General features: G+C 38.8%; 1 protein-coding gene across 1 annotated transcript; it reads left to right on the forward strand.

Annotated features, from left to right (window-relative positions):
- The first annotated feature begins 6,160 nt into the window (after nucleotides 1-6,160).
- On the forward strand, nucleotides 6,161-54,555 carry LOC149219708 (pentatricopeptide repeat-containing protein CRR2, chloroplastic-like). The gene is made up of 5 exons (XM_089386893.1): nucleotides 6,161-6,652; nucleotides 6,750-6,956; nucleotides 9,496-9,591; nucleotides 50,546-50,623; nucleotides 54,526-54,555. The coding sequence occupies exons 1-5, from the start codon at nucleotides 6,161-6,163 to the stop codon at nucleotides 54,553-54,555; spliced, it is 903 nt and encodes a 300-aa protein (XP_089243019.1).
- The last annotated feature ends 17,534 nt before the right edge of the window (nucleotides 54,556-72,089 follow it).

Consider the following 72,089-nt stretch of genomic DNA (forward strand, 5'->3'; position numbering starts at 1 on the left):
CCACAAATTAGAGAGTGTAAAACATCCAAGGAGACATGGGACACTCTAAAAATATTGTATGAGACGAAGACTACAAATTGAATATTGTATTTAAAGAGTAAGCTTCTTTCAATTAAGATGGAAGAAAATGAAGTGTCAATAATTTTATTTCTAGAATTAAAGATCTAAAAGATAAATTAGGTGACATTGGTGAATCAATATTTAGTAGAGACTTGGTTACTGTGACATTAAATGGAATGCTTGATGAATATCAAATGTTTATCACTGGTCTTTCATCTAGAGAGAAGGCTCCTACTTTTGATGAGTTGGCAGGTATACTTATGCAGGAAGAAGAGCGAAGAAGAAGTCTTAAACAAGAATCTCCTAATTCAGATATAGCATTGATGGCTAAAGGGAAGCAGTCCTTCAAAGGCAAACAGTGGGAGAAAAATAAAGGGAGAAAGCCACAGGTAAAATTATTTCAAGGTACACCTTTACCAAGGACAAATGCCAAATCAAGTAAAGATGTTGTGTGTTATTATTGTGGAAAACCTGGTCATTTTGCTAAGAATTGCATGAAAAGAAGGTCTGATCAATTTAAACAAAGAAGGCATTTAGGAAATTATGTTGATAGAAATGAAGAAATTAGTTATGACTTTAGCAATATTAAATTGTTTGTGTCCAATACTGCTTTATCAGCATACACTGATGATGATAATGCTTGGTTTATAGATTCTAGTGCATCATTCCACATGTCATGCAAAAGAGATTGGTTTGATACTTATCATAAGGTTAATAATGGTGGACACATCTATTTAGGAGATAATAGATCACATGCAATTAAAGGATATGGTGATATAAGTGTTATGATGCCTAATGGACAAGAAAAACAAATTCAAAATGTGGTGTATGTTCTAGGATTAAAGAAGAATTTAAATTTTGTCTCTATTATTATAGATCAACATTTAAAAGTTGAATTTGTGAAATCACACTGTTTGGTAAAGGATGTGTAGTACAACTACAAGGTTGTTGCAAAAGGAATGAGAGTTAGAGGATTATACAAGCTGGATGTAATGAAGAATAGGCATCAAGCTTTGGCATCAACAAGCATGTAAAATATAGATCTTTGGCATCAAAGGTATGGACACTTAAATCATAATGACCTAATATTACTACAAAAGAAATTGATGGTAGAAGGTCTTCCAAATATTAAGGGCGAACACTTTAAATGTGAAGGTTGTGCACTAGGAAAACAACATAAGGAAGAATTTTGTGTGCATGAAAATAGAAGAAAATGTGAAATACTTGAACTAGTGCATACTGATGTATGTGGTCCAATGCAAACTAAGTCACTTGGTGGAGCATATTACTTTCTTGTATTTATTGATGATAGCACTAGATACACCTGGGTGTACTTCATAAGAAATAAAAGTGATGTATTCGAGTACTTTAAAAAATTCAAGAGTATGGTTGAAAAGCAAACAGGAAAGAGCATTAAAATTCTTCGATCAGATAAAGGTGGTGAGTACACTACATGAGCTTTTAACAAATATTGCAAACAAAATGGAATTATGCAACAATTTATAGTACCACATACACCTCAGCAAAATGGAGTAGCTGAGAGAAAGAATAGAACATTAGTTGAATGTGCTCGTAGTATGTTAAAAAGTAAAGGACTTTCTAATAGTTTTTGGGTTGAAGCCATTAATACAACTATATATCTTAAAAATAGAAGCCCTACTAAGTATCTTGAGCACAAAACACCATTTGAAGCATTTTATGGTTTTAAACCTAAAGTTAGTCATTTAAGGATATTTGGATGCAAGGCCTTTGCTCATATTCCTAAAGAGGATAGGAGAAAGTTAGATGCCAAAGCCATCAAATGCATTTTTATTGGATATTGTACTGATAAAAAAGCATATAAAATGTATGATCCAAGTACTCACAAGGTCTTTGCAAGTAGAGATGTTATATTTCATGAGCATGAAGATAAAAAATAAAAGAAGATGAACATAATGTATGGCAACCTCCTTATGATAGCTTTAAGGAAGAAGAAGAAGTTGTGGAATCAACTCAAGCTCAAGAACACATGGACATTCCAAAAGACATGTCAAGGAGTCAAAGTCCACAAAGAAGTGATGAAGGCACTCCACAGAGAAGAAGAAGAAGAGAAGGTACTCCACAGTGTAATGAACCTCTAAGAAGGTCAACACGACAGATTCAAACCCCTATCAGGTATAAATATTATGATTTAATGTCTCAAGTGATGACAGTTTTTGAGCCCTTAAATTATGAACAAGTTAAAAATCATAATGAATGGATGGAAGCTATGAAAGAAGAATACGACTCTATAATGAAAAATGAAACTTGGGAATTAACAGAATTACCGGAAAATAAAGTTCCTATAGGATAAAAAATGGTTGTACATGACAAAATTTAATGTAGATGGTAGCATAAGGCAATATTGGTTGCAAAAGGTTATTCACAAAAAGAAGGTATAGATTATGAAGATACCTTTGCTCCGGTTGCAAAAATGAATACAATCAACATAATGATATCATTAGCAACTAAATATGTTTGGAAACTACATCAATTAGATGTGAAGTCATCTTTTCTAAATGGTGACTTAAAAGAGGAAATTTATCTTGTTCAACCAAAAGGATTTGTAAAGAAGGGACAAGAACATCTTGTATGCAAGTTAAAAAAGGACTTATATGGACTAAAACAGGCACCGAGATCTTGGTATGAGAAAATAGACAAATTCTTCTTTCAGTAAGGATTTAACAAAAGCAAAAATGATCCTAATTTGTATGTCAAGACAGATAAAAATGGGGATATAGTATTACTCTCTATATATGTTGATGATCTAATAATAAGAGGGAGTGCTGATAAATTGATTAAGGATATAAAAAAGAAGTTATCATAAGAATTTGAGATGAAGAATTTTGGTCAGATGCACTATTGTCTAGGTCTTGAAGTATGAAGAGATGATGGAACAGCCTTAATCACACAAAGCAAATATACAAATGAAATACTAAAGAGATTTCATATGAATGGATGTAAAGCAGTAAGTACTCCATTGGAACAAAATATCAAATTAACAAGTGATGATGGAAAAAATAGGTGAATGGAACGTTGTATAGACAATTAGTGGAAAGTTTGAATTATCTCACTACCACTAGACCAGACATTGCTTATGTAGTAAGCATACTTAGTCAATTCATGGCTAAGCCTCATGAAAGCCATTGGATCGCTACAAAAAGGATCCTTCGATATTTAAAGGGAACTATCAATTTTGGTATTGAATATGCTAATGTTTGTAATGTTGAATTGACATATTCTTACTGGGCTGGAAATCTAGATGACAAGAAATACACTACTGGATACGTCTTCAATATAGGATCGGGAGCTATATCATGGAGCAGTAGGACACAGGCAACAGTTTCCTTGTCATCAACTGAAGCAGAGTATAAAGCATTATGTAGTGCCACCTGTGAAGTTATATGGCTCAAAAGAATACTTGAAGATGTTGGTGAAGGTCATCAAGAACCTACAATGATCAGATGTGATAATCAAAGCACCATCAAATTGGGGAACAATCATGTATGTCATGCAAGGTCAAAGCATATAGACACAATATCATTTGTAATAGAAAAGGTCCAGTCACAAGAAATTGTCGTAATATATTGTAATACAAATGAGAATGTAGCTGACATATTCACTAAGAATCTTGGGAAGGAAAAATTTGAGTTTTGTAAAAGTAGGTTATGTGTTGTAGAAAATCCAGATTATGTTGTAAGCTTAGCTGAGACTTAGACCAATAGGCGTGTCAATTAAGATTACATATGTGTCATATGTATTGTGCTATAGTGTATTTTGTGTGTTTGTCATATGGTTGGAATTAAGGGGGAGTGTTGGATAAACAATAATTCCAACACCTAACATATTAAATGCCCATCTGTCTCGGAGTTTCTGGAGATTTCTTTAGCTTCTTGAAGAAGCCATTTCCACCGGACTAGGCAATCCAGAAGCTTCTCCATTGTGTATAAAAAACCCTCTTTGGTAATCGAATGAACAAGTGTGTTTGTGTTCAATTCTGTGTTAATAAGTTTGCCAATAAACCTCACAATTCAAAGAATTATTTGATCACTCAATGAAGATAAAATGGATCGAATCAAAGAATTTTCTAGTGCACCATAAACAATCTCCCGTACTGTATTCCTTATCGAATTAGGGAAATTGATCGCGTGGATTCATGTTACGTAAATGAGAAACGGTACAGACACTTTGTTTTTGCCCACAAAAAAAATGGGTAAGTCCTAAAACGAGTAAGAGTTGAAATTACAACCCAAACCATCGTAGGTGGTTTCATTAAGCAAATAATGTTGGAAGTAATTTACCATGGAAGATGATAGAGAATTTCAGGAAGGTGCTTTAATGGAACGAAACATATGCCAATCTCAACCTTGTACGACTGGTGGAGAAGCCAGATCACTTCTTCCTCATGCGGAGATACCTCTCTGGTTCACATTTGTTTGAATGCACTCGAGAGGTGGTGACGGCGGCTATCGTACAAGTGAAATTTAGGGTTTTATAGACACAAGATTTGGCATTGGTCATTCCGGCCGCAGAGGGCTTTGGGAGCAAAGTGTTGGGAGTAACTTCCACATAGAACTCAAGTTAGTTAGAGATGAGCAGTAAGGATGATATGTTGTGTGGTCTGGAAAATGGAATAACTGAGTTTGACATAATTGTCAGATCATCTATATTTATATTAAGAGGCAGAGTTTACAAAGTTAACATATAACATTGGCAATGTTATAATTTAATAAGGGCTAAAGCTTAATTTTTAGATAGAAATTATGTTTTTATAAAAATTGTATGGCAAAATTAATTGCTAACTAATAGACAAAGACTTGCATAAATTTTGGTGGGTAGTAATTACACATTTACATTTTTACTCCAACTTATTAAAGTGTTAAAAAAACACATAAATAATAGTGTGCAATAACTCTTCGTAAGCATATTGGTAAATATGTTATTAATGTAAGAATAGGCTATGGAAAAATTACGCTTAATAATGAAAAATCACTTCACAAATATATAAAATTCATGATATAAATATTGCAACTACATCCAAAAATTATGGCAAAAAAATTTGAAGTAGTTATCCAAGACCTTCAAGTTATGGTCCAATCAAATGTTCGAAAAACAAATTTTGCAATAATATTCAAAAAAAATCAGAGTTTTTGTTTTTGCGGATCTATCTATAATTTTTTTTAAATGAGGAAATATTGGGCAGATCCACTCAAAGGAATCACATTGTCGACTCATTAGCAAACCCTATCCCTAAGAGCACTAAGGAGAATTAAGCCTGTGACCTCCTATTAGCGAGGGGATTTGGCTACTGGAACTTGACCAAACCCCTTGATCTCCCATTAGTAAGGTGCTTTAGCCACAGGAACTCAATCAATTGAGCTAACCATCAAGGCTAAGTTAAACATTATAAGTTACATTGGTCAATGCTAAACTAATGGTGGTTAAACATTATAAGTTGCATTATTCAATGCTAATTTAATAATGGTTAACAGATAAATTTAATATTGAATTGTGAGGAGTAATAATTTATTGTTTCTGTGTTTCTTATTTTTGGTATCTATTTATACATGCTATTAAACCCAATCATTGAAAGCTTAATACATCTTTATGATAGAAGAAAAATAAGACACATATTTTAGTCTATGTTAAAGGAAAACAAGAGAGCCACTGTCGTAGCGGTAGTCCCTGCCGGGATTGAGAAACTCACTAAGTGGGCCCATTTGTCAACCACTTGTCCATAGTGAAATACATCAACATGCATGTTTACCAGATGTAATACGGTTCGAACAGACCCGCGTGCATGAATTACACTTGTATGAATTACACTTCCATATTTGTTTGACCAATTCCAACCATACCCTTGGCTATACAAATTACCGTAGCCGCAGGCACCATCTGTCAAAAATTACACTATGCAATTACTAAGGTAATATATGGTATTAAAGTTCAGAAAAACAGTGAAACCACCAAATTCAATGTAATGTTTTTGAGCTTATAACTATTCTCATAAACTTCCAACAATTTTCTCGCACGGTAGACTTACTCATTGTGCCCGAAGCATCACTGCACCTTGTTTGACGGCATGTCTAACAAATATGTTGTTTCATGGAATGCAATGATTGCAGGATATGGTATGGATGGTTATGGTGAGGCTGCCATTGCCCTCTTTGAACAAATGCAGTGGACAGGCATGGAACCAGATGAAATTACTTTTATTGGTGTCTTGTCTGCTTGTAGTCATGCAGGGTTGGTGGACGAAGGTTGTCGATATTTCGATCGTATGCAGCGAGATTATGCCATCCAACCCACACTAGAGCACTATGCATCCATGGCTGATCTTCTTGGTCGCGCAGGGCTGCTAGATGACGTGCTAGAGTTGATTGAAACCATGCCCATTGAACCTGATGCTGCTGTGTGGGGAGCCTTGCTTGGTGCCTGTAGAATTCATGGCAATGTTGAGTTAGGAGAAAGAGCGGCAGAATGCCTCTTTGCATTGGACCCTGCAAATGCTGGATGTTATGTCCTCTTGTCAAATATTTATGCTATAGCTTCTGAGTGGGATTATGCAAGAAAGGTAAGAGAAATGATGAAAGAGAGAGGCTGAAAAAGCCATCGGGATGCAGCTTGATCGAGATTAATTATAGTATTCACAAATTCATTATGGGAGATAGGTCACAACAGATTTTGTGTTGCACGATGTGGAGGAGGAAATTAAGGAACACATGCTTTGCAGTCATAGTGAGAGACTGGCAATTGCTTTTGGGATTATTAGTACAGGGCATGGAACTCTGATTAGAATTACCAAAAACCTTCGTGTGTGTGGTGACTGCCACAGTGCCACCAAATATATCTCCAAGTTTGTCAGACGAGAAATTACTGTGAGAGATGGAAGCCGTTTCCATTTTTTCAAGGGTGGGCTGTGTTCTTGCAGGGATTACTGGTGATACTTAGTCATACAGAACAAACAGTGGCATGTACGTCTACAAAATCGCGCATATTATTTCCTTTGCATTTGCATGCTAAGTCTCATTATTATTCTGGTTTCTAGGATGTTGTGATTGGAAAGCTAACCATCAACACTCTGGTAACATAAGTGCTTCAAATTCCTTGGACAGACGGTAAATATTTGCGCTGACAGCGTAAGTCTATAATCATGCATTTTCAAAGTTTGAGTTTCTCTGAAAAACTCAGGATAAAGGAACACCGATCTGTCATCCAAAACTGCTCCTTGAGAGAATTAGTAATGGATATTTTTTAAAAGATGTACATATTCAAATATCAGAATATGTTCAGATAAAAGTCATGTATTTACATAAAAGGGAATCAGATAATGCTTCATTTAATATCATCTGATAAAAGTCATGTCCATACATAAAATGGAATCAGGCAATGCTTCATGGCAATTGAATAATGCACGGTCCAAGGAAGAGTTTTATGTATTACAGGAGCTATTCAAAACCATTGCCAGATGATCATTGTTTCACCTGTCTCACAGCTTAAGCTATACATAAGTTATCTTGGCCTAACTACGGACAGTTATATGCAATCAACAGTATTGAGTAACCACATTCAAGCAAACGCAAAGCACACTCCAGGCCGAGAATGTGGACATATACCTTTCTAATCACTGAGAAATATATAAAAGCGTTAAACACAATTTCACAAAACACACTGGGCTGTCACAAAGCATGTCCTTTCAGCCAAGGCATACATGCACACCAGTATTAACTAAATATAATATTATAGCATCCGGAATCTAATGCATTTCATCTTTTAGTACTTTTTATCCTCCATTTGACTCATTTTCTATCTTGTGAAAATTGGAACGTTGGCTATACACGCTTTCTTGCTTACTATCTAGTCTCAATCTCCCGTTGTGGCCACCCTTCTGTCCAAAATTTGACATGGCAGCTTCTTTCTATCTTTTAACTCAGCTTTGTAGGTATTATGTTAATGCTACCTTCTTGGCTCGAATTTCGTTCAATAAGCCTGGGGTAACCGCCCTTGGATTCATAGTGAGGCACCTGTAAGCCATGCAGAGATTGTAAGTGACAAAAGTGCTTTGTCTAACCAAAATTATAAACTACTAACTTCATGCGCCATGTGGACCCCACATGAAGGCCACGCGCCTTACTACTCAATTCCCCAAAACAACCATGCAAGACATGGAGGATGCCACATGATTACTTGGAGTCTCTTTGTTGAGCTTGATTACCTCGATTTTGATTGAGCCCTGCCATTGAAATTTCCTCTATGCCTTGCAATTGAAATCTGCAATTGAATATCGTATCTACAAATATTCCGTAGTAATCTTAAGAATTAGTGCAGCATTCTTGTTTGCAGGAGGGTAGTGAATAGCGGCATTAATACTTTCTTAAGAATTAGTGCAGCATACTTGCTTGCAGGAGGGTAGTGAATAGCGGCATTCATACTTGGTTGCAGGAGGATAGTTAATAGTGGAATTCATGCACAGGGAAAAATAGGGAAAATGGATCTAGAAGAGAACTTGCATACAAGATGGGTATGCACTACTGGTTATTCCTGAAGGCATGAAAGTGAAATGAGGATTGTTTCCTTCCTGTTCATGCAAGTAACCAACAACAACCCGCATTTCTAAACTGATCCACTAAGAATTGAAGGGAATGGCACACTCTGCTACCCAGAACACCGAAAAATATCAACTTATGCCATCAAGTTACTCTACGAAGCTGCAGGAGTTGACTTCATTTTGTAGGTTGATTGCGGACATTGAACATCTGTGAGGTTTAGAAATTTGTCTTACATCAGGAGGTGTATCAATTTCATCTTAAAAAATGGTTCATTTTCTTCTTTTGATTTATATTGACATCGAATTGATTCTTTCTGAATATGGATCATATGGATTTGAATGTAGGAATCTCAAGATGCTGTCTTGAATACCACTTTGTCATTTTGTTCTATCAATATGTATTGACAACAAACTAGTTCTTTCTAAGTATTGGAGCACATGGATCTGAAAATAGAAATATCAAGATGCTTTCTTTAGTATCACTATGTTATCCTATTCTTATTGTGGTATTTTTACTCGGTTCATGTTTTGCAGAAGAGATGGACACGCAAGTTCAAACCATTAGGGTTTTGCTTCGGGGTAAGATCTTTGACGTAGTAAATTGTACGGTAGTACTACTTATGTAATACAACAGTACAAAGAATTTTGGTTTCCCTGGCATGCCTTGATACTCGGCTTACTGCTCATTTGGTTTCAATCTCCGTTGGCGCTCCCACGCGATGTCACAGCGTACGTTATTAATTTCTGGGTCCATACATTACCCCCGAAGCACCCGAGAGGTTTGTATTGCATTTGGTATTATTTTAGCTATGTTTTTATTTATTGTTAACTGTACAATTTGCTTAAATTTTTTGCATGTTATTAAACAGATGTGGCCCGATCTTATTGCCAAGTCTAAAGACGGAGGAATAGATGTTATTCAGACATATGTCTTTTGGAATGGGCATGAGCCAGAGCAACGTCAGGTAATAAGCATTTAAAATATTTTAACAATCTTGAAATGTATGTATGACTTCGAGCGTTTAACGCATGTACAATGTTATTTTGTATTCTTTGCAGTGATGTTTTTTTCCCAATGCTTGAATTTGGGCCTATTACTTACATAGATAAGAGATACTCAGATTCTAAGAAAAATTTAGAGCATTTTTTTCATTCAAACTTATTAATCTTAATTATTACCTTGCCCAAATACATAAAGATAGTCTGATACATACCAGGTCTGTCAGGTCGCAAACTACAATGCCACTGCCTTTCTCTGGGGCAACTAGCTATGAACTACGTCGAAAGGCTGGAATTGAAATCTTACAGACTCAAGTGTGTAGATAACAGAGCACATCCAAAAGCTGGCATTGAAATCTTGCAGACTCTTCTGGGCAGGCGGTGACAAAATAGTGAAGGAGTGGCCCTAGTTTCTACTTGAGCCTTCTGCGTAGACTATCATTTACCATACCAGAGTTGCATGCTAATAGCCATGTGGAAGGGGCCTTGATAGATATGTGGAAAGGACCTCGAAAGGGCCTCGAAGTATATTGGGCGGCTGAACTTTGGATAAAATGGTATTGCCCCAATTTTCTTGCATCGAGCCACGTGAAGCCTCTAATAAGAGGTAGAATGCTTTCAGTCTTATAACTTTGGATAAAATTTCGCTGATTAAAATTGTTACGATCAAACTTTAATTAAAATACAAGAAACCCAAAAAAAACAGGTCAACTGATCAATTAATAGGCGGTCAAATGATCGATCGATTGATATAGTCACTGCTATGCCGGAGGCAGGCCCTAAAAAGACATAAAATTCAATATGTGCGGGGGAAGCATGATTTCCCAACTAATAGGTTTCTATAATTTTCTATTATTCTTCAATTAAAAGAAGTGTGGCAAAGGGGCGCGGCGACCAGAAAAGGGCAGTGACGGCCTGTGTTTCGGAATTGAAGGCTGAGCGAATGTGACACGGGAACATAGAGGAGTTTAGCAGCGCCGTTGGGCGCTTGGAGAAGCCATCGCCCGTGATGCCTGTGAGTGATGGCGGCCTTGAAAGTAGTAGGAATCCGAGACTCCATAGATCGCTTGGCGCGACCCGTGGAAAATGCTGTAACATAATTCATAAGTGAGTACCACGCAGCGGCCCAGCCATGAATGAGCAGAGAGAAAAATACTAAGGTGACAAGAAATCTGTATACGATTCCGAATTCAGAGCTGTAGAATAAACCAAAAAACACAAAAAATTTTATGCATGGATTTAAAATCTGGTATTACAATATTTATATTCCATTGAAAATGCTTGAACCGTGGAGGCCACCAGCGCTGGGTTGATCAACAAATCGAAGACTGTTGATAAGTTTGAGATTTTTTTATTAAATGCATGCAGTGCAAAATAAACAATGCCATTGACCGTGAGTGGGTTGGTGGAAACCCTAGGTATGTCCCGAATTTTTTTTGATAAACCGGAGAATAAGTAATTATTGATGGAGCTTTGTTTAATATAATGTTTCTTGGAATGGAAAAAGAGGTTCAATGAAGAAAATACAAACACGGAAAATAATATTTTGATTTCACATGCCGAAGGTATCTTAAAAGTTGATATAGAAATTTTGTAAGTGACATATATTGAAAAGTGGGTTTATTAAATGTATAAATGGTAAAGTTGATGTAGAAACTTTGTAAGTGACATATTGAAATTTCAATATATTGAAAAGTGGGTTTATTAAATGTATAAATGGTAAAAATAAAAACTTCAAGATTGAGATGTGTAAGGTTGAGATTATGTTGGGTGAAGTTTAAAAAAAAAGTGTGGGTGGCTATTATTTTATTTTTATTTTTATATAGAGTAAATGGTATACTCTCAAATTAATTAAGTTTGAAGTTAAAAGTGATGCTAAAATTTTAAGGCAAGTGGATGGGCATTTATTCTTTTTGAGGTTTTGCATATTTAATGCTTATATGGAAGTTCAAATTATTCATTTCAAAGAAGGAATGAGTAGCATCATGAAGTAGTGGTCACATCATGAGTTAGAGAAACATTTTTCATGTTTGTTGTATGTAATTTGAAATGATTTAATGGGGTGCAAGTTCGGTTGTACCTGACACCCCAAAAAGATTTCGGTTCAATTGTACCCGACATCCAGAAAGTTTTTTGGTTTTATAAAAAGTCAAAGCATAGACAAGTTGTTTTCCTCTAGTGTTTTTAAGATCTACAAGTCCTGTCAAGTCAGACTACACATGTAGTAATCAAGTAGCGTGTATCCTTTTATGCAGAGGGAAGATGTGACGTCAAGTTGTGGACTTAACCACTAGAGTGGGAACAAGGGTGCTAAGTTTACTCATATGTTAGCTTGATGTGAGATCGAAGAAGTTGAGTCTTCTATTAAGGGGAGAAGTGAGGGGGGTTAATTTCAGAAGGTGAGGACTAAGTTTTATTGAAGAGACACTTTAAGTTGATGAATCATGAAATTGAAAATGATTTCTAGAGAACTAGTGAGTATAATAGATAGTACTCATGTATATTGGTAGATGAATTATTTTTCATATGGACATCAATAACTAATTGTTTGCAGGAACAATGGTGACTCCATGATAGAAGAAAGTTGCATCAACAAAGAATAAAGAAATGCAGTAGCAAACAAAATGATCAAAGAGAAAAGGGTGCAGAAGCAAAGAGAATGACATGATGGAAGAAGATGATCATAAAGAGTGATCCTGTAGGAAAGAAAATGATAAAGAGAATGATGAAACAACAAAGAGAGAAAATGATGCAGTAATAAAGAGAATGGTTGTCGATGAAAAAAGATAATGCAAATAAAATGATGTAGCAACATCAGAAAATGAAAATGAAGACACAAAGAACAAAGAAACATGGAAAACATGCAAGAGATGAAGAAACAAAAGAAGCAAGAAAAATAATAGTAATGTGTAGATGTAGATGAAAACATCCCTAAAAGGCAAATGTAGATGCAAATAAAAATCCTTTAAAATTGTTGAATTGTGTTACCTAATTTGAATTGAATGTTCCTTAGTCAATGTTAATGTAAGTTTGATGAGATATATATACTCCCAAATTTTGTTATATTGAAAAGTTGGTGGTACTCTTCAAACCACTTTGTAGAAACCCTTTTAAATTAATATTCGTGGTCAAAACAACTAATGTTTGTGGTCAAAAGAAACCAAACAATGTGATGTTGATGGGCCTCTAAATCGGACATAAATTAAGGCCCATGCCTCTAAATTAGACATAAATTAAGGCCCATTTGACTATCCTTCAACACATTAAACCTCTCTTTTTGCATTAGATAATGTATTTTTAATTTTAGTATGTTCAATAGGAAGGTTTATGGATAATTGCATATTTATGCCTAATGTTATTTATTTTTGTGGAATATTGTGAGAATATTGGGAAGATTATAGAGACTTGGAGGAGGAGATAATCTAGGGACCTACTCCCTACTTCAGGAGGATCAATATTAAATAAGAAATCAACAAGATACTCTATAATTATGGCATAGATTGTGGAGCTCCAAAGATTGAGAAAATCTAGAAATGTGTTCCCTGCCATTTAATGCAAATTCCTAGTATTGGGAGCCAGATCCACTAATCAAGGGATTTTAGTGGGGAAAGCTTCATTCTTTCATGGGGAATGATTCCTAATCATTTTTTATAAGTATCAATTCGAATTTTCCTCTACGTGTTGGATTTTATTAGTCTTTTTGTGGAGAGAACTCATATTTTTGTAGCACCACTTTCATTTTCTGCAGGGATGTAATAGTATTGATGGAAATAATGAAGATTGGTGATATGTTCAGCTTCTAAATCTTGGTCTCCTTCATAGGACTCTGTGTTTCCTTGAGATTGGCCATCCCAGGAGCCTCAAAGCCCTTTTGTATCATTTACTTTTCTTCATTTCACTTCTTATTCACAGGCATCTCTTGTTCTTGTTTTTTCGTATTTCTGCATTTAATATTAGCGATTTCTTGTCGTAGGATTGGGTTAAATGGTTGAAGTAAGTTATTTTGCAGGATCAAAAGCATCATTTCATCATTGGAACAGCTTTGGAAGGCCATAGTAATCATTGAGCTACTTGGATTAGCTTGCTTATTCCCAAATCTAGATTTCTGGAAGTCCCTTGTGGCAAATAACAGTAAATTTATGCTATTTTTTAGAGCATGCTAATGAGATTCAATCGAGTTGATTCCACTTCCATTAGATCAAAAAAACATTCTAGTTAATAACAAAAATTACCCCATTGAATTTTCACTTGATTAGGTTAGGCATTTGATAGATTTACTAGCTCACTAGTTCTCGAATTTCTAGATTTTAGACTAGTAATTTTTTGCCATTTTTTAGCATGGGTTAACAGAGGTATTTTTGAGTGATTCCACTTGGAATGGATACCTAAGGCATCCTAGTCAATAACAAAAAATTTTCCCATCCAATTTTGATTTGATTTGGTTAGTAATTCGGTGAATTATAACTCCCTATAGCAAATATGTTGTTTCTTGTAGTAAACTACAGGAAACCCTGTAGTACTCTTCGAGAGTGTATATACTTGCCCAAATTGGTTCAAAAACATTGGTTTTGGTCCCTTAGGGTTGAATAATGATCCCTAGGCTCTAAATCAATGATTGGGGAAGACTAAAGACCACTTAGGACTTGCCTCTTTACCAATGTAAAACATTTCAGCGATTTGGGCTAATGGACATATTTATGAAATGGATAATACAATGATGATTGCCACATCCAATGAACTCTGTTAATGGACCTAAACTCTTTGAAATTTAATGATTGAAATCTACTTCATGAGATTTACTTTAGGCAATTAGAATATGTTTCTTCCCTTGTATTTTCTTTCTTGTAATAGGTTAAGGTTTCCATTTCAAGAATTTCATTTTCTATAATTAGTTTAGGATCTGATTTTATTACATTCACTCCATTACATCATGACATCAAAGGAATGACACATTATATGTTGCACATATAGTGTTGATACCTCTTAAGTTTGTACAAACCCCAGGTTGATAATTAAAGTCGGTAGCCTTGGGAGTTGCAACATTCTTGTTGTAATACCGAGGCTCATCAGATGTGTTGTAAGTGGTATGCAAAAGCCACTTGTAACAGTTGAGGGTAAGACAATGCAAAAACCCAAATGTGTAATGGTTACGGGTCAATCATAAAAAAAACCCATGATGATGATTGGTTAAGATATAAGGGGAGTGAAATTGTTTTTGAATTTTTTTTTTTGTCTTTGCAAGTATTTAAAGACAATGAACAGTGAGCATGGAAGACAAAGATGAAGAATGTGTATTAAGATCACAAATCTCATTAAGGGGAAGTATGTTGGAGTAACTCATAAATTCTTGTTAAGGGGGAGTATGTTGCAGTAACTCCCACTTGTGATAAGAGAAATGAAGTTAGTTAGAGATGAATCGTAAGAATGAACTATTATGTGGTTGGTTAAAATGGAATAATTAAGTTTGACATATTTGTTATGATAAACTATAGTTATATGAGAGGCAACTTGTACACTAAATGTAACATAAGGGATGTTATGATCTAATGATTTTCTGTTTTTGCTATTTATTGCTCCTTGTATTCCCATTTGGGGATTTAATGCTCCTTGTGTTTTTTCTTCTTATTCTTCATATTAATTGTACGTGTGTTTATTTCATGAGGTTAAATCCAAGAATTGGTAATGGATTTGAGCGACCATTTTTGTAGAACAAGCCCAAGAATGGTCGCCATATATGCCAATCTCAACATGTACCAGGTGTGGATAAGTTGGATCAGTCATTGCTAATACACAATTACATTTATGGTTCACATTTGTTTGAATGTGCAAAAGAGGTGATGATGGTGGTTCATGTGAATGGGATAATTCGATATTTACAAATACAAGACTGGCATTAGCAAGTATGGCCATAACAAACCTTCTTTCCTATAGGATTTTGTAACATTTTCTGTTGTCATGAAGAAGCATGGAAAGTTTTTGATGAAATGGCTGCAAGATAAGTGTCTAAACAACCATATGGTCATGGGGAGGATGGCAGCAAAATGAAGGTTGACTTTCTCAAAAATGAGTCTGGGGATTTTTGTTTCCATGGTGCTAGCTAAATTTTCAAACAAATGTGTGATAACCCAAGGGTTTCTTAGTGTTTAAAGAAGAAAGGAATGTTCAAATTATGTCCAGTTCTCTTTTCGGGAACACTTTATGTTTATAGGTGTATATCATAGACTATGTGTTGGTTTTAAAGTGAAGTTAGAGATATCACAAGGAATTTTGATGAATCGACAATATTTGAAAGTAAGTAATGATATTTATAATCATTTATCTCATTATATCATAGTTAAGCATACAACTTTTATTCTAGTATTATAAAGTTGTGGATATTTCAATGTTTTTATCTTTAAAAAGAGTCTTTTAGGGATGCACTATCAAATACAAATCTACCTTTTGCATCGATATAATGTTTTTCAGTATTTATAAATTTTATATTGTGAAGCATGTTAAAGAGGAGTTCTTGACACTGTTCTAATGGATCTACACTACTTCAACAAAGAAATGTAAGATCTTTGTGTGTTTTAAAGGATTTTTGTTATTGAATTATATGATAATATGTATTATCAATTGGTGTTTGAGAAGGATTCTTATTTTTAGTGAGAGAATGAATTGCTACAATTGTCTCTAACTAGAACGTCAATTTAGCTACTTCTTCTTAATTTGTCATTGCATGCATCACATTTATTAGTTTTTGAGGATATTGGAAGTACTTTTGACACTTATATCCAAATAGATCTAGAAAGAATTGTAGTTGATTTATGTATGTATGCACATATCTGTTGAGATGGACCTTAATAAGGCTCTTCCACAATAAAATGGTTCTTAGATGGAAAAGTATTAAACACATATTATGAGAACACAATATTCAAGCGCAAGATATGTCATCTTCTAAGGCATTTAAAACTTATTTTTTCCCATGCTAAAACTCATCCTCCATGGAAAAAAGTGAACCAAAACAAAACCTTGAAGAGATGGAATTTTTTGGAGGAATCAAGTTTGAATACATGCATTGAACATGTTATGAATCCAAAACCAAATATGGAGAATTAGATTAATGATTGCATGTCTATCATGGAGAATCCACTCCTTTCTTGGAGGATAGTCTTGAGTGTGTTGGCAGTTTGTTTTCATTAATGTCATGTTCAGGGAGATCTTGTCAAGTATCCATTGGCATTGATTTCATTGTTGTATACATGAAGTTTTCTTTGATTCCTAAGTATTGGAAGTCTTGCTTGATTGTTGAGTGTTGGATGTGGAACCTGATTAGTATATCTTTGTAGGCATTTTTCCTCCAAATACATTGTTCAAAAGAGCATGAAAGGTGTTTGGTTATATATCCCTCTCAGAGAGCTTTTAAACAATATATAACACTTTGTCTAACTCTGTCATTCAACCAGCTCACAAAATAGAATAAAAGATAGATCAACGATTTAAAAAATAACCTTTTCGAGGGGGCAACCTTCTTTACATTACATAATTAAACAATTCTTGGATGACACAAATGATAAGACCTCCTTGGTATATATAGGAGTCTAAGGGGTTAAATATAATCAGAGCTTACACAAAAATAATAATGTAAGGGCACAACAATAACAATAGTGGGTTTCTATGGGGGAAAACAATAACAACATGGGGGATAAATGGGGAAAACAATAACAATAGGGGGCTAAACTAACAATAAAAATAAGGGGAATACAATACTATTATAGGGACCTAACATGCCCCTCTCTTTCAAAAAAGAGTTGTCCTTAACACTTGAGTAGTTATGGATGCTTTTGTATAAAATTCTCATCCTCCCATGTGGAATCTTCAATGAGTAAGTTCTTCCACTTAATGAGATACTCTGAAATTAATTGATTCTTTATCTATCGGGTTCTTGTTTCCATGACTACTTCAAGCTCAAATATGATTTTTCCTTCTCCTTCAAGTTCTGGAAAGATTGTTTGAACTAGGAGCTTGTCACCGATAACCTTCTTTAAGCATGAAACGTGAAAAACTAGGTTTACTCGGGAAGATGCAGACAACTCCAATTTGTATGACAAAGTACCAATATTTTGTAACACCATGTAAGGACCTTAGTACTTGGGTGAAAATTTATTATCTTTCTTAGCTTTCTTGAGGAACATTTGTTTGTATGGTTGTAGCTGTAAAAATACTCAGTCACCTACATCAAAACTTCTTTCGTTGTGATGTCAATATGCTTGTTGTTTCATTCTATTTTGCACCAAAGTGAGGCTATCCTTTAAAAGTTGGAGAACTTGTTGTTGATGCTCGATGTGATCTTCCACTACTTGAACCTTAGAATTTTCTCTTAAAGATGAAGTGATGGATGGTGGATGATATCCATAAAGTGTCATATATGGGGTCATTTTTTCTACAGTATGGAAAAAAGTGTTATACCACCATTCAGCTGGAGGTAACCACTTGAACCTTTATGTTTTTTTATCAGATACAAAGCAACAAATATACCCTTCCAAAAATTTATTCACTATCTCAGTTTTCCCGTCAGATTGAGGGTGATAAGATGAGTTATGAGCTAATATAGTACCAAGACAAGAAAATAATTCTATCCAAAAATTTCCATGAAAATGGGATCTCTATCACTTACAATAATCTTTCGGTTTCCATGTAGCTTTTGAATTATTTTCATAAATGCATTAGCAACTATACTAGTTTATCTAATTCATCCCTTGCTTCGGTTATCTAATTAGCTTGGATAGTATAAGTGGCACAAAGAAATGCTTCCACATCCTCATCCTTTCTTGAGAGTGCATCTGCATCAATATTTTTCTTCCCTTTTTTGTAGATGATTTCAAAGTCATAGCCAATCATCTTTATGACCCATTTTTTCTGCTCTTCTGAAGATAATCTTTGTTCCAAAAACTACTTAAGACTATCATGATTTGTTTTTACCTTGAAGTGTCTTCCCATAAGGTAAGGTCATCATTGCTTTAGTGAATGTAGTATTGTCAACATTTCCTTCTCATAAATAGGTTTTTGTAAATACTTTCCTTTGATTGGATGACTTTCAAAAGTAATGGGTCTTCCTTCTTGCATTAAAATAACAACAATTCCATTTCATGAGGCATCACATTCCACAATAAGGGTTTTTGTGAAGTTTGGTGTAGCTAAGACCGGTGCTTGGCACATTTCCTCTTTAAGATGTTCAAAGGCCTTAGTTTCTTCTGGAGTCCAAGAAAATACATATTTATTCAGTAATGTTGTTAGAGGAGTTGTTATTCTCCTATAATTCTTTACAAACTTGCGATATTACCCTGTCAACCTGAGAAATCCTTGAAGATGATTTATGGTTGTGGGGATTTTCCATTCCTTAATGGCTCTAATTTTGTTAGGGTCTAACTTAACACCCTCATGAGATACAATATGACCCAAATATTCCACCTCCTACACTCCAAAGAAATTATTGTTTCTCCTCCAATAGTTTGAGCACCCTGTCAACATGTTGAACATGATCCTTCCAGAATGCGTTTGTAGATTAGTATATCATCAAAAAATACTAACAAAATTTTTCAAACGAAGGGTTTGAAAATGGAATTCATCAAACCTTGAAATGTGGAAGGTGCATTAGTAAGGCCAAAAGGCATGACCAAAAATTCATAATGACCCTTATGACTTCTTAATGTTGTTTTCGAAATTTCTTCAGTCTTCACTCTAATTTGATGATATCCTTACCAAAGATCCACTATCACCTATGGGGGCAATAAACAAGGAAATTAATTTGATGATATCCTTATGAGATGGATGGATCGATGGAAAGAACTGCACTATCATTAATTTCCTTGTTTATTGCCCCCAAGGAACTATGTTTTTGAGATCAGTTGATGCATCTGATAAGGTGAAGGATGTAACCCTTCTATTTGAGCTTTTGACTGAGAATATTCAAAGTGGGGGAGTCGAATGTTGTGCAGGTCATCACAAATAATGCGTCAAACTATGTTCTTATTGGAAAGATGCTTGAGTCCAAATATAAGACCATATTTTGTACTCCATGTGTTGGACATTGCATAGACCTCATGCTTGAGGACATAGGAAAAGCCAAGTGGGTAAAAAACATTGTAGAGCATGTCAAGTGCATTACAAAATACATCTAAAATCACTCATGGGTATTGAGCCTAATGAGGAAAAACATTGGGGGTAAAAATCTTGTTAGGCCTACAATTATGAGATTTACAACTCACTTCCTCACGTTGCATTGTCTCAATTCTCAACAATAAAACCTGCAGAAAATGTTTTCTTATAATGATTGGAATGAATCTCAGTGGGCTTATAGACAAGATGGAAAATACACCAAAAATAAAGTTTTTGACAATTATTTTTGGAAAAGGTCTACAAATCTTGTGAAAATTATCAAGCCCCTTGTTAAGGTGCTAAGGATGGTGGATGGGGAAAAATTAGCCATGGGATACATTTATGAGGCTATGGATTAGGCAAAGAGAAGATATGAGTAGCTTCCAAGGATAGGTTAGCTAAATATGGTCGTATATGGGAGATCATTGATAATAGATGGAACAATCAACTTTATCGTCCTATACATGCAGTTAGGTATTTTTTGAACCCAGAGTATCATTATAAAGCTTGGTTAGGACATTTGCAGGTTGGGGAGGTCAGAGATGGATTGATTGATTGCTTGGAGCGCATGGTCCCTATCCATGCAGACTAGTTGGAAATACATAACGAATTTACTCTTTTTAGTATGGTAGTTGGCACCTTTGGAAAAAACATGGAAAATATGGAAAGAGATGTGGATCATCCAGGTACGCAATTCCATTTTTTTTTATTTTCAAGTTAAATTGTTTACAAAATTACAATTCAAATTACCTATAAATAATTGTAATTTTTAAACAAGTAATGAAATGAACTAAGTTACTAATTAATGTCTTTTTCTTTGCAACACATTGGTGGGAGTCATTTGGCGGCCAATGTCCTCAATTGTAAAAGTTTGCAATTAGAATCCTAAGCCAAACTTGCAGTGCTTTAGGTTGTGAGTGCAATTGGTCTGTTTTTAAGCACATATATAGGAAGAAGAGAATTTTTTTGGAACAAAAACAGTTAAATGATCTTGTCTTCATGCAATACAACCTTCAACTAAGGCAGAACCAAATGATGAACAGAACACCTCATCTAGATCCCATTGTGTTGGACTATAGCAATCCAACATCAGAATGGGTGGAGGAGAATGAAGATCCCATGTTTGATGTTGATTTTGATATTGACATGGCATTGGGGGGGATGAAGCAGATTTGGTAGCACCATCAGAACTAGGATTAGTAGCCACATCAAGAAAAGTCAAACAACCAATGGAAGGCACTAGTCGTGCAACTCGACCAACTCGTGCTTCCATTAGGTCCACTTCTATTGTTATTGGTGGCAGCGTTACTACTGAGGTTGCAAATGAGGCTGAGGCATCCTTAGAATCTGAACCAAATGATGTTTATGTAGCTCCTGATGATGATCCTGTGTCTAGTAGTGGCAATGAATTTAATGATTGATCATGTGTAAACATGTAGTCTTGTAGTAGAGCAATAGCCTCATTGCTTAGGTATTCTTTTGATGATATGTATTGCACTTGGTGCCATTTTGATATATTCATCTTTACATGGTATATAGATGACAAAAATTTGCATATTTTGTCTCTGTTAGCTTGGAATCATGGTTTTAAATCTTAAAAATAGTTTTTTCATTAAAAGATAATTATTTAATGTATTTTTTTTAAAACTGGTTCATTGAGATCTGACCAATCTTGATTTGACCGGTTCTAGTTTGAAACTTGGTTTATTAGGTGGACCGGTTCGGTCACCGGCTCCAGTTTTTAAAACTATGATCCGAACACATACGCCATGATCCATCCTTCTTGTGAACCAATAAAACTGGAGCAGAGAAAGAAATTTGACTAGGTTGAATTATACCAACCTTTAGAATTTCTGCAACCATATGTTCAATTTCACTCTTTTGGGCATAGGGATATCTGTAAGTGTTGGGTTGTGTTATATTCTTTCCATGACTAACCTACGTAGTGAACCGGGGGGTTAGAGGGGGGGCGGAGCCCCCCCTTCGTTGCGCCGATTGCGCAGTGGGGGTTTGAGGGGGGGGGGCTCTATGGGGTCCGGGGCAGTGCCCCGGGAAAATTTTTTTTTGGACCCTATATTAGGTTGGGCGAACCTACCTATGGTTTTCGGTCCATGGTTTTGGACGCGATGGTTTTCGGTCGATGGTATTGGATGCTTCGACATGTATAAATATGTATTGTAACATTGAAAGGAATAATGAAAAATCAAGTTGGTAGTCCTGGTTTTGGGATCCAGTGGGAAAATCTTTGTGTATATGTGTTTTATGTGTTAAGCTGTCGCATTGTTTATTTTCTATGTTTTAGAATTCGTATGCAGGTAATTTCTATACAGGGTTAAAACCTACATTTGGTATCAGAGCTGTTTTGGCTTCAAGGGGATGCCTTTGTTGCTGAGGGGTTTCGCTCGGGCCTGTGGTAGACCCTGTTCAGTGGGAGATCTGCGAGATCGATTCTGGTGGTGAAAGAAGATGGCGAGCAGCGGAAAGATAGAGATCGAGAAGTTCAATGGTCAGATTTTTGAGTTGTGGAAACTCAAGATGGAGGATCTGTTGGTGGATAAAGATCAGTGGATCGTGGTAGATCCAGGTACTAAACCAACGGGAGTGACCGATGAAGAATGGAAGAAGTTGGATCGGAAGGCAAAGAGCACAATACGATTATGTGTCTCAGATTTAATATTGCTGAATGTATCAGGGGACGCTACGGCAAAGGCTTTGTGGGACAAGTTAGGGACTTTGTACCAATCTAAGTCTCTGGTGAATAAACTGTTCCTGCAGAAAAAGCTGTATAACCTGAGGATGAAAGATGGAGACTTGGTGGCAGAGCATCTGAATGCATTTAATACTGTGGTAAGTCAGTTAGCGTCTGTTGATATTAAAATTTTAGATGAAGATAAGTGCATCAGTTTGTTGTGTTCTCTACCAGATTTGTGGGATAGTCTGGTTATTGGAATAGGTAGCAATGCAAATTCTTTGCAGTTTGATGAAATAGTCTCAACCTTGCTGACGGAGGAGATGAGACGGAAAAATATGGAGAGCCAGAATGGTGATGCCTTGTCTGTACGAGGACGGTCCCAGAATAGAAACAAAAATAAGTCATCGAGTGGGAGATCTAAATCTCCAGGAAAACCTGTAAAGGTGGTGTGCTGGAAATGCGGAAAGGAAGGGCACTTCAAAAGGGACTGTAAATCTAAAGCTCCTGATAAAGGAAAGGGATCGGATGATGCTCCTTTTGCAGAGGCAAAAACCACCTCAGATGAAGGTGGGGATGTGTACTTGGCTTCTTCAAGTACACATGTAGATCATGAGGCGTGGTTGATTGACTCAGGTGCATCCTTTCACTTCACTCCCCATAGAGAGTGGTTCTGCGAGTATGAGAAATATGATGGTGGTGATGTCTTCTTAGGAGATGATAGGAAGGCTAGAATCATTGGTCGCGGAAAAGTAAAGTTGAAGTTGCAAGGTGGAAGGGTTAGAACACTTCTGGGTGTTCTGCATATTCCTGCATTGGCCAGAAATCTGATTTCTGTAAGCAAGTTGGATGATGCAGGTGTAAAAATAGTGTTCAAGAAGGATACCTGCAAGATGGTTCGGGGAGCACTGGTATTGATGCGGGGAGTTCGGACTGGAACTCTGTACAAGTTGCAAGGTAGCACTATTGTTGATGGGTGCAACAATTCTGTGGTTCCTGAAAGTGGAGCTGAAAATCTAGTGGTCTCTGGAGAGAAGACCATGCTGTGGCATCAAAGGCTTGGACATATTGGAGAGAAGGGCCTTTGAATACTTCATGGTAAAGGTATGGTAGAAGGTATGAGTAATAGCTCTCTGGATTTTGATTTCTGTGAAAATTGTGTATATGGGAAGCAGAATCGGGTGAGTTTCCCCTCTAGTGCTAAGAGGGCGAAACAAATATTAGAGCTTATGCACAGTGATGTGTTTGGACCTGTGAAGGTTCCATCACTGGGTAAGTCTATGTATTATGTATCATTTATAGATGACTTCTCAAGGAATACATGGATATATTTCCTTAAGAAGAAATCTGAAGTCTTTGACAGGTTTAAAGAATTTAAGGCTCTGGTGGAAAATCAGACAGAGAAGAAGATAAAGGTGTTGAGGACAGATAATGGTGGAGATTTTTGTAGCAAGGAATTTGAAGAATTCTGTAAGAAGTGTGGTATAGCACGGCAGAAGACTACTCCATATACACCTCAGCAAAATGGAGTCGCAGAAAGAATGAACAAGACATTGATGGAAAGGGCAAGAAGCATGCTTAGTGGTGCTAGTTAGGACAGGAATTCTGGGAAGAGGCGGTGGATACTGCATGTTACTTGGTCAACAGGTCACCTTCATCAGCGTTGGAGGATAAGACTCCACAAGAAGTATGGACTGATAAGAAACCCTCTCTTTCACATCTGAGGGTATTTGGATGTGATGCATATGTACATGTTCCAAAGGAGAAACGAACCAAGTTGGATAATAAATCTAAAAAGTGCATCTTTATTGGGTATAAGGATGGTTTAAAGGGTTATAAGCTTTGGAACCCAGTCACACGGAAGGTTGTGTACAGCCGAGATGTGGTGTTCAGAGAGGTAAAAGATATTATTAAACATGAAGTCCAACCAAAGGAACCTGAGAAGATAGAGTTTGAACTAAAGGATGAAGAATCAGACTCTGCAGCAGAGGAGGAATCAGAAGATGAAGAGCCACAAACTTCGGCTGTGAGAAGATCAGATCGAGAAAGAAGGCAGCCAGAAAGGTATAGTCCTTCTGCTTTCTGTTCAAATTTTGCTTTGTCTGTTACTGATGATGATCCCAGAACTGTGAAGGAAGCAGTAGATTCAGAGGATGGAAAACTCTGGAAAGTGGCCATGGTTGATGAAATGGCATCTTTGCAAAAAAATGAGGCTTGGGATCTGGTGGAGTTGCCGGCTGGAAGGAAACCCATTGGCAGCAAATGGGTGTTCAAAAAGAAGACAAATGCAGAAGGGAAGGTGGAGAAATACAAAGCTCGGTTGGTAGCAAAAGGTTATTCCCAACTGTCGGGAATTGATTTTGGTGATATTTTTTCTCCTGTTGCCAAGGTAACTTCTATTAGGTTACTTTTATCTGTTGCTGCTACTTTTAATTTTGAGGTAGAACAGATGGGTGTGAAGACAACATTTCTTCCTGGGGATTTGGAAGAGGAAATCTACATGAAGAAACCTGAAGGCTTTGCGGTGAAGGGTAAGAAAGAACTGGTATGCAAGTTAAAGAAGTCTTTGTATGGGTTAAAACAGTCACCAAGGATGTGGTATCAGAAATTTGATACATTTATACGGGGACTTGGCTTCACCAGAAGCAAAGCAGATCACTGTGTGTATTTTAAATTAATTGGTGACCGTGTTATTTATCTCGTCTTGTATGTGGATGATATGTTGCTGGTTGGAAATGACAAAGAAATTATCCAAGATTTGAAGACCCAATTGTCCTCCAAATTCGACATGAAAGATCTTGGTGCTGCTAACTATATTTTGGGCATGGAAATTAAAAGAGATCGGGCAAAGAGGAAGCTCTGGTTAAACTAGAGGAAGTATGTCGAGACAATACTGCAGAGGTTTAATATGCAGGATAGTAAACCGGTGAAGGTTCCTATTCTTGTAGGTGTGAGGTTATCTGTTGAACAGTGTCCCAAGACACAAGAAGAGGAAGAGGACATGTCCCGTGTTCCATATGCGAGTTCAGTCGGTAGCCTGATGTATGCAATGGTCTGTACTATACCAGACATTGCACATGTAGTGGGAGTATTGAGCAGGTTTATGTCAAAACCAGGGAAGGAGCACTGGACAACAGTGAAGCGGGTTTTCAGGTATTTGCGTGGGACTAGTGATTATGGTTTGTGCTACCAAGGAAGACCAGGATTGGACAGAGTGTTGGATATTCGTGGCTTTGTTGATGCAGACTGGGCTGGAGATCTGGATCAGATAAGATCTACAAGTGGGTATGTGTTTAACCTATTTGGAGGTGCAGTCAGTTGGATGAGTAAGAAACAATCTGTAGTGGCACTATCAACTACAGAGGCAGAATACATGGCAGCCACTCATGCAAGCAAGGAAGCAGTTTGGTTGTAGAGATTGTGTTCAAGTATGGGATTAGTACAGGGAGCTATAAGAATAAACTGTGACAGCCAAAGTGCAATTTTCTTGGCAAAGAACCCTGCTTATCATTCAAAGACAAAGCACATTGATGTTCAGTATCACTTTGTGAGGGATATGATAGAAGACAGAAAGGTGTTGCTGGTAAAGGTGGACACTTTGAAGAATACTGTAGATGCATTGACAAAATCTTTGAGCTTTGAGAAGTTCTCTTGGTGTAGAGAAACAATGGGCATTTCAGGGCTGGAAAAATGACTAAGCTCTCCTATGGCCCCCTGTGGAAAGAAAACAACAAGTAGGAGATTGTTGGGTTGTGTTATATTCTTTCCACGACTAACCTACGTAGTGAACTGGGGGGTTTGAGGGGGGCGGGTAGCCCCCCTCTACGGGGTTCGGGGCAGCGCCCTGGGAAATTTTTTTTTGGACCCTATATTAGGTTGGGCGAACCTACCTATGGTTTTCGGTCCATGGTATTGGATGCTTCGGCATGTATAAATATGTATTGTACCATTGAAAGGAATAATGGAAAATCAAGCTGGTAGTCCCAGTTTTGGGATCCAGTGGGAAAATATCTGTGTATATGTGTTTTATGTGTTATGCTCTCACATTGTTTATTTTCTATGTTTTAGAATTCGTATGCAGGTAATTTCTGTACAGGGTCAAAAGGTTTGATGTTTGGAGGAACACTTCCTAGAATCAAATGAATAGATTGATCATGATCATGAATAGGTGGGAGGCCTTTGGGATTCTCAAATACCTTGGAATGATTGTCCAATACTTTCTGGAGATCTAGAGAAATAGATGATTTCGATGTGTGAATCTCTAGTGAGCATAATTGTGCAATTATGCCATGTTTTTCTTTATTCATAAGCTTTTCCATGCCATTAGAGCTGATTATTTTTCCTGGTTTCTCTATGATACCCTTTAATTCAACTTCCTTTCCTTCCCAAAAAAAATTCAAGAAAAGTTAAAAAAGCTATCATCCAAAGGATTGTAACCATTGGAATCCTAGTACAACATCAACACCACCCATTGGAATGGAAAGAATTGGACTATTCAATACATATTCCCCCATGGTTAGCTTGATATTATGGCACTTTCCAGAGCAATTTATAGTTCCTCCATTTGCAACCATCACTTGACACTCTGGTGCTGGATATAGGAAGCAATTCAATTCCTTGGTTATCTTACAATGAATAAAATTATGGGTACTACCCAAATCAATCGACATTGTTACATTTTTCTTCTAGATATATCCTTCTATCTTGAGAGTTTGAGGAGTGGTAATTCCTGCCAATAAATTACAATATATGGTCAAATTCATTTCTTATTTCTTTGGGGTTGGTTCCTCAATAATTTCTTCTCAACGCATTTATGACCTTTAGTGTATTTTCTATCACAACTGTAACAAATCCATTTTTCTATTTTTTCCTCCAACTGTTGTGGCGTAAACCTTGTAGGTTGTGGAAGGATAGGAGCAACAACACTTCCATCTTTATAGTTGTGAGTGGTATACTTACTTGTTTCCATAATTTCGCTTTCAAATTTTCTTGCCACCCTGAATGCCTTCTCCAATGAATCAAGTTCCCAAAGTTGAACCTCATGTTGGATGTTATTGTTCAAAGTCCCTATGAAGACATCAGGAATATGCTCCTCTAGAATATCAGTTACCCTGATATTCAATTTTTGGAAGTCCTCAATGTGCTTCGCCATTGAACCATTTTGTTTGAGATTTATCAATTGGTTAAAGAAGGTGTTTCTCTTTGTATCCTCATAATGTGCTATCATTTTCTCCGTAAAATTTGACCAAGTGGCAAGTGGTTTACAAGAACAAAGTCATTGATACCATAGAAACTGATTGAGTTCTAAATATAAAGATGCAATGCATACCTTTTGTTTGTGTTCCACATCATGGAGATCAAAATATTGCTCCATCTATAATATCCATGATACCGGATCCTTGCCATCAAACTTCCTCATATAGATCTTTGGAATGTGGTGGGTTGTAAACCCAACATTTGATTATATAAAATCATTATTCATATTCCTTTTTTTCTCCTCATGAGTTTCATGGAATACATTTTCGCCATTAGGAAGAATTTCTTGTAGTAACTTTGTCAAACCTTCCTTCAAACATTCCATGTCTGCTTTTATTTTTAAACCATTCATGTCACCTTTCATTTCAGATTTTAAACCATACATGTCAAGTTTTAAGCCATCCATGTCCTCTTTTAAGCCATCCATGTCGCCTTTTAATCCATCCATGTCCCCTTTTAGTTCATCGGTGGTTGATTTTTGTGAGAGAAAAATTTGTTGCACTTGGTCCTGTAATTTTGATATAACATGTTGTAATTCTTCCTATTCATGAGTCATAGTAGAGAATTTTTACGGCCTAATGGGTGTAGAATTATTTTGTTTGGGAGGAATTTTAGAACTAAATACTAATATCTATGCTTCAATATGTAATTTGAATCACTTCAAATTGATTTTTCAAACAAAAATGATGCAAATTTTAAACAAAATACACACCTTTTTCTTGCTTTTTAGGAGTTCGGTATTGAAGTTGTTGTATCTCTGTAATTTTGGATTTCCATGGTAGAAAATTTACTCCTATGATATTCCTCTGAGTCTTCTTTCTAACCCTACAAGTCGGACCGAGATTGGATTCTTCAAGAAAGAGTTATGCCCAATCTCCCACGATGATTTGATTTAGATTGGTTCAGTAGAGCGAAATTTTATAGAGTGACACATGCCACTTTTTTTATCTTCAGCCCCAAAAATGATACCTAAAAAACTAAATTCCATGCACTTTTATTAATTTTTTATGAAATTCAAATCCGATGCTCGGAGAGAAAGTTATGAAACTTTTCCCTAGGTCGCCTATTTGAGATTAAATTCTGGAGCCTGCAAAAACCCTAAATTCCTCATATCATATCTCTAAAAATATAGCGAACCAAGATCTGAAATTTGTACACAAAGTTCATAAATATTTCAGCTCCATGTGGTTGAAATTTCATACTCTGAAGCCTCGTAGCCAAAAAGTTATAGAAAAATTTTCAAGATGACCTGTTTGAAGAAGTGAAACCCTAGAATCCACAACTCTGATACCAAATGTTATGCAACTAGCTCACAATATAGAAGAAAAGATAGATAAATGACTTAAAAATTAGCCTATTCAAGTGGGAAACCTCATTTACATTAGATAAATGAACAATTATTGGATGATAAAAATTATAAGACCTCTTTGGTATATATAGGAGTCTAAGGGGTCACAATATAAAGCCTACATAATAATAATAATGCAAGGGCACAAAAATTAAAATAGTGGAGTTCTATGGGGCACAACAATAAAAATAGGGGGCTACACTAACAATAAAAATAAGGGGAATACACTAGTATTATAGAGACCTAACAAACTCCCAAGGAAGATGAAGAAACATGCATTTATGTCAAGTAATCCAAGTATGGTTTCATATGAGACAAGGTTCGATAATGTTTGGAGATTGTCCAATCATCCAAGGGGTGGAAGGTACAAGGTATTATGGTCATCATGCTAGCCCGAATGGAAAAATGTGTATGTTATGAAACCAGCTCACAAAAAGATAGAAAAGATAGATCAACGCCTTAGAATTCAGCCTCTTCGAGGGGGCAACCTCCTTTACATTACACAAATGAACAATTCTTGGATGATTCAAATGAAAAAACCTCCTTTCTATATATAGGAGTCTAAGGGGTCACAATATAACCAAGCCGACCTAACAATAATAATATAAAGGCACAAAAATAACAATAGAGGGATTCTATGGGGCATAGTAATAACAATATGGGGACAATAGGGGCACAACACTATTAATAAGGGATACAACTACAATAGTAATGGGGGAATAACTAGTATTATAGGGACCCAACATGCCCCTCTCCTTCAAAAAGTTGTTGTCCTCAATGCTTGTGTAGTTCTGGATGCTTCTGTATAAAATTCTCATCCTCCCATGTGGAATCTTCAGCGGATGAGCTCTTCCACTTGCTGAGATACTCCGAAATTGATCGATTTCGTAGCTGTCGAGTTCTTGTTTCTGTGACTGCTTCCGGTTCCAATATAATTTTTCCTTCCTCGTCAAGTTTTGGCAATATTGTTTGAACTAGGAGCTTGTCACCTATAACCTTATTTAAACATGAAACATGGAAAACTGGGTGTACTCGAGAAGCTACAGGAAGCTCCAATTTGTATGCCATAGTACCAATCTTTTGCAACACCTTGTACGGACCATAATACTTTGGTGATAATTTATTATCCTTCTTAGCTTGCTTGAGGGACATTTGTTTATATGGTTGTAGCCGTAGGAATACCCAGTCACCTACATCAAAACTTCTTTCGCTGTGATGTTGATCTACCTGTTGTTTCATTCTATTCTGCACCAACACGAGGTTATCCTTTAAGAGTTGGAGAACTTGTTGTTGATGCTCGATGTGATGTTCCACTGCTTGAACCTTAGAATTTTCTCTTAAATATGATGTGATGGATGGTGGCTGATATCCATAAAGTGCCATAAATGGGGTCATTTTTGCTGCAATATGGAAGGAAGTGTTATACCACCATTCAGCCAGAGGCAACCATTTGACCCATTGTGTATGTTTATCAGATACAAAGCAACGAAGATATCCTTCCAAACATTTTTTTACTATCTCAGTTTGCCCATCAGATTGAGGATGATAAGACGAGCTATGATAACTGAGTACCAAGACAAGAAAATAATTCTGTCCAAAAATTTCCAGTGAAAATGGGATCTCTGTCACTTACAATAATATTTGGCTTTCCATGTAGCTTTTGAATTGTTTCCATAAATGTAGTAGAAACTATATTGGCTTCAAATGGATGTGATAATGCACAAAAGTGTGCATACTTGGTAAGTCTATCAACTACCACCATGATGACACTCTTTCCTTCAAACTTGGGTAAACCTGTGATAAAATCCATTGAAACCTCCTCCCAACTTTGGCTTGGAATGGATAAAGGTTGTAATAGACCTGGGGTCTTAATTGTTTCAACTTTATTTTGTTGCCAAACCAAACATTCCACCACAAACTTTTGAATATCTGATTTAAGGCCATCGTGAAAAATTTCCTTCTTAACCCTGCAGTAAGTTTTTAAAAATCCTGAGTGCCCTCCTAAGGGAGAAGTGTGCAATTCCATAAGAATCTTTTATTTGAGTTGGGAATTCTTACAGAGGTATAAGCGATCTTTGTACCATAACGAATCATTTTTCCAGCTAAATGTATCAAATGTACTGGAATCTTCTTGTAACTTTCGAATAAGTGCCCACACTTATTCATCATTCTTCCATTCCTCCCTTGCTTCGTTTATCCAATTTGGTTGGATAATAGAAATGGCGCACAACAATGCTTCCACATCCTCATCCTTTCTTGAGAGTGAATCTGCCACAACATTTTGCTTCCCTTTTTTGTAGATGATTTCAAATTCATAACCCAACATCTTTGTGACCCATTTTTGTTGCTCTTCAGAGGATAATCTTTGTTCTAAAAAGTATTTAAGGCTATCATGATCCGTTTTTACCTTGAAGTGTCTTCCCATTAGGTAGGGTCGCCATTTCTTAAGTGCATGTAGTATTGCGAACGTTTCCTTCTCATAAATAGCTTTGTGTAAATACTTTCCCTTGATTGGACAACTTTCGAAATCAATGGGTCTTTCATATTGCATTAAAATAGCACCAATTCAATTCCTTGAAGCATCACATTCCACAATAAAGGTTTTTGCGATGTCCGATGTAGCTGAGACCAGTGCTTGGCACATTGCCTCTTTAAGATGTTCGTAGGCCTTTGTTGCTTCTGGAGTCCATGAAAATGCATCTTTCTTCAATAATGTTGTTAGAGATGCTGCTATTTTCCCATAGTTCTTAACAAACTTGCGATAGTACCCTGTCAACCTGAGAAATCCTTGTAGATGCTTTATGGATGTGGGGGTTTTCCATTCCTTAATGGCTTTAATTTTTTCTAGGGTCTACCTTAACACCTTCATGAGATACAATATGACCCAGATATTCCACCTCTTGTACTCCAAAGAAACATTTGGAGCTTTTTGCATATAATTGTTTCTCCTCCAATAGTTGTAGCACCCTATCAACATGTTCAACATGATCCTTCCAAGACTTGTTGTAGATTAGTATATCATCAAAAAATACTAACACAAATTTTCTAAGGAAGGGTTTGAAAATGGAATTCATCAAACCTTGAAATGTAGAAGGTGCAATGGTAAGGCCAAAAGGCATGACCAAAAATTCATAATGACCCTCATGAGTTCTAAATGTTGATTTCGGAATGTCTTCATCTTCATTCTGATTTGATGATATCCTGAACGAAGATCCAACTTGGTGAAGTAAATTGATCCATGCAATTCATCCAATAATTCATCAATGACAGGAATGGGAAATTTATCTTTAATAGTGAGCTTGTTGAGCTCCTTATAATCCGAACACATGCGCTGTGATCCACCCTTCTTGTGCACCAATACTACTGGAGTAGAGAAAGAACTTTGACTAGGTTGAATTATACCAACCTCTAGCATTTCTGCAACCATACGTTCAATTTCACTCTTTTGGGCATAGGGATATCTATACGGCCTGATGTTTGGAGGAACACTTCCTGGAATCACATGAATAGCATGATCTTAATCACGAATAGGTGGGAGACCTTTGGGAGTCTCAAATACCTTGGAATGATTGTCCAAGACTTTTTGGAGATCTGGAGAAATAGGTGATTTCGATGTGGAAACATCTAGCGAACATAATTGTGCAATTACACCTCGTTGTTCCTTTTTTAGAAGCTTTGTCATACCGTTAGAGCTGATTATCTTTCCCAGTTTCCCTACAATACCCCTTAATTCAACTTCCTTTCCTTCCGTAGAAAATTTCATGAAAAGTTCTTGAAAATTAAAAGCTATTGTACCCAAGGATTGTAGCCATTGGACTCCTCGTACAACATCAACACCTCCCATTGGAATGGAAAGCATTGGGCTATTCAATACATATTCTTCCATGGATAGCTTGATATTATGGCACTTTCCAGAGCAATTTATGGTTCCTCCACTTGCAACCATCACTTGACACTGTGGTGATGGATATAGGAAGCAATTCAATTCTTTTGCTATCTTACAATGAATAAAATTGTGGGTAATTCCTAAATCAATCAACACTATTACCTTTTCTTCTTGGTATGTCCTTCCATATTAAGAGTTTGAGGAGTGGTAATTCCAGCCAATGCATTACAAGATATGGTCGGATTAATTTCTTCTTTATCTAGGGTTTGTTTCTGGAGTATATCCTCTTCTTTTGACATTTCTTGTTCCTTTTCTTCCTCCTCTTCACAATCTATGTAGAATAATTTCTTCTCAACACCTTATGACCTTTAGTGTATTTGCTATCACAACTGTAACAAAGCCCTTTCGCTCTTTTTTCTTCCAATTTTTTTTGTGTCAACTTTATAGGTTGTGGAAGGCTAGGGGCAACAACACTTCCATCTTTATATTGGGAGTGGTAGGCTTCCTAGCTGCCATAATTTTGCTTTCCATTTTTCTTGCTAACCTGAATGCCTTCTCCAATGAATCAGTTTCCCAAAGGCGAACCACATGTTGGATATTATCCTTTAAAGTCCCTATGAACACATCAATCCTATGCTCCTCTGGAATATTTTTTACCCTTATGTTCAATTTTTGGAAGTCCTCAATGTGCTCCATCATTGAACACTTTTGTTTGAGACTTATCAATTGGCTAAAAAAAGTGTTGCTTTTTGTATCCTCATAATGTGTTGTCATTTCTTCTATAAAAATTTCCCAAGTGACAATTTGTTTATGAAGAAAAGCCATTGATACCATACAAACTGATTTGGTTCCAAATATAAAGTTGAAGTACGTACCTTTTGTGTGTTTTGCACATTATGGAGATCGAAAAATTTCTCCATCTGTAGTATCCATGTTGCGGGATCCTTGCCATCAAACTTCCTCATATCAATTTTTGGAATATGGTGGGTCTTCAATCCAACATTAGAGTCTATGAAATCATTATTAACATTTATTTTGTTCGCATCATGAGTTTCCTTTACTACCCTTTCACCATTAGTGACCATTTCTTGTAGCAACTTATTCAAAATTATCTTCAATTCTTCCATCTTATCGTCCATGCCATTCATCTTAGCTTCCACACCATTCATCTTGGATTCATTTACCTTTAGTGAGAGTGAAATTTGTTGTACTTGGTCTTGTAATTTTGATATATCATGTTTCATTTCTTCCTCTTCTTCACGAGTCATGCTAAAGCTTTCAGGTTGCTTACTAGGTGTTTCCATTTTCTTTCTTCGAGACATTAATTAATGCTCATAATTCTTCACTATTCCCTTTGAATTCCATCAAACTAATTTTTCAAACCAATCTTATGCAAAATTAAAAAAATTACACACCTTTTTTTCACTTTGTAGGAGCTCGATATTGAATCTGATGTATCTCTATAATTTTGGATTATGCAATTCTGAAATTGCAATCTGCAGTAGCCCTCTGCGTCCTCTTTCCAATGCCACTAGTCTGATCGAATTTAGATTCTCCAAGAAAGAGTTATGCACAATCTCCCAAGATGACCTGATTATATACCTTTTCAGAAGAGAGAACTTGTATGAAGTGCCACGTGTCACTGTTTTGACCTTCGGGTCTAAAAAATATACACAGGAAACTAAAGTCCGTCCTCTTTCTGCAACTTCTTACGAAATTTCAATATGATGCTTAAAAAAAAAGTTATGATGAGTTTCCCCAGGTCACCTGTTTGGAATGTAATTCGGGAATCTGCAAAAAGGCCAATTTCCTCAGCTCATATATCCGCAAATATAGTGCAAAAAGCTCTGAATTTTTGACCCGAGGTTCAGAACGATTTCAGCCCAAATGGGTTTTTTTTTTAGCGTCTGAAACGTCATAGAAAAAAAGTTATAGCACAAATTCCATGATGACCTGTTTGGAGCAGCGAAACCCTAGAATCCAAAGCTCTGATACCAAATGTTATGAAACCAGCTCACAAAAAGATAGAAAAGATAGATCAATGCCTTAGAATTCAGCCTCTTCGAGGGGGCAACCTCCTTTACATTACACAAATGAACAATTCTTGGATGATTCAAATGACAAAACCTCCTTTCTATATATAGGAGTCTATGGGGTCACAATATAACCAAGCCGACCTAACAATAATAATATAAAGGCACAAAAATAACAATAGAGGGATTCTATGGGGCACAATAATAACAATATGGGGATAATAGGGGCACAACAATATTAATAAGGGATACAACTACAATAGTAATGGGGGAATCACTAGTATTATAGGGACCCAATAGTGTAATATCTTGATACATCTAGGATTTGACAAAATCCATCTGCTACGAGGGTATCCAAGCATCCACACATCTGAGAGTGTAAAAAGGAAACACTCAATAAAATGACCAGATTCACAGTTCTCAATGCTAAATGTAAAGTGGACCCCAATATGTACGAATGGTTCGAGCATAGAGTAGGAGTCTAAGTGTATTGGGTTGTAGTAGTAGGAAGAGGCTCTGCAGCTGAGTGTGTAGAGGCCTAGTAGAGTCTGCAGCTGAGTGCATGGACCCCTGCAGCTGAGTGCGTAGGGCAGTGTCAAGTCTGTAATTTGGATTGAAGAATAATAAAGAGAAGTTGATTCCTATTTCTGTGTATCTGTTGTGCATTGCCTCCTTTACGTTTATATTATTTTATTTATCGCACGCACTGATATGATTGTTGAATATGTTATAATAATCATTAGTCTTACCTAAACAAGTTAAGTAATCGGATAATAACAAATTAAATAGCAAGGGACTTGGGTATTATACAGGTTGTGCCCCGAGTAGGGCTACGCGGAAGCAGCATCACAGATTGTGAAGGGATAGCAAGTGCGCGTAGCGACGTGCACGCAGGGTCAAACCGCCGACCTCCAGAAGCTCATTAGGCATCCTCAGGGTGCAGAAACCATGTTCTAGCACCCTCCCATACTACTTTAGGTGAGACCTCAGTCCACGCTCCACAGACTGTTGCCGAAAGGGCCAGTAGTACCGAGATTTTCTTGGATAAATCACCTTTCATCCTGGGTCAGGCCCATAAAAGCCAACAATATGCCTTAAGATTCATGACAGGAAGCTATTTTGCAAAGCTTTGGAGTGTTAAATATTTTGATGCTTTTTTGTGTTTTGGAATCTGAAGGAAAAAGGCCATTCAGGAATCCGTTGGTCCAGAGGTACATGTAGTTTGTGTCATTAATGAGAGACTTGGATTCATATCCTATTGCAGTCATCTATAAGGTTCAAAGTTATATCATTTCAAAGTTCCATTGCTTTAGACATCTAGTCATCTAGGGGTTAGGACGTGCAAGCAATTGATTGCTTAAAGAAGTCTCAAATGTTGGATTCTTTGGATACATATGCAACACATATTTCAAGGTAAAAGTGGACCTCATGAGTAGCTTAGGCGATATATGGGCCTTGTAGCAATCCATGTGTGTGGTAAACAGAAAAAAGAAAAAGGGACCAAATGTTGAATCCTTGGACCCCGTACTTAGCACAATTTTCGAGGAAAGGTGAACCCCGCATCAAAACCTTCCATGCTTATTTGATCCAAGAGGTAATCTAGTGGCAAGCCATCAATGTGAAGGAGAGGGGACCAGATACTTGATCCCTAGATTGTTCTATAGTCATGAACATCTAATCCTTAACCACATCTGGAAGCCTGGTATCATGCACAACCTCGAATTTACATGATGTTAGATTTCACAAGGAAAAGTTGTATAATGTAGATTGATTGGATAACGCATGAAGCAAGGTTAAGTGCCTTTGATCCTAAGCTCCAAGATTTGTCCCTCCATCACATGGATTTTGGTGGTTAAAGATTGAGGGATGAGGCCAGAAATTTAGTGTTTTTCAAGCACCAGAAAAAGTTAAACACAAATATTTTAAATGGGCCAAAAATAAAACAAGAGTTTTTATAGAACCATTCTCTTGGATCTACTAGCATTAAATTAGAAATAAAATTACTTAAGAAGAAGAAGAACCCCATGTTCTCATGTTGTGAAGGTGAAAATATTTTTGTGGATAAGCAATGTGTGGCAGTTCGTCAGAGGAAGTGGTGTTGTAGAAAACCTATATAAGCTAAGTTCTTGATTGGGAAAAAATATGAGGCATGTGTGTGCACGAGAGTACTTGGAAAAAGTTGAACCTACTAAATTTCATAATTATGAAGCAGATGTGAGATAGAGTGTGCAGAGGAGACAGAAACAAAGGATAAATGTGTTGATTGGATTAGATTTGAAGTTGTTGTATATAAGAAAAGTGTTGAGCTAGGGTGCTAAATATTTATCTGTTGAAGAACACTTGCGTCCATGTACAAAGTTATATGTAAATCCATTTAAACCAAAGAATCAGAGAAATAAGTGCTTATAAATCAAGGGATTAGAGTATCCTTTAGATTGGTTCCTGTAAAGATTAGGGGGTTGGTACCTCTAGTAGGTTGGTGCACATAAAGAGTGGCAGGTGGTGCATCTAGCAAGTGGGTGCTTTCAAATAAAAGGGGGTTGGTGCATCTTATAACTTGGTGCCTACATAATTTGATGTAAATTGAAGTTGTTGCTTAAATTTACATTATGATTACAAGAAAATTTTTGTTTTTCTCCCATATGGGTTTCCACGTAAACATCATGGCCCAATTCTTTATGTGATTGATGCATTGTTATAGTATTTGTGAAAATTCCTAGATCTAATAGTCTCATGAATCCTATTGCAACCATCTGAATCTACTTCACCTAGATTGTAAATTACATTACAAGATTATTTCAGATTTCTTCATGAAACATTGAAGTAAATTATTGGAGCAACCTACACCAATTAAATATGATTCTAAAACATAGAGACTAAGCAAGGAAAATAGAAACACATAGGACACAGTTATTTTTGGACAATAGTCCCCGGAAAAGCCCAATGCGGGAAAACCAGTGTAGTAGCTATGATGGTTTATAATTATTAAGCAGTAGTTCTAAATACAGCTCTGGATGCTCTCCCAACAATCTAGTTACAAAGAAAATAACACTAGCAGAAACCTTAGTGAGACTACCTCACTTCACCCGGGAAATCCTGACTGATTCAGCAATTGAACAAACTATCCCTGCATACAACTGCACTGCCCCTTCGTAGTAACTGTGTGAGCTTGTGTGGAGCTCTCTGAGGCTCTGCATTAGCTCTATGTTGGGTCTACTTTCCTCCTAGATCTCTGACATCAACCTTCTCGGATGATTTGGCTGCTCCCCGACAAGTTTCAGATTTCTGCAGGAGGACAACTCTTCCTCTGCATTGGCCCTTATGGAACTGCGTCAAGCACTGTGTGGGCCCTCTTGGGTTAGCATTAGTCCTCCCTGGGTATGCACTGCCTCCACTGGTATATCGCTACCTCTCTGCTGAGTATTCGTGGTTCTGGAGAAGATCCTCTGGCCCAAATATCCCTGCCCCTCTGCTGCAAAATATCTCCTCAATCGATTTTTCCTCCTAAGAACTTCTCACTTCAGAAAATTGATTTCCTTGATCTCTCAGTGTATTTTCCAATTGACCCTCGAGCTCCTTCTTATATATTTTCATTGGACAACTAACGGCCTAGATCAAATCATAATCAAAGGATTAGATCATTTTGGCTTGATCCATGTATTTTTTTAGAAGTTTCACCCTTGATTAGATTAATACCCATTAATATTTTAATTTTCCTAAGTTTAGACTTTGAAACCCCATTAAAAATATTAATTATTTTAATAAAATCACTTCTGGCTGGAATTTCCCAAAACTCTTTCTGGGTTCTTTGGAATACATGTGCCCAAGCCTTCCTGCAAAATTTAAGTCTTATAGCACATCTGATGCTACCCTAAATCAACACTCCATCTTAGTGAGGAATGTGCTCAAGCAATAAACTACTACTACATACTGCTCTAACTTTGAAGCATCATCCTCTACGTTGTTGATATATGACGTACCGTCCACCAACTACTACGTTAGTTCCTACAACTGTACTGTTGCCTTTGGCACTACCACTGCCAATGCTACATATGTACTACAACTCCCTCTCAAATGTTGCGTCTGCTATGATGCTAGCACTTCCACTACTAACACTGCATCTGTACTACAACTCAGTTGCTGAGAGAAGCAACTGAAAACACCCAAATCTAGACATGTATCCAATGGATACACCTTCGTGCTGAAATCCTGACTGTTGCTAGTCCCGTGTTGTCTTCTAAAGCCAGTGTTTCTGAAGCTCTACATTGTGCCTCATCTTATTGTTGCCTCTCTGCTCTATGCTACTCACATTTTGGCACTACTAACTACTGCATCTGTCAAATCAAAACTCCATGGCACCAACTAAAAACTCCACCATTGTTATAGACATTTTTGGGCACTGCAACCCCAAGCATAAAATTTCCATCAACCAAGGGCTCCTAAGTCCCTAAAAGTGTTGTTCCAAACCCTAAAGGAACAAGGTCAACTGATTACAGCTTCTCCCAAAAGTTCTCCATGAAAAACTACTTAGAACTGGTCAAAACAGGATCATTTCACCTGCTCCATAGGCAAAGTGCGTTGCATCTCACCTAAGTACACTCAGTGGGTGCGTTGCATTTCAAAAAGCCCTTCTATGGGGTGTCATGGGCGAGAAGAGACAAATGGCAGTGTCAATCCGCGAGGTGGAGAAGCATGGAATCTTCCAGAAACTTCTCCTGTGACACTTGCCTCTCTGAATTCGACCAAGGATGAGTAAGAGATCATCAATCTCCAAGTGGAAGCAAGAACTATTAGAGGGAAGACACTAATCAAATCACAAGCTGACTCATCTCCCTTACAGATATCTATATATGGATCCCTCATCCCAGAGATCCAGAGGCTGGAATTTTGCATCTTGTAAGGAATTGTTGTTGGTTTCTTGAGGCAACATCATAGTGTTGGGTGATCTAAGCTTTGCATGAGGTGAAGAAGGGCTTACTTGCTGAGAGGATGATGCTGGGTCAGAACAACTGGTTGTAACTCTCTTGGCTCTTTCTTGATTATCAATAAAGCTATTCAAGTTTTCCTCCATACTCTTGTGTAATCTATGTTTTGTGCATTTGTATGGTCAATTTACATCTGATCCTAGATTGTTTATGATAATATATCCATGTTCTCATATAGTGTTATGCTGCTTTGATTCTACAGGTACTCTGTAAAGCTGGGTATACAAGGAAGCAAGTAGCAAAGGACTATCAGAAGAGAGAGGAATCGAGCAAGGAACCAAGCGCAAGACAGAGGTTGGTCTCCTTTATTCTTCTCTCATCTATCTTTCATAAAGGAAAATGAAAGTAGTTTTACTTTGTTTGTTTCTAAGGTAGCTACCACGCCTTAGTGGGATTAGCAGTTCTGCATAGACACTTTTCCCTGTAACAAAATGGCGACTCCACTGGGGAGCGACTAGGTTGTTTGTCTATCTACATTTGTTTACTTTATAAACTTATAGACGGAGCCTGAAGTCGAGCCAGGTAGCTTTCGAACTGCATTTTCTATGCAAATGCAAAGTAGATAAATGCCACTTCAGTCAATCTCTAGGTTTTGTTTATGAATTAAACAACTGATTTACAAACTCTCTAATTGCCCTTGTGGTGGCTCTAGTAACCTCCTTAGATCTACCCCTGTTGTTGATTTACTGATTACCACTTGCTCGGCCAAAATCCCTGAACTGAACTGCAAACTGTGACCCGGAACCCAAGCAAAGTCTCGTCCCTGGCCCAGCGCACTCTCTGTTCTGTGAATCTCAAATTCAGCGCACTTCCCGAGTGTAGTAGGTGCACTGCATTTCAAATTCACTGTGTTACAGGTGCGCTGATCAGACTAGGCATTGTTCCTAAATTTTGGTTTCTGTTCACTCTTTTCAGATCTATTCAAGAATTTTGCTGCCTGTAGTCAGTACACCTCTGTTTGAAACCCCTTTCCTTGCTGTTATTCCGCCTCCATTGTGCAAAGAACTGTAAATGTTTTTGTGTATTTGTTGAGTCATTTTCAGTTCTCCTTTGCAAAGAAGTAACGTAATTGTACTGTCGTTTCTTGATTTGAAAGTGTCGCAAGTGTCATTTTCAGTCATAGAAGAGAGTCTGATTGCTCTTGATAGTCGATTACCCTGTTACTATTGTATTTGATCTGAATTAGTAGTTTTCCTAGTGTCGAAAGCAAGTTTTCATTTCCAAATCGCAAAGTGTTGTCATTGTCTCCATTTTGATTTTGAAAAGAAACTTGTTAGTAATTGTCGCTTTGAAAATAATTCAGATTTTCGCATTAGCTTTCTTTTATCATTCACATATTAAGAAGGCTGAAAAAAAATACATGCATGTGCGTTTGCATTTAGACTGTTTGATTGGTTTGATTTAGGACAGTGCATATAGTGTGTGATCTTTGCTCTTTGTTGAAAGAATTCTGTCTCTCTTTCCTTAGTAGCTAGGATTTTCATTGCACAAAGAAGATAAAAAGACTATTTATCATCTTAGATTGCATTTTAGGAATTGTACATCTACATCACGCGGTGAAACTGAAAGGAAAATCTCCTAAGCAAGATCAACTATAAAATAAATTTAATGAATCTAACAACGCTTTGGAACCTAACGCACAACATCTAGAAGTCTAGGCTAGAGACGTATTCCGGCGTCGTAAAGCTTGGTAACTGTTGTTCTCACTATTGGTTGGGTGATTCCTCCACTTTGAGACGATAAGTGCCAGTACGGACTTGTGCTCCCACGTACCGTCGAGTATATTTTGGGAGACCACAATAGGCTTAATCCTTTATCCATAGGAAGCCGTGTCTGCCACCCTATCGATCGCAATGCACTGAACACAGCATTCGGGAAGATTGACTGCCGTACCGTAAAAAGTATTCTGCAGTTTTGTGATTGGTTTGGTAATCCCTCTGCCTAGATTTCTAGAGCAATCCCTTTCGTTCCTTTTCAGACTCCTTAATGGAAAAGGTCCATTTGAGCACTTGTCACTTCAGGCTCATTAAAAATCGAAGGCGACTAGAGTCATCTTTTGTTTTTTCTCAACTCTTTAAAATTGAAAAAACAAGTTGTGTCAAAGCGTCCAAAATTGATTTTAAACGGAATAATCATCACCTTTCCTACGTTGTTCTTAGGTTGAGAGAATGGAGTCCACCAACCAAGGAGTTCCCCTTGGTGGAAATCCTAGTCCCTTCTCCTCTTGGGGAGATGTTGGTGCACCCCATATGGCCACATTGTCGCTTCCAAGATTGACAATCGGCTTGCCCGTATGGCTTTTCTCAACCTCCGTCGTTCGGAACACCACAATTCCTGAACAATCGAGTCAGCAACTAGACAATTCCAGAGTTACCCCCCAACCCTCTACTTCGTCCAATTCTTCCTCTCCTCCTTCCTCTTCGCTTGATGAGGCTGATAAAGCCAAAAATCAAGTACCAAAGAAGAAGAAGGAAAAGAAGAAGAAAGAGAAGAAGAAGAAGGAGCCAAAGGCGAAAAGGGGCAACCAAGCGTCGTCTAGCGAAAATCCACACACTGCACCGACCAGGCCTAAATCGCCATGTGTCATTTGCAAAGGAGACCACTATCATAGAGATTGTCCTTGCATCCCTCGGATCTTAAGGGACTGGTCTCCTCGTTTGCATAACCCGGTGTCGTCAACCTCTGATGATCATGTTGAAAACACACCGTCGACTAGTGAAAGTGAAGTCCCTGGACAAAAAGGAAAGTGCAAATTTCCTTGTAAACTGTGTGAAGGCGATCACGCCATCCACCATTGTCCCTTCTTAGATGAGGCTAAAAGAGTTTTGGACGATCGTCTGGTTTCACCGTTACGACTTCCTCCTGGATATAAGAAACTCTTGCCAAGTCCGTCACTAGCTGAAAATCCGGCTGACCCACCCAGGTGGTCGGCCGAAGTGTCTATCATTGGAGATAAACCATCTGAACCCATACCAGATGAAAGTCAAAAGGTCGAGGCGACAGTTGACCCGGTCTTGCCTTCAGAGGTTCCATCTTCAGATGATACAGTCACCAAAGAGAACAAGGATGACACCGTCCAAATTCTTTTCGTAAACACAGACTCCGATGAACATGGGGGCAATTTACCCATTCCTTTACCACAGGAAGGAAGTTCGTCAGAGTCATACCCGGCCGTCTATTCGGTCCCACCTCCAAGCAACCTAGTTGTTTCCTTCGACTGGAATCAGCTAGGCAGACCCCGTTTACCGGCTAGTGTACCATTCTGAATCATTGCTCAAGTATATAAAATGGTTTTGGCTGGTACCATCATAGATGAAGGGGCTTCTGTGAGTATCCTTTCCTCGACTGCTTGGAAAGCGCTTGGTTCGCCATCGCTTTTGCCTGAGATGAGAAATCTAACAGGCTTCGATAAAGGAACCAGTCGACCGTTAGGGATCCTTCCCAATGTGCCCATAACATTGAGAAGGAAAACCGTTCAAATGAACATAATGGTAGTCCAAGGACCCCTGGATTATAATCTACTCCTTGGGCAAGACTATATTTATTGCATGGGAGCCATTGTCTCATCACTCTTTAGAGTAATGTGTTTTCCGCACGAAGGAAGAGTGGTCAAGCTCGTAGACCAGCTTTCATTTCCCGGTTCACACATGGAAAATAGTCATATACCATCCCTAAATGGTCTTTTCACGCAAGGAATGTCTCATCAATCCCCAGTCCGTCCACCTGATGAGCGCGAGTAATTCGAGGGACATGACTGAAACCCAGGGGGCATGCACCCTGGTCTGCTTCGACAAGAAAACTTCAGGTATAGGATAGGTTTCCACGAGAGATATATGACTAGTCTGACACTCCCGTCCATGATTGGAAAAGGGGGTTAGACTAGAATAAGATTCCCTTGTCAAAGTTATGTGGGTAGAGGCGTCTACGCCACTCGCCTTTGTCTATTTCGGTAGGCATCGCCGAAGAAGTGTTTTGTTTGTGGTGCAGATAAAACAATCTTTGGTAACCTGAAAGAGGTAAACCTTTCCCGATAAAACAAATGTTTTTTCGGTAGATTGAAGGGTGACCTTGAAACTCTATTTTATACCTGGGGGCATGCAAACCTTTTGGCATGCAAGTGAAGAGCGACCATTTATTTTTTAAATTTGTAGGTCCTCTAACCCTTTAAACTCGTAGGATTGGTCGTTTCCTAACTTGCATAAAGAAAGGATGTGGGGCAAAGATTTGAAAAATTGCCGTTTTTATATATGAGACATCCTTATTATACGACTGGATTAATCGAGCAGTTTTAACGCGGACTTCATGCTCGTTAAAAAATAAACATAAGCAATGAGCAAATGTTTCCCCCAGCGTTTAAGCTCAATAAAAAATGAACCAATTCCCGGTAAATAACCATCATGAATGTAGTACTTCAGCCTTTAAAGCCTTGGTCGTGTTCTCATCATCACCTCCACTTTGTATTAGCCGATCATTCACCTCCATTTGATTGTTTACCCCTTTTGAGGAACAGCTGCGAAGAGTTATCCTGTTAGCCATCCTTGTAACACTGCCGTGATTGGAAAATTCCAAACCTTACCTGGAATCAACTGCTACCCGAATTTATCACTCGTTCCTCAAAGACGAGTCTCCTTTAAGCTCTTTTCAACTGACTCGTAAAATATGAAAAGATTGTCGAGCAATTGGCCTCTCCAGCTCGTTAAAGGGACCGGAAGTGCTATCCCTCCTTTAGATTTTAATCTTTTTGGACCTGAGGGATTATTACACAAAAAGATCGAGTGCTTGTTTTGTTCGGCTCGTTAAAAGTATCAAAAATTCATCCCTTCTGTATTGTTTTATACTTTTTCGGACTTAAGGGATTAGATGACGAAAAAGGATTTTTGGAGTTTCCTTTACGTCCCTTTTCAGACTCTCTAAAATTGAAAAGGACCGAGTTATCTTTGTCGTTAAACTCGTTAAAACCTAATAGTGACAAACTTGTCCATAACAGACAAGAACGAGTTTCACTATCGCTAGGCTCGTTAAAACATAGCGATGGGTTTTCCCGAAGGGAAAATTATAGAACAAGCATATGTTATCCTCCTCAAGCTTGACAAAAATAAAGAGGTACTGGTCAGCAATGACTGGGGAAAAATTGGGAAGAAAACTTGAAGAAACTCTGTTGGTAGCAAGTCGCTCTTGAACATGACACTTTCACTCCGCATCCAAGTCGGGTTGGGTTGTTTCATTCACCGGTCACATCACCATGGTCACATCACACCATCCACATTTGGGGTTAATGCTACCAATCCATCATGTCAGTGTCGCCGATATGTTCAAGAGAAGTCACTCAGAGAATTCGCCTGTGTCTCACCCGCTGCAATACATTTACACTCCATTCTTTCATGACTGCCACCCTGAACCTTATATCACCTGACCATTTTCACCTCCATTAAAATCATTTGCTTCGTTCCGTGTCATTGATGTGGGATTCATTAAGGCCCTCCTCTGATGGATCGCTTCTTGTCGACATCAGCTCATTATCCAAGAAGTCGATCTAGGAACACCCATTTCAGTACTTTGAAGCTTGCATGCCTCAATGGCAAGTTTCTCACTTCCGGCGACAGGTTTACATCAATGGCCTTCGACCGAAAGATTTTGCGTGGTGTTCGACGCCAATTCCTTTATTCACACCACGTGAATTGTACTGCAGTACCTTGAGGGTCATTATCATTATCGGTGATTCCTCTCGCGCCTGTTAACAGCTTACATCATTGGCTAGTAATCAGGTGATGTCTTTCCATGTTCGACTCCAGAACATCTCTCACATGGATTGACTTGTACTTTGAGTGAAGATCGAACGAGATTGAAGACCTCGGATCTAGTTTCATCCATCTGGGCTGTGATATATATTTAGGAAAATAAAGACATCAAATGTACATCATTGCTGCACAGATAATCATCCAATCAAAGGGATGATCGCTCTACCAGAATCATCAGTCTACACTCAGACGATTGTCTGTCCTATGTACATGAAAATGAATTTATAAAGCTGAGCATGGGAATGCCCGCCTTAGCTAGATCATGAAAATATTATGAAGATAATGTATTGTATTGTATCTTATTACAGGTCTCCTCCCAGCTTGAAAGAACTTCGGATCCTCATGATAAAGCATTTCACCCGACATCAAAAAAGATTAAGGACCTCATGCTTTAGGGGGCAACTGTTATAGACATTTTTGGGCATTGCAACCCCAAGCATAAAATGTCCATAAACCAAGGGCTCCTAAGTCCCTAAAAGTGTTGTTCCAAACCCTAAAGGAACAAGGTCAACTGATTACAGCTTCTCCCAGAAGTTCTCCATGAAAAACTACTCAGAACTGGTCAAAACAGGATCATTTCACCTGCTCCATAGGCAAAGTGTGTTGCATCTCACCTAAGTACACTCAGTGGGTGCGTTTCATTTCAAAAAGCCCTTCTATGGGGTGCGATGGGCGAGAAGAGACAAATGGCAGTGTCAATCCGCGAGGTGGAGAAGCATGGAATCTTCCAGAAACTTCTCCTGTGACACTTGCCTCTCTGAATTCGACCAAGGATGAGTAAGAGATCATCAATCTCCAAGTGGAAGCAAGAACTATCAGAGGGAAGACACTAATCAAATCACAAGCTGACTCATCTCCCTTACAGATATCTATATATGGATCCCTCATCCCAGAGATCCAGAGGCTGGAATTTTGCATCTTGTAAGGAATTTCTGTTGGTTTCTTGAGGCAACATCATAGTGTTGGGTGATCTAAGCTTTGCATGAGGTGAAGAAGGGCTTACTTGCTGAGAGGATGATGCTGGGTCAGAACAACTGGTTGTAACTCTCTTGGCTCTTTCTTGATTATCAATAAAGCTATTCAAGTTTTCCTCCATACTCTTGTGTAATCTATGTTTTGTGCATTTGTATGGTCAATTTACATCTGATCCTAGATTGTTTATGATAATAGATCCATGTTCTCGTATAGTGTTATGCTACTTTGATTCTACAGGTACTCTGTAAAGCTGGGTATACAAGGAAGCAAGTAGCAAAGGACTATCAGAAGAGAGAGGAATCGAGCAAGGAACCAAGCGCAAGACAGAGGTTGGTCTCCTTTATTCTTCTCTCATCTATCTTTCATAAAGGAAAACGAAAGTAGTTTTACTTTGTTTGTTTCTAAGGTAGCTACCACGCCTTAGTGGGATTAGCAGTTCTGCATAGACACTTTTCCCTGTAACAACCATCCCGCTACTACTGATCTTGGGCTCCTGTAGCAAGGTGTTGATCCAAGAGGTGGGCTCCTCAAGGATCCTGCCCATCTGTAGCTCTATCGATTTACAATTCTATATCATCCCACCTCCCTTCTAGAGGTATTTCGACTGTCAGGGCGAACTCCTCCTCCCGTTCGATCTTTGCGGCTACAACCTTAGGATCATGCTTCTCATCCTTGTCCTTTTTCTTCAAAGGATACTGGGATGCATAGTGGCCCATCTCGCCACATCTGAAGCACTTCACCTTGGAGACATCATTGTTACATCTCTGTTGTCCCTGTTCTCCCTTCGATACAAGGGTTACATTATCCTCCTCCCCTACTTTAGGCTTCGACCTACTGTTGTTGTTGCTTCCATCAAGTTTTACCTTGAGCAGGGCTTTCCTCAGCTCTTCTTGCTTCAAAGCTGCCCACATCTCATCCCAATTTGGAAATGTTGCTCTGCCCAAGATACTCTAGACAAAGACTTTCCATTCATCTGAGACAGAATTTAGAGCCAGTCTCACTAACTCTGAATCCTGAGGTGTCTACCCCGCAACCGACAACTCATCACAGGTCTCCTTCAGTTTCGTGAGGAATGGATCCACACGTTCTTGCTTTTGCATCTGTGTAGACCTCAACTTTTGTTCTAAGTACATATTCCATTACTTGGAAGATCCCTGATACAATGTGGCCAAGGCATCCCACATCACCTTAGCAATTCCTTTTCTAGAAACTGGCACACCACATGATCCTTGAATCCATCTGAGATCATCCTTTTGGCCTTTGACATCTTAGCCTTGTACTTCTTTAGTGGATTTGCATCTGTAGGTTTAGCTACCACATTATCAATATACATCTTGAGGTCATGCTCATATAGAAGTAAAGACATTCTAGCCTTCCAGATGATGTAGTTGAAAGCTTTGTCCAACCTGTCATGATCCATAAAGCCACTGGGTTCCATATCCTCCAAAAACTATTGAACAAATCCCTCTTTCTCCCTAATGTGTAGCTTTTAGGCTGCCTTACACACTCCCTAATGGAGTTGGTAAGATGTTGCTCCTCTGCTACTCAACAAATGAGAAATATTGATTTCCTCAACAAGAAATCATTGAGGAAGTATGCCCTCACTAGGCGATATGCTTCCTTCTCCCGACGGATTTTTTGCCCAACACTCAGCTTGTAGAAAATTGTGTCCCTCTTGCTCTGTGTGGCTCTGTGTAGCTCCCTCTGCCTCGACAAATTCTTGATCTGGCAGTCTTACCTCTTTATCAGCTCACTCAGATAGGGACACCCACAAAATTATAGCCCTCCTGGCTAGAACTACACAATCCCTTAGGGGATTCGAATTATTGCTTGTTACAGCAAGTTGGCCCTTGCTTTAGTGCTCGATTTTCTCTTCCTGTTTCACATCAACAACTCTGATACCATGTGAAAATTCCTCAACCAGAATCCATACTGTGGCAACTAATGATATTACTCCTATTTGTTAAATTCCTTTAAACAAATTACTTGTTGTTTCATATGGAAAATATCATAATACATACACTATAGCCTTCACTTAATTAAATATATGTGGAAACAAGAGACTGAGCAAGGAAAATAGAAATAAATAGGACACAGTTATTTTTGGACAATAGTCCCAGAAAAGACCCAATGCGGGAAAACTGGTGCATCAGCTCTAAGGGTTTATTGTTATTAAGCAGTAGTTCTGAATACAACTCTGGATGCCCTCCAAGCAATCAAATTATAGAGGAAAAGACACTGGAAGAAAGCTTAGTGAGATTACCTTACTTCACCCGAAAAATCTTGACTAATCCAGCAGCTGAACTGACTATCCCCTGCTACAACTGTGATGTCCCTGCACAGTGACTGTGTGGGTCTACGTGGAGCTCACTGAGGCTCTACGTCAGCTCTACACTAGGTCTACTTGCCTCCTGGAACTCTGACATCAACCTTCCCGGCTGATCCGGCTGCTCACTGACAAGTTTCAGATTTCTGCAGGGAGAAAAATCTTCCTCTGCGCTGGCCCTTCTGGCACTATGTCAGGCACTGCATGGGCCCTCCTGGCCCAGGGTCAGTCCTCCCTAGGTGCGGACTACCTCCACTGGTGTATCCATTCCTCTTTGATGAGTATTTGGGGTTTTGAAGAAGATCCTCCAACCCAAATATCCTTTCCCCTCTGCTACAAAAGAGCTCCTCAATCGATTTTTCCTCCTGAGAACTTCTCACTTCAGAAAATTAATTTTGTTGATCTCTAAGTGTGTTTTCCAAATGACCCTCAAGCCCCTTCTTATATATTCTTGTTGGACAACCAACGACCTAGATTAAATCATGATCAAAGGCTCAGATCATTTTTTCTTGATCTATGTCCTTTTCTAGAAGTTTCACCCCTGATTAGGTTAATACCCATTAATATTTTAATTTTCCTAAGTTTAGACTTAGGAATCCCATTAAAAATATTAATTATTTTAATAAAATCACTTCTGGGTGGAATTTCCAAAACTCTTTCTGGGTTCTTTGGAATACATGTGCCTAATGTTATACAAGAAAATGACCTCCTCATCACCTCAGAGGACAAAGACATGATGATTGAAGGATTGACCAAGTTCACAGGCCTAATTGTCAAGCTAACATTGTCTAGACACTATCAAACTATTTTATAAAGCTTCTCAACAAGCTTAAGGGTGTGCTAGTGCCTAGGGTAACTCTACTTGCTACCTCGGGAACAACGTTAGTGAACCTACATCAGTTTCTATGGGTCAAAGGAGCGAATTGACTGAGAAAATATCCCTAGATTCTCTCCTATGTCAGCTCATAAAAGCAGGGAAACATCAGAACTCGACCTGTTTGGGGGAATTACTAATTCCTAATGGAGTATGCAAATGGGAAAGAGCACTAAATCATGGAAACAACACTTCTTTCCCCTAATAGAACTCATGAGGGACTTGGCGACCCTAACCCTACATGCTATATATGGAAGGCTTGGGCCATTGTGAAAGAGGTCGAAACATTTGAAAGGATTGCATATTTGACTGTCAAGCAGAGTCTTAGACTAAGGCATCAGAAGAGGTTAAGAAGGGAGAGAGAGAGAGGAGCTGGAGGGGTAAGGGAAGGCTAATGCAACTGATGGTTGTAATCACTCTTTCTACATCAATATAGAACTGTAGTTGTGTTGTCCACTCTGTGATGTTGGTAGTATAACTTGTTTATATGCTGATCTAATATCTTCTAGCATGAGTGGCTTAGTTATATGCAACTAGATATCTTTTATATGTTCATGCATTTGTTTATCAAGGTTTTATGTTGTGATATTATGCTTGTCTTTGCTATGTGCAGGTTTTCATCTGGAGCCAGCTCGGGGGTCTTCCACCTAGCTACATTACGCTCTCTGGCAACACCACCCTAAGACTTGAGGTAATAATTCCTTCTTGCTTTGATATTCGTTTGTTAAACATAGATATGCATGTATATTTGTGACAGCTGCAGCTAATCTGACTCTCTGTCGAAGATCCCAGGAAGATCCTTGAGGGTTTTCTACATCACCAAAAACCTGTGCATTAATCCCTATAACATAATTGGCAACTCTGTTGGGGACTACACTTAGTTCCCAATTTTTCCCAGAAAGTTCCTAGATCTCTCTTTCTTCCAGGCCTTCCTGTACTTCTTCATTCCCTTTTCGACCACTCAGGACCATATAACACTCTTCTCTCAGTGCTTAGCCCTAGATCTGATCCCCACAGCCCAGTTTTTTGAGTGTTTTTCCTCACTAATGTAGGTTACCAGAGAAATAGTGCTCTATAAAGCACTGTACCCTCACAAACAGAGCATTAGTGCTGAAACTAACTCTCTATAGCCTCTAGTACATAGCGTTAGTCAACCATTTCTTGATAAACCACTTACGCTGTGAACTCATAGGTTGGGAAATCTACTTGTAGACTGATCAGGGATCTTTAGCTGCACTTTTTTTACTTATCTGTGTCCTGAACAATTTTTTTTAAACAAAATACCTTTACTTCTTAAAGTCTTTGTTTTCATTAAAAAAAAATTACAACTTTCTGCTTAGCTGGTTTAGTTCTACATTATTTGGTTTCAATAGTTGTTAGTGAGCATTGAACCGTCGGTTATGCTAGTGTTATACTGAATAGGATGCATGGAATCAACATTGATATATGAATGACTCTTCCTTTATAGAAGCATCTTATTCATCGAAAGTGATACCCTAAAGGTCGAAACTAGTTTGATAATACAAAATTTTATCTTTCATTCTTTGTTGTCCTTTTTCTTTCTTCTGATTATTATCTTGCTAATGGTATCGCTAGCTTATCGCACTTTTTATTAGTAAACCATCATTCATATTTTCTTCCTCCATTGCAGGAGGTAGAGTCTAGGTTCTCCGAGCTCTTTACTAGTGATGTTTGTACGATATCAAATCCTTTGGCTCCAGCACACTTTCGTGCCGAAGGTAATATGCCAGTGATTTCAAAAACGATATCCATAAACATCTCTAGGGACCCTAACGTGATCGAGAATATCTTCATCGGAATCGAATGTTCCCCTGAAGAAATTCAAGTTTACACTAACCTTTTCAAGGAATTTCGAGATGTATTCGCTTGGTCTTATGAAGAAATTCCTGGCATTGATCCATCTATAGTTCAACATGAGATCAAGACGTATGAAAACGCCAAACTGGTTCGTCAAAGGCTTCGGCCAGTTAATCCTAGGAAAGTAGCAGCCATTAACGCTGAAGTAGATAAGTTGCTCAAGGCGGGTTTCATATACCCTGTTCCTCTTACCGATTGGGTTTCTAATCCAGTCCCTGTGGATAAAAAGCAAGGAACAATCCGAGTATGCATCAACTTTCGAGACCTAAATAAAGCTTGTCCCAAAGATAATTACCCCACACCATTTATTGATCAGATTATTGCTGAGTGTGCGGGTAATGAGATTTTTTCCTTCATGGATGGCTTTTCCGATTATAATCAGATCTCTATCCGTCCTGAAGATCAACATAAGACAACTTTTATATGTCCCTGGGGTACCTTTGCATACAGAAAGATTCCTTTTGGTCTTAAAAATGTTGGAGCGACCTTCCAGCGGGCTATGTCATATGCTTTCCACGACATTAAACATATCATCGAAGCATACTTGGACGATCTCGCTGCTCGTTCTCGAAAGAGAACTGATCACCCTAGTCATCTTTGATTGGTTTTTGAGCGATGTCGTTTTTATAAAATCCAGTTGAATCCCAACAAGTGCATTTTCGTGGTTACGTCCGGTCGGTTATTAGGGTTCATCATGTCAAATGAAGGGATTTAGGTTGATCCCTTCAAGGTTGAGGCAATAATTCAGTTGCCTCCCCCGTCATCAATTCGGCAACTTCAAAGTCTTCAAGGGAAGGCTATTCCTAAGATGGTTTATAGTGAATTATGCCGAGATCACTAAAGGGTTTATGCATTTGCTACGCAAAGGAGTTCCATTCGTGTGGGAATTAGTCTCTGCCCTGCTTTTGAGTCCACCGGATTATGGTAGGGACTTCCTTTTATATCTCACTGCAGCAGAATCAACCATTGGTATGGTTCTCGTTTAGGAAGACGATGCTCTCACGAAGCATGTGATTTATTGTTTGAGCCGAGGCTTGATAGGTCATGAACTTCCCTATTCTCCGGTTGAGAAATTGGCTTTGGCAGCTGTCCATGCTATCCAGCGGCTCCGTCATTACATCTTGCTACACAAAACTTTTGTCTTAGCGGTGGTCAATCCATTTCAATTTGTCCTCAGTAGGCGAGTGATTGGGGGCAAATATAATCGATGGATAGTCATTTTACAAGAATTTGATCTCGAGTTCTTGTCTACCAAGTCTAAGAAATCCATGGTTTTCACCGAGCTAATTTCAGAGCTGCCTTGTGGAGAAGATACTATTTATGAGGAAAGTTTTCCCGACGAGCATTTATTCCTCATCTCTTCACTCGACCCTTGGTATGGAGATATCATTGTCTATCTCCAGACTTCGGAGTTTCCCTCTACTTTCTCTAAGGATGAACGTCGGAAATTACGTCACTTGGCCAAAAATTATGTTATCATTGGTGATACATTATATCGTCGAGGGGTTGATTCAATCCTTCGGCACTGTTTAACCTTAGAGGAAGTAGAGTCAGTGCTCAATGACTGCCACAGTGGAGCTTGTGGTGGTCATCTATTGGGGCTTGCTACAGCCCAGCATATCTTGTGTGCCGGTTATTTTTGGCCTTCACTCTTCAAAGATTGTGTTGAAGCAGTCAAACGTTGTCACTCATGTCAAATTTATACTCGGAAGATGCGCACACATCCAGCTCCTCTTTTTCTCGTTGTCACTGTCGGTCCTTTTACTAAGTGGGGTATTGATTTTACAACTTGTAATCCACCTTCAGCGGTGAATCACAGGTACATTATCATGGCTGTAGACTACTTTACGAAGTGGGCCAAGGCCATGCCCACTTATAAAAATGATAGTGAAATGGCAGCATTGTTCCTTTTTAATCAGATTATCTCAAGGTTCGGTATCCCGAGAGAGATTGTCACTGACCATGGCAGTCATTTCCAGAATCAACTAATGTCTGAATTGGCTCTTAAATTGGGTTTCCGGCAGGAACATTCGTCTCCTTATTATCCTCAGGCCAATGGACAGGTCGAGGTAGTCAACAAAACTCTTAAGACGATCCTGCAACGGACAATTGACAAAAATCGGTCCAATTGGCATCTTATGTTGTATCCGGCTCTTTGGGCATACCGAACCTCCGTGAAGACTACTACTGGTTTTACACCTTTTCAGTTAGTTTATGGGATGGAATATATATTTCCTATCGAATGTGAAATTCCATCTTTTAAGTTAGCTGTTGAGCTCCTTCCAGAGACTTCTAGTCTCGAAGAGCGCCTCATTCATTTGGAACATCTCGATGAGCAGCGTCGAGATGCGGCCACAATGAATGAGGCTCATAAGAAAAGGTTTAAAACGTAGTATGATAAAGCTGTCCGTCCTCGAGTCTTTACTGAAGGGGACCTTGTCTTGGTCTACGACCAAGATAAGGACACCTTGGGGGTAGGAAATTTTAAGCCTATGTGGTACGGTCCTTTCATAATTAAATGAGTTTTAGAAAAAGGGTCATATGAGTTAATTGATTTTGAGGGAAACAAGTTGGCAGAGCCCCGAAACAGGCTCTACCTCAAGAAGTACTTTGCTTAAGTAGCAGCTAGGTAATGGCTTCTTTGTACATTGTGTATATTTGTACATATCTCATCAAGAGTTCTTGATATCAACACTTTTTGGTCTGCTGTGGCAGGTGTTGATGGATGACTTGATCTATTACTGATTCGCCGATGGTGCTAGTCGGCACACTCGGAACCTCACTTCCGCAGCTTGGGTACTCTACTATCCAACTGGTCAGTTGATGGTATCAAGGGGAGTATGCATTGGTCCCGCTTCAAATAATATGGCTGAGTATACTGCCATCATTAATTTACTATCCAAGGCAATTTCTCACGAAATCGACTCGTTGGTAGTTTATCTTGATTCAGAATTGATAGTGTCACAATTAAATAACATTTATCGGGTAAGGGATCCATGTTTATATCGCCAGTATTTAAGGGTGAGGTTGTTGCAAAGATCATTTACTTATATTAATTATTTGCACATTCCAAGATCTCATAATTGGTTAGCTGATTCTATCGCTAATCAAGCATTAGACTGGCATATCAATCATTCATCACAATAAAATCAAGCATCAAAAAGTCGAACTGTATATATATCTATATATATATATATATATATATATATATATATATATATATATATATATATATATATATATCATAAAACATCTCGAGTGTACATAAGTTTGTCCAAAAATAATATACAAAAATTGGGACTCAAATGCCCATAATCATGTCTGGTATATCTAATGCCCCGGCTCAGGGTGAGCAGCTAAGTAGGTAGCTATCGCATTGGCCACACACCTAAAAGTGCGCACCCAGTCACGTGGCATGCCAACCACATGACGCTGCATGTCCTCAGGAAGATCCTCTAGCGCTGCCATCGGTACTCCATGAGTGAGTCTCACCAACTGCCGCTGGACTGTGTTAAGTAGTCGCTCTGTGTCTGCAGCCGCCTCTTCGGCCCCTCGGCCGCGACGCCTATGCCGTGGGAAATCATCTGGTCGTACCGACCCAATATCTGGAACATAATCATCATATTAGTCATTTGAATCCTATCAAAAACATTTTTCAAAATTCATTATTATATTTGAAAAATCAAAAAATACTTACCAATGTCGCCCCATGTTGCGATCGGTGGTAATACTAGATCGGGATCTCCTCAGAAATCCAACCCAGCATAAGGGTAGTCATCTATGGCAATGATCTGCTGATCCCACCAGGAAAAGAAGTCATCGTCAAATGCAGTTCATGGGACGTCCCCACCCCCTAGATGTTTCATCAAGTCAGCCCACCTGCCCATGCGTGGATCTCGTGGGGTGCTGATGGAAACCGCTACCCTAGGGCGGAGTGCAAGGACCCTCTCAAAAAAGAAAGAACACAGAATAGTCCCATATCCAAAGTTTTTGGTCTGCCCTCTCTTGACGGAAGTGAGCTTGCTTTTCAGGTTGGCTAGAAGAGGAGTACACCAGTCAAATACGGTGGTCAAACATTCTACCGCCAAGCTCATGGCTGGCCGTGATGCCTGGTGCAGAGAAGCTGATCCGTTCACTCTGGCTATAGTGAACAAGATTATCCTCAGTGATAGAATCTCCACATGTTTGATTGGAATTTGACTTCCAACCTTCTCTAGATGTCCCGGGCAATATATATGTACGTAGTCCTCGATCGAGAGACTGCCTCGTGTCCTGCCCCTGGAAAGTACTACCTCTCCCCTTCGGGAAAGTCCTGTGATAAAATAAATGTCGTCCACTTATATCCTGAGTAGCATCTGGTCAATCATAAACGAATCATCATCGATACTCCAGTAATCAATGAGCATCTCAAGCAGACGTGTGTTTGCTTTCATATTTGGCAATTTGAATAATTTTAGCAAACCACATCCCCACAAGGCATCCAAAGCATTAGGATCATTCATGACCTCATCATCCACTGAGGTATGCTCTCTTTCTCGCCAAGTGACTAGCATCTTGAAGAAAAAATGATTTTAGACTGTTAGTTTTTTTTGTTTGAAATGTTCGCGGCGTATACGCGGGTCCATCTACATGCAGTCGCGTATAGGGCCTGCGTGTACACGGGTTTCATATTTCCAACCCGCGTATACACCGCAGAGAAATTTTTGGCAAAAAATTCAACGGTAAAACATAAATTAAAAATTCTAAAACTAGTCACAATGGATTGCAAGACAAGTATAAGAGTTACCTGGGGATTTTGGAAGAATCTGAACGGTTGAATTTGGCGTATGAAAAGTTTGCTCCTTTTGCTCCACTTCTCTGCTCTCAAACTTAAATGGTGAAAATGGTGAGTCCAAAAGCTCTTTTATAGGTTTTGAAAATGCAAAATTTTTTCAAAATTTTATTTTGTTTGGCCTCATGTAACTTTTAACTTGGGAGATTGGAATGTCGAGAATGGTTTGATTTTCAGAACATTTTGGATGTTTTTCCGATGGTTTCGAGACGGTTCCATGACTGCTGACCCATCATGGCAGGTATCGTTTTCTCACTGGCATATAGGTTAGGGAAGCCATTTTTCCATTGCATTATGCATACTAGCCTCCATTTGTCGATACATTTGCCATAGGGTCAATCCCATCGTGTTATGGTTCACAAACCATCTTCACTCACCAATTCTTTAAATCATGACATGATGGTAGAGCCATCCTTTACATGGGCATTGTAATTAGCACCTCACTGACATTTGTTGCCCATACTGCTCTGATTTGAGTAGGCTCGGGAGTCCTCTGTAGTCCCGCCATGACTTATGCGATGAAGACTCATTCCTCTTTGCTTCTTCGCTTCGTTCTAGCCTTATACCCTAGAGGCTCCTTTGTGTTGAGTTGTACTACTGCATTGCATTTTGACCATTTGCACCTTTTGGCCTTGAGCCGGCTTCACTTGGACTCGTGTTTAAGCCAACTTTTGACCATGACGACTGCAAAATCAAACTTGCATATCTTTGACCTCTGCAACTTGACACACCTTGACCCATGGAAGGAACACACCTTTGAGTGTCATTGACCAGTTTTCACCTCCCTGCATTGAGCATAGGAATGTTCCAATCCCATGAACTAGATCATTTGTTTCACTGACACTCGTTCTTTCCACTGTACTATAGCATTCTTTTATTCTTTTTCCAGCTTAACAGAAAAAGACAAAAAAATTATATATTCCAAAAAAGAGCGGGAACGGGACAATATTTCCATTTATTGTTGGCAGCTAGATTCAGTCGTGTCGCCCTTGAACAAAGAACTCAAAACAAAGTCTCCTCCATTTGGGCGGGATTTAGTTTGACTTAGGTATGCCTTAACCTTGTTATTGAGTCAGTTCTCCCCCGATTGGTTATCTCTTCCAATCATATGGAGGGTTCGTTCGTGCCTCCTGCATGACGAACTTATACAGAGTCATCATATGCTGCCATATAGTCACATTGAGTCATGCTTTTGTTCAAGGGAAGTTAGCCTGAGTCGGCCTCTCTGCGGTGTCTCTTGACTCATTTTTCAGTTGGCCATCCCTGGTTGTCAGTATCATGTCTATCATCACATCAGCTATATTGGTCCTTTACTCGTGCCAGTTTGAGAAGGTCTCCATTGAATTCTTGCTGGCGGGTCTTGTCCTTATTGACGACGACATCTTGCTCTGAGGACGGGCCTAGAGCTGTGCCCTGGCCCTATTTTCATTATTGATAGGTCACCTTGTGCTCAACATCGATCGGTATCATGGATCTTTGACTGAGTGGTTTCGCTTGTGTTCGACATCAGTGTACATTATCACACATTTGGATTCATGCAGTACCTTGGTTTCCATTTGACACTATTGGTGGATACCTCGCCTCTGTGTCAGCTTTCATTATTGGTTGGTTCAAAGGGTTTCTGTCATGCGCTAGCCACATCTTGTGTATGCCGGAAACGTACTTCGGTTGGGTTACTACATCTTTTTCGTCTGATTCCTTCCACATTATTGGCCTAAGGGTTACACTCGCGCTAGATTGATGAAGGATGCCTTAATGTCTTCCTTCTAACGAATCTTTCCCTATCGACTACGACTCATTGCTCTGGGGCAAAGATCTAGAGTCCATTTGGCAGTACCTTGGGGTTTGCAGTCATTAGTGGCAGATCCTTCACTATCGACAGTGGGAAACCATCATTGTCTCCTAATTGATAGATTCTTACAGGTGTTTGACTCCAGCTCATCTATTCACACTTGTTAGATTGTACTGGGTACCTTGACGCTCATTATCATTATCCGTGAGTAGTCTTGCGTTTGTTAACGGTATACATCAATGACCGGTAATCAAACAATTTCTCACATGGTCGACTTCAGATCGTTTATTCCCATGGTGTAGAAATGTACCACGGCGGTCGGTGAAGACCTCAGGTTGTATCAGCATTCATTGGTTCACTTGATAGTTGCTCCTGTTGTTGCTAGTAGATACCATTCCACCTTATCTGTTGCAGTCAGTCATGGCAACATTCTATATGCTGGCACCTGATTTTGCAGTATAGTACCATACTATTCCATCATGTTCAGTTACCTTTTGTGATCAGTCTTTGATATCAGTGATCCGGTTCATTCTTCAACATCATTGACATTCTTATATGTGATATTCAAACATTTACTTGTTGGATCGTGATCAGATGATCCATTATGTATTTTCCAGTTATGCATACTTGTATACGTAGTGGATCTGCTTGTACTTGATATGCGGACATGCTTTAATTTCTCTGAGCATGGGTATGCCTGCCTCAGACAGTGTTTCTTTCTGATCTCCTTTTGTGGCTTGGCAGGCTGAACTCTGGTGAAGTCCTTCTCAGTTTTTGACAGATTTCCTTCCATGTACTTGCTTAATACATTTCGGCCATCATGTACCCCTTCTGACCTCATATATTAGGGGGCATCTGTTATAGCTCCAAATCTCACTCTTGAGGTTTGTGATGCTACACTCATTGCCTAGGGCAACCCCTCCTTCCAGACCTAGTCCAAAATTTAAAAACCAGTGTTTTATTCCATATACACAACATTTCCCTGAGCTAAACGTGTGTGTATGCGGGTCTGTGTATACCCAACCCGCATATATGTCTTAAAACACTTAAAAAAATAAATCTCCTTAATTTTGGGCAGAGATTGCGGGTTTTACCTGCTGATTACTTGTTAGTGCCCGTGGCCCAACTGTTCCCAACGAATTCCCAACTAAAAAACTACTTTGGGAGAAGTATAAAAAGGCTTCAATGGGAAGGCCTAAGGGAGGAGAGAAGAGAGAGAAAGATTACTCTGTTGAGATTTCCCTGACCAGGTCTGAAGATCCTTGTGCCTCTTGCACTTCCCCCATTTACAGGAAACCCTTGTTTCCTTGTGTGATGATGCCTATCTACTACTTGTGATATCATGGAGTAAGTCATGGAAGGAGTTTGTTAAAGGCTTGAGACTGGACGAATCTGGAGGACGGTTCCGCTTGGAGCCTACGAAAGGACGAATCAGGTGAAATTATTCCTTTTCTGTACTTTATTTGTCTATAATAAAATAAACACTTGTCTTTGTTCCTGATATAAATCTTCTTCGTGTTTATGATATCCATGTTATGATTCATATATGAATGGTTGTTTAATTGAATAACTAACTATCTTTCTATATATTATGAAGATGATTTTTTGATGATGTTTAGTCCATATAATGCTGTACTTTCTTGAATTGATTGTTTTGCAGGTTTAAGGAGCAAAAGGAACTCAAAGAGGGTTTGGACCCTGGAAGGATCTTCTCAAACGAAGGACCCCTAGGTACGCCCCTTATCGTATAGTTTGCTTATATTAGCATTATGGCTATACGGAATGTGTGTTTCTCTGTATAGACAACCTCTAATCTGCTAGGGTATCAACCCAAGACCCTAGGGGAATTTATCCCTTAACAGAAGGAACATGGGAAGCAAAATTATCTAGACAGGTAGTCATTGCCCCAAAGCCATGAAGAAATGAGGAATGATGATGACTATCAACCCAAGGAGGATCCTCAAAAGACAAAGTTTCAAGAATAGCCTCATCAGAAGGAAATGTCTCTTGCAAACGATCAGGAGAAGCAATATCTCCAAGCCAAGGGGATTGCACATATGTTTCAAGAGATCTACTCGAAGGAGTAGAGTCAGAAGAAAAAGCTGAAGCTGAAACAATTTCAACATAGTTGAGCTCAGTAAGGCTTAACGGCATAACATCACACCAAGAATCTACCTGATCGAGAGGAGGAATCACACAAGGATCAGGGTTAACAGAAATCATATTAATGGAGGCAACATTAGGAGGTGGGAGTGGAAAAACGCCCATGAGGGTAGGAGCTTTAAAGAGCCCAGCACCCACACTCTAATAAGGAATACTGGTATGCTTTACATATGGAACATTTCCTTCCTAGGAAGAGGAAGCGAAGAAGGACAACTGATCGACCATAACAATTTCCCCTGATGAGGAAAACGGAGTACGCGGAATAGCGAAGAAGCAACGGCATGCATAGCATACGTCCAACTTTGACCCAGTAGAAGGTTGTAAGTCAAATTGGTGTCGACAACCTCTACTTCGATGTTGACTGTCTTGCCTTCCAAGGTGATAGGAAAATGCGGGAGAATACCAAACGGACGAGAATCTCTTCCATCAAATGCCTCCAGGGTATTCGGAGATTAACTCAAAGAGGGAGAACCAATGGCTTTCCAACAAGAAACAGACATAATGCAAGTTGAGGCTCCTTCATCGATAACAGTACGATGAATAGTCTTTGAGTTAATAACAACCTGGATGAGAAAAGCAATCTGGTGAGGCAAACGCGGCACATGATTTTCAAGATCGAAAGTAATCAACTCAGAATCAGTCATATCAATTCCACCAATGGCAGATAGTAATGACTTTCATTGTGGAGGACAACTCGGGACAACCTCCAATGCAGACATAGCCGAAGGAGCTTGGGCTAGATCTTTGACAATGCTATAGTGCTGTGCAACACGAGCATTGGGATTATAGGAATATTTCCAAAGAATTCCTTTAGCAGGTGGTCGAATGACAGACTCATTACTAGGCCTTTCAATATGAAGAGGGCTAGAACTGGATGGGGGAACACTAGAAGGAACTTCAGGTTCTTTCCTGGCCAGCGGAGCATAATATTTCAATCTAGTAGACACGTGAATAGGAATAGTCCCAGCCACAAAGACTTGGGAACCAGATGAGGAAGAGGATTGAGGCTGGTCCACCATTTGAGTTGCTGGGAAGGAAAATGTTCTTTAAGCACAGCATGAATCCCGAAAGTCCCCTTAAGAAAATGACTTACCTCAAACCGTCGAGGACAGTCTTTAGTGAAGTGATCCTCATCACAGATGAGATAAGGATACTTAGGTTTGCATTTAGAACCATCATCGATAGGATTCTTAGGGGTTTCTTACTTTGGCGTGTCAGACTTATTTTTACCTTTCCCTTTCTTCTTACCCTTCAAAGTTTTCTCTGCCATGGTAGACTGGACAGCGTTAACTTTTGAGGTTTTCCTAGGATTGGATGGAGACTGAGAATCAGTTCCATTAGGAGCAATGGATTTCTGCTTCGCAGGAGTCGGGGAAGACTTTCGAGAAGACTAAGCAACGAAACCAATAACACCATCGACAGAAGGTGTCAGCAGAGCTTTAGAAGTTACAGGTCGCAGAGCATCGGCTAAGACATCATAAAGTGTGCCAGATTGGGAATATACCAAATCAAGATATTGAGCACGTGCAATGGCTTACTCTTCAGTAATGCATGCCCCAATAGCAATATCTTTGGCTATTGGACCGATGAATGAGGTAGTGAACCAATCAGTCAATAGTTGATCAGCAATCCAAAACTTGATCAAATGGAAACACCTTCTCCATTCATGAATATGATCAGAGATGTGGGTAGTCGTGTCCTGTTTCAGAGAGATAAGAAGATGTGTTCTCGTTTCATAGCGAATCGGTAACTGAAAATGCGTAAGGAATGCCATTGTGAGAGAGTTAAAATCTTGGAAAGTCCCATGAGTGAGCTCAATGTACCACTTTTCAGCGGAATTAGTAAGAGTCCTTTGGAAAAGATGGAGACGAATAGAATCGTCAAACCAGGAATTGGATGAACACCAAAGGTGATAAGTCATGACATGTGCCTGGGGATCTTCTTCGGACTTGCCTTCAAAATTAGGATAGTCACCAGGGATCTTGGTTGGAACAGGTGACCAATATGGATTATGAAGTATAGGATCATTTGTCAACTTCAACACATCGGGCAGTTCCAAGGCGTAAGAAAAGATAACTGAGGATTGAAAGACATCATGGGTATTTGATAAGGACCAGCGTTAGGGTTCCAACCAGGGCCTTGTTGCCCCCATGGATCTTGTCCCGGAGGATTTTGTCCATAAGGGTTATAGTTGGGCAGAATGAAACCATACCCTGGTTGTTGACTTGAATTTTGACCTCCAGCAAACCATTGATAACCAGCTTGACCAACAGGGGCAACATATGGCTGCTGAAAATTCTAATAAGGATTAACCTGAGGTTGTTGATAGTCCTGACATGGATTACCCTGAGGTCGCCCTTGGGGTTGCTGAGGTACTTGAGGACCGTACTGAAAACTGAGGCCCAAACTGCGCCTAGGGCTCATGTTGTATCTGATAAATAGGTTGAGCTTGGAATCCCAACTGAACCTGGGACCAGGTTGAGTTTGGGGACCAGCTTGAGCTTAAGGTCCAGGTTGCATATAGCTGGATTCACCTGACCAAGAGGTTGTCCTTACTGAGCATTAGGTTTGCCTTGTTGGAACTGGGGCTGACCTAACTGACCAAAAGGTTTTCCTTGCTGAGCAGTAGGTTGGCCTTGTTGGAATTGAGGCTGACCTAACTGACTAGAAGGTTGTCCTTGTTGGGCAGCAGGTTGGCCTTGCTGGAACTGAGGCTGACCTAACTAACCAGAAGGAGGTCCTTGAGATAAAGGAGGTTGTCCTAAATAAACAAAGGATGAACCTATTTGGGCTAAAGGTTGTCCCTGAAAGGGTTGTCCTTGTGAGCCCAAAGGTTGCCCCTGCTAACTATAAGACTGACCTACCGAGGCATAAGGTTGTCCCTGAACGGGTTGTCCTTGCGAGTCGTGGTAAGTAGTATGATTCCAGGAAACCGAAGGTAGAATTTGACTTTCAACTAGAGCCGTTTGAGGAAGAGGTACAGTATAATACATATGGGCTCCACGATGATCATAATAGTGCGGAGGGTTAGCAGAACGAACATCTGCTAAGAACCTAGAGTGTTGTAAGTCGTATTTTGAAGAGCAAACAGATATTGATTATATGACAATCCTCTCTGAATGGAATTCGAGGAGATAGGCACATTACCCATAGGTTGACTGACTCCGGACGCCAGAGGCGAAGGACCACCATCAACAGGTCCAGAAGATATCCCAGTAACAATAGTGACCACCGAGGATGCGGTAACCGCACTAACAGGAGGAGCCAAAGATGCCACACAAACGGTCGGCATCGATGGAACAGATGTAACCGATGTAACCTGTGTCCAAGGAATGGAGGTCATAGTTGACTGAGTAGACATGAACAACCCTAAAGTCAGAACCATTGTACAAGACCATACAAAGATCTGGTGTAGAGATGTAGAACCAAGTATGTCAGCCAAAGTGCAATAGTGAAGCGATAATGAAACATCCGGAGAGGTGTGGAAAGGGAAACCTTTTAGAGGAAACTGATATTCACCGGTCGACACAAGGCTCTCTTAACTGCTAATATGACTCAACTCATCCATGTCGGAAGAGGCCATAGGAACATGTCGGAGTAGACAAAAGATCCTCGTTTAAAAATTCCCAAACGTTGGGAGGAGTCCAATTGATATCAAAAGGTTCCCCACTTGGAGCTTGAGAAGCAAGACGCTGAACACTTAGAGCAATAGCAAGAGAGCCACTAATAGATGATACCTTAGAAGAGATAGGGGAAGAAAGCTCTCTGTCACTTGGTAATGACAATGGTAAGATGAGTTCGCCAAGATGGCCTAAACTCAAAAGACCAGGAGAGAAGATTTAATTAAGAAGGCTTTAATTTCTTTTCAAGGATATTACTCATGATGTGGCCAAAATTAACAGGTAGGATTTTATCGTGGGAAAATAATCTTTATGACACTGGAACAAAAATTTGCCTTTCCATGTTTATAGAGTCAAGAAAAAGGACAAAAGATGACTCTAGTATCCTTCGAATTTTAATGAGCCTAAAAGGACAAGTGCTCAGATGATCCTTTTACTTTCAAAGAGTCGAAAAGGAACGAAAGTGACTACTCTAGAATTCTATGAAAAAGGTTTACCAGAAAAATCGTAAAACTGCATATACACTTTGGGAATAAAATGAAAGAGAAATGACCAAGGACTTTCCGTACGGTAGCTAATCATCCCGAATGTTGTGTTCAGTGCGTTACGATTCGTAAGGTGGAAGACTTAGCTTCCTATGGATAATAGGATTGTAACCTAGTGGGGTCTCCCATCATATACGCGATGGTACAGGGAGCACAAGTCCGTACTAGTACTTATCGAATCACAAAAGGAGGAATCACCCAACCTTAGTGAAAACAACAGCCACTAGGTTTAACGACGCCGGAACACATCTCTAGCCTAGACCTCTAGATATGTGAGCGTTAAGTTCCAATGCATTTTTAGATTAATTCAATAAATTTTAGTAGTTAATCTTGAATTAAATTTCAGTTTCAAGGCCCTATCGAATGTATCTTCAAAATCTCCTAGAATGCAACTAAATGAGTGAAGAAACCATTTCTTTTTAATGAACAACTAACTAAAGAAAAGTGAGAGGTTCATTTCAAAGCAACCAAAGTGACAAGCAAGAAAATGCAAGCAAACCAATCAAGGGGAAAGAGAAATGCAAGCAATCTAATTAAGAAAATGAACAACACATCCTTCGCTTTTCAATTTCTAAATGGTAAGAATTTACTAGTGCAAAAGATTGTTCTTATTTCCTAACACCAAGATGAATGCAATATTTTGATTTTTCAAATAAATGACAAGCAACCAAATGCAAAACTCAAAACAATGCTAGTTTTAAGCCCTTTCCAAATGAAACCATTCAATAAGTGAGGAGAAACATTCTACTCTAAAATGAATCAAAGACTCAAAACCGAGAAGATGTTTCTTTTTGCAAAACTGGAAAGCTTTCTCACTGACCGGGAAGCAATGTGATCTATGCCAAGTGAAGGAAGGAAACCAAACGAACAAGACTTGAAAGTTTTGGTAACCAAACGTCACATACCAATTAGGAAGATGAAAAAACAATTAATAAGGAGAAGCCTCAAACAAAGCAAGGGATCGTGCCAAACACAACCCAAATATCCAAACGAACAAGTAACCTAAGAAAAGCTAATGTTTCAAGAAACCCTAAGGTAAACAGGTCACACAGTTCAAAAGGAAAAGTTTCAAGGAATGAAACCTAGATTCAAATATTCTAGCAATCAACAATTTGATGCACGGTAAAGAGGTAGAAGAGAAGCTCAAAAGGATAGGACACACTGGCCAATCAGCAGACAAAACCTCAAAATTAAAACCTACAGGAATCTCTGCGAGCATAAGACTGACAAAATGTGCTGAAAATGAAACGTCGCACCTCCCTAACTAAGCACTTTGCGACGTCGTCGCCGAAGTACACCAGTTAACAGCGTCGAACCGATTTCAAAGCTCTTCGTGAATGTGAGGCGATTTAATCACGCCAAAAAGCAAAACGCGCGACTATCTTCACAACTGTCATAAAATAAACTGCGATGACTCTAGATCAAAGGAAAAAATTCAAAATCTAGCTGAAGGAAGGCCAGACCTATCACTTATGATAAAGGGAAGACTACCACGAGTAATCAAATAACCCATAACATGAATAATTCACCCCAAATGTAAAGGATACAATAAACAAGCAAAAGAAAATCAAATCAAGAGACAAAAGACAAAGGTCCCCAATATGGTCGCGAACTTGTGACGTGGGCAAGTTCCCTCTGCAGACAGAGGCAACCCCTCTAGCCCTAGAGTGGGTCTAGTCACAACAAAGGCAATACCAAAGCAAATTTCCTTAGAAAGTTGATGTCATGAAGGCCTACCTTCAAATCTTCATTCGATGAAGTCCCTGTTGTGTTGCTCCAGCTCTCATTCTTCTAATCACTTGTACCTGAAAACAACATACATAACACAACCACGAACATAATAGAGTACGACAAAAACAATCTACTTAAAGAGTCAAGGAGCTTCAAGCTATCAATATGAAATTCATTATAAGATATAGGAAATAAGTTATTGAATTGTATTAATGTAAATTGAAGTAAAACTTACAACCAAGCCTTGATGTCATAAGTCTCCTTGAAGGGTCATGTCAGCATGTCTCCACAAGCATTCACTCATGAACTATCTCCTGAAAGGATGAATAACTCTCTCTCCTACACAAAAGGATAATGCTAGAACACTCTTACAATCAAGTTAACTCAACTCAAAACCATCCCAAGCTAAGTTATATGGGAGGCTACTTCCACACTCTAGCAAAACTATCTACTTTTACTATTGAATTCTTGAACTCTTAAGCTAGCTGATCTCATTCATGGAGGAAGTATTTATAGGAGGAGGAGCTTCCATAAGAAATGGGAGAAAGAGCTTATCCCTTTGAGAGGTTGCACAAAAGGTGGAACAACCATCCCAAAGGAGAGAGGCGAGATCCTCTGGTCCAACAACCAACCCTAGGACTGCCCATGAAACTATTACACTTCGAAGCTTCGATGAGTTGTTTAAAAAACTTGCCAAAAGTAGATCGTCGGAAGTGTAACATAGAGACAGAGCGCAGACTTCGCTAGGGCTAGTACAATCTAGGCCATATTCGTGGGTAGAACAACTGTTGTCCCGCGATGACCCAAAAACATAGGTAAAAAGGGTCTGCTCCAGGAGTAGTGAACTGAGGTATTCTTCCTAAGATGACAAGGAAGGCATTGACACATAATTTGCAACATGACACAAGGCAGATGTCAACAACACAGACTGGCAGTGTCCAGAATCAGGGAATGCGGGGTTGGTGACGAATTACTGTGTAACACTAGGCTAGTGGTTTTACTGTGATCCACACTCTGGTTTAGGGACCACTAGGCCATGTGTTTGTCATTATGAAGACACACCCCACTCAGCTTCGAATCCATCCGGCAATCCAACTCAACCAAATTATGATAACCCATATGATCAAGGCTATCGGGAAATGGAAAGGCTAGGTTGAAGAACATTACCACACCTACCAAAACCCATGCCATAACAACAAAGAACCACATGCAATACCATGCATGCCAAATCTAGCAAGGAAATCACACATGCAAATCAATACCTACAAAGAATCTTGTTGTAGCTGCTTGATCCTGCTTTTCCTCACTTGATATTTTCTTCCTCTTGCCTTCTTTTACCTTTCTTGATGCAATTCTCAAGTTCTCCAAAAACATTCTAAGTGTCCAAGAGTGAGAGAGAGAGAGAATAATGAAAGAGCTCCAAAACTGAACTGATAAAAAAAGGTTCCCGACTTATCCTCAGAAGCCTTTTTATTAATGAGGTCTCTATTTTCTTTAGTTTCCATTATTTTCCTTCAATATCCTCCTAACACGCAACCTGTGACCTTTCACCTCCCTTTTCTTCTAATTTCCATTATTTTCGTAAATAAATGTGCCAAAAATTCCTTTTTTCCTTTCCAAAGCCTTAGCCATTGCCTTTTCCAATTTCCTTAGCCATAATAAACCAAATCAACACCCCCTAGGATGTCTTTCCCAACATTCAGCTTGGAATAAGTGTCCCATCAACTGTGGTTATTATTTTCAAATTTTATTACATGGAATTTTCACCAAGGTTATTACACTATGGCATTGAAGGTTGGGACACTTAAATTTTGACCATATGGTGAGGCTCAACAAGAATCTCATAGTAAGGTATTTTCCAAAGATTTTGAAGCATAATAATACAAGCTGCAAATAATGTCAAATTGGTAAATGGGATCAAGTACCCTTTAAGACTAACGAACCATAATCAATTAAGCATTTGCAACTGGTTCATATAGACTTATGTGGACCTTCGAGAACTGAAACACCAAGTGGAGAATGATATTTTATGTTGATTATTAATGATTAAATCAGGTTGGCATGGGTTACATTTTTAAAGGATAAATATGAAGCATTTGATAAGTTTGAAGTCTTCAAAGCCCTTGATAAAAACCAAATCGGTTGTAAATTGAAATGCCTAAGGTTTGACATATGTGGGGAGTTTACCTTAAGAGAGTTTGATGACTTTTGTGAAGAACATGGAATAAGAAGACAATTCTCAATTGCAAACACTCCATAGACAAATAGTGTGGTGGAGAGGCAAAACATATTAGTACAACAAATGGCTAGAGCAATGTTAGATGAGAGAAATATTTCAAACACCTTTTGGGCTGCAGTTGTTCATAAAAAAATTCATATTTTAAATAAATCACACCTCAAGCCAAATAGTGACAAGAATCCCTCCGAGTTGTTGTATGGAAAATTAGCTTCAATAAATCACTTCAAAGTCTTTGACAATAAGTGCTACATCAAAATTTATGATGAAAATATTAGTAAGTGTAATAACCCTAGTGAAAATTCCATGTAATAAAAGTTAAAAACAATACCCACAGTCGATGGGACACTTATTCCAAGCTGAATGTTGGGCAGGACATCCTAGTGGGTGTTCATTTGGTTATTTATGGCTAAGGAAATTAGCAAAGGCAATGGCTAAGGCTTTGGAAAGGAAAAATGGCATTTTGGCACAACTATTTATGAAAATAATGGAATTTAGGAGAAAAAGGAGGTGAAAGGTCAGAGGTTTCATGTGAGGAGGAAATTGAAGGAAAATAATTGAAAATGAAGAAAATAGAGGCCTCATTCATAAAAAGGCTCCTGAGGATCATTTGGTAACCTTTTGTCAATTCCGTTTTGGAGCTCTCTCTCATTATTCTCTCTCTCTCTCTCATACTCTTGGATGCTTAGAGTTTTCTTGGAGCACTCTTGAAGGGTGTGTCATACTTGGATTCTTGGAGCAAGAAGGAAAAGGAAGAGTAGGAAAGCACAAGAAGGCATCGAGATGAGTAGCTACATCATATTTGTTTTGCTGGTACTGAATTGCATGTATTATTTCTTCACTAGTTTTGGCATGCATGGCATATGCATGTGGTTTCTTGGTTGTGAACTGTCATTCGCATGAAGGATTGCCTGGATCGACAGTGGATTGCCTAGCCTTGCCATTTATTGTATAACCATGGCGATTGTGGGTTTAATTTCATTGTTTGTTGTTGGTTGGTTCTCATGTTTCCTTAGCTTGGGTTGAGTTATTAGTTCCTGGAAGCCCTGGTTGGACAAATGCTCTAGAAGCCCTGTAACAACTTGGATTGAATTACTAGTCCTGGAAGCCTTGGTTAGACAAATGCTCTGGAAGCCCTTGGTGGGTTGAGTTACTAGTCCTGGAAGCCTTGGTTGGACAAACGCTTTGGAAGCCTGGCAGCAGTTGTGGGTTGAGTTAATAGTCCTGGAAGCCTTTGGTTGGAACAAATTCTATACAAGCTTGGAAGGCTTGGTTGGAGACCAATCTGATGATGGTGTTGTGATGTCTAACCATGAGGTGGAATCCCTGTTTGATGGGTTGAGGTGTATGGCCTTTGGAAGCCTTGGATGAGTTTTTGATTGATGTGTTCTATGAGATCCCACATTCATGCTTGGAATATGGCATGGGGGTGATTGGCTGAAGAGAGACTTGGCTCAGCCAATCTATGGTCGAGTGGATTTTGGTAGTCCGATCTCCGATTGGTTCATTGCATTCGTTAATGAGAAATTCATTCCCTTGATTTTCATGTGTAAAAGTATTGATGTATACATGGATTTTGATGGCTGACATTTCCATTGTATTTATGTTCCTATTATGTTGGTTATATGTATATTTTGTGACAGCAGTTATGTATGGATGTTAGCATGTTTTTAATTTTATCTGAATGGATAATGTATCTATGATATAATAAATGACAAGGCAGCAACTGACATGAGGAAACAATGGTTCGTCGCAATTCTCAGACAAGTATGAGATACCTACACTTAATTCTATTGTTTACACCTGTAGGTTACATGTTGATGATATGTTTGACAAAATCCCTATCATGGCTAGTAGGGGTCTGGTTATGGTCTCGTTCAGATTATTGCTTTTGCATCGTTGTTTCCTTGTACTCTTACCAATTTTAAATGATCATTCTATTATGGTCAGTTTCCTGAACGCTTGGCTGAAAAAGGTGGCTTAAATCTTGGAATGCTAGCAAAACAAAGCGTTAGTCTAAAGACTAACTCTCCTGGGTAGTGTCTGGGGAGTCTTATAACTCGCCTGGGCAGTGTCTGGGGAGAATTATAACTCACCTTGGCAGTGTCTAGGGAGCATTACTTTGGCATAATTTGGTTAAAACAACAGTAGGACCCCGGGGAAAGCTGTCTGAGTGGCTGACTTGTCTCCTAAAGGTTTTGTGGATGATGTTTGATGATTTTTTGTGATGTTCCATCGATTCTACTTCCTCAAGGTCACCTAGGAGGTTGAATCTGATCATAGTAGCCTCTTGTCTCATGTTTACCTAGGTTGTCATGGTTACTTGGGTGGATGTCGGAGGAGGGTGTCACATAGTGGTATCAAAGAATGGTTCAACTCTCAAACTGAATGGGATGTGTATTGATCATGCATGCTTGTTAGTTTCATGTGTATCTCTTACACTTGCATACCATGTGCTTGTTTCATTTGCTTGATGATTTATTATGGTTGTAGTATGGTTGTTATGGATAATTTGATATTGATTTTGTAGAATGAATTTTCCATAAGTATGTGACTGACTGTATATGGATTATATGTCACTTATATGTTGATTTTATGTCGCCTACTTACATCCTTGTATGTTAGGTTACATTCTTGAATATTTTGACTACATGTATCAGTCTTGTAGGTTGATTACAAGAATTGATCGCTTATGCTCGACTACATGCGTTTATGCATAGGTGTAGTTGATCTGGCATTGCTTATGCATGTTGATAGTTGCATGTGGCAATGTGTACAATGGAGTAATGGTTTTCATCATGCATGAGGTCATAGCATGCATTGTTGATATGGCCTTGCATTGATGACTGGACCCTAACTGGAGTGATGTTTATGTATTGATACATTTATTTGCGTATGTTTATATGTTGCTTATGATTATGTTATACAGGTATCACGCTGACTTGGTGATCTTACAGATAAGGTATCCTCCCTGAGCTATACTAAGGTACATTGATTTATTGTGATTTGGTTTATCTAACATATTATGCATTGTAGGAAGAAATCTCAAATGGCTAGCAAGATGGTTGACTACAAATACTCTCCCTATGAATCCGAAGAGTATTATGGTGTTGGGAATCCTTTTGATTTGCAGTTACACTGAGAAGCCTAAAGGAAGAGATAAGGAGTTGCAAGGAATCATACAGGCACAAGAGAAACATGCAGAGGCTAATATACTCCTTCAGAGTTTGTCAGACTTGCAGCAACAAGGGCCGCTTCGGATTAGCCATGTACAGGAGGATGGAAATAATGGGGTATATGGCAGTAGGTATTTTGGTAGACACAGGTTGGATAGATCTGATACAGTGAGAGATGGTAGGTT

This window comes from Pinus tabuliformis, chromosome Q (genome assembly GCF_031772625.1).
Source record: "Pinus tabuliformis cultivar Carrire ecotype Pingquan chromosome Q, CPIR1, whole genome shotgun sequence".
Taxonomy (NCBI): Eukaryota; Viridiplantae; Streptophyta; class Pinopsida; order Pinales; family Pinaceae; genus Pinus; species Pinus tabuliformis.

Excerpts from the sequence above, each read along its gene's own strand:
- LOC149219708 (XM_089386893.1), top strand. The coding sequence starts at position 6,161 with ATGTCTAACAAATATGTTGTTTCATGGAATGCAATGATTGCAGGATAT. Across the intron at positions 6,957-9,495 it reads TTGTCAGACGAGAAATTACT|ATGTGGCCCGATCTTATTGC; the intron begins GTGAGAGATGGA and ends GTTATTAAACAG. Across the intron at positions 50,624-54,525 it reads ACACCACCCTAAGACTTGAG|GTGTTGATGGATGACTTGAT; the intron begins GTAATAATTCCT and ends CTGCTGTGGCAG.